This window comes from Helianthus annuus, chromosome 8 (genome assembly GCF_002127325.2).
Source record: "Helianthus annuus cultivar XRQ/B chromosome 8, HanXRQr2.0-SUNRISE, whole genome shotgun sequence".
Lineage (NCBI taxonomy): Eukaryota > Viridiplantae > Streptophyta > Magnoliopsida > Asterales > Asteraceae > Helianthus > Helianthus annuus.
Window position 1 is genome coordinate 89,363,763 of NC_035440.2, and position 72,089 is coordinate 89,435,851.

The window sequence follows — 72,089 nt, forward strand, 5'->3', positions numbered from 1 at the left end:
TCCAAACTTGTAAAGGTTGTTACTTAGACACCATATCTGTTAACTCAATCGAACACTATTAACCTGACATATATGCCACTTCAGTTAACAAAACAGAAAGTACTTGAAATTCTTTCGTTAAAATCTTCACTTTTGCTTCTAGCCGAGTAGATGTTTGCATCTCTACTCCCCTTAAAGTAGTTGCATCGCTTTGATTTTCTTCGCTAAGAGCGAACACACATTTGCTTCGATACATGGTCATTACCTCATACTCATTGTTTCATCACCTGGAAACTCACATATTACGCGTGCACCATCTGCTACGCATACGGTTTCATTTCGAATGCTTCATTGAAATTCGAATATTATGTTGCTAAATCTAACTACTGGTTTATGATTCGAATGACCTACATTATTGTAACGGTTGACTCTTTTTCTATCAAGTCAACACACTTTCTCGAAAACTTCTTTTGTTTCAAGATACATTCATGGTTTATTTTTGTAACCATGCTGAGATTTCCCTTATTGGTACATACGTTTATTGTCGGGTTATGCTAAAAATAAGTTCAACTGCTTGAACATATCCATTTCACATGTTTTGATTTGAGACGCCATGTGATGTATTGGGAACATCACATTCAAATATTCTTGCAAAGGTTCTTTTGTTTCGAGACATAGTGGACTCGATTGGCCTACGACTCCACTAAATCATTTGTGATTTCGATACCTTGCGGTGATACTTTCACAGAATTGAAGCTTGCGCTAAGTTCGTTACGCACCTCATACACGGATTTGATTATTTATTGACTTGCACTAAATCCGTTTTGTTTATCATGATTAAAGCAGTCTCAACACAGTTGTGTGTTAAGGCAATGGTACATAGATTCATTTCATAAGCCCAATGTACCTCCTGATGATACTTTCATTGACTAATCGAATACCTTGTGGTATTTAATACTTTTTCACCTTCGATCAAAAACAGTGGCTCTTTGATATTTCATATTCAACTGGAAACTTTACGACATTGTGTAAATCAAATCTTCAGGTTGTCTCAGTACACTTTCATTTGATTTCAGGCACGGTGAACTTGTTCAGTCACCATTATTATTTCTAGCCATTTCGACACCTTGTGGTGTCATTGCAAATTTGCAGCTTGTGCTAATCATGGTCGATCGTTTTACAAAAAAACTACATATACTTTTGTTTGAACTAAGTCATTTAAACATTCCTGATGCAACTACGAATCAAGACAATGATACACCAGATTTACTTGTATTTCATTCAGTGTATATTCACAATTCGAGAATGTCAACACACAAATCCTTATCATTTACTCATTCCAAAGTTGACAGGTCATTTTCATCTCCAAGTTGTTGATTTTGAGTTCATATAGCGGATGCTATGGTTTGTGAAAATTTGCATACTACGACCAATCATTTGAGAATCCTATCGGACAAAACTCCTCTTTTGTGGAACCCCTACTGGATTACACTAGACTATGCGTCGATACGTCTTGTACCTTCGACACCAAATGCTAAAAGCACATACCTTTTAATTCGTGATATTATATATATTCTTGGACTCACTTGATGTGAATAGGGTTTGATTCGAATTGGTGATTATCTACCTCGGTGCTATTCATATGCATACATACATAATGAAAACCTAAGGAGTTAAGGTAGTACAAATTTCGAGGACGAAATTTTCTTAACGGGGGGAGAATGTGACAACCGTCAATTTTGCATGCATCCGTACAATTAATTAATTTTAATTATGAGCTTAATGACTGTGCTTGATTACAACTGACATTTTTAACTGCTTACTAATTTATGTTACATACATACATGTGTGTCACTTTACATACAGTCACTCCATTCATTTCATACAGACTCTTAGTGACAAACCTGATGCACAAAGCAAAGTTAGTACAGTGAGCGAATAACTCAGACACATGCTGACAATGCCAGCACTTAGACAGATACTATTTTTAGGCCAGTATGGGCCAGGGATAAAACACTACACCAGTATGGAGTGTAGGGAAGCGAGGACCATAAGACTATGTCACTAGGTGATAGTTTGAGTGCCGGAAAGTGCCTAAAACGCAATTTAATTACAAAATTCCGCATTTTCAGTAACAATTCAGCTTTTAACACACTCATATTATACAGAGTATTGACTAAATGGTCCTGGACACTTTCCTAAGTGTTGGAATTATTTTCGTTACAAAAAGATGCACAAAAGACGCCTTACGGGACAATTAAACGCTTTAAGGGAACGATGCGAAACCGAACAACCAGACATTACCTGAGACATGAAAATATTGTTAGAAATATTATTTTATCATTTTAAATAAATTATGGTCACAAAAATCCCCATGCACCATGTAAACATGACATACACCCACTATACTTGGAAATACCCTTAACCTTCTAACTTATTACTTAATAGTTACCAAAAATTTACATTTTACCCCCCCCCATCCGAAAATCTGCCATCATCATTTGAAAATATTTGTTTAGATTGTGTGAAAAGATGATCTTGGTTCTATTGGCCAAGAGTTTGGGTATGATTACCCTATAAACTAGAAGTGCATGTTTCCAAGGAGATGATCATCATTACAAAGATTACACCCAATCTCCTCCCTTCTCTCTCTTAATTTCGGTTCACACCCCCCCCCCCTCTCTCCATAACTGATTTCACCACCACATTCCTTCACCACCTCCATTTCCTTCTCCAAAAGCTCTCATTCAAAGATTTAGGATTCATCCATAGAAGTGCAAGGTTGAAGGTTTTCAAGGAAGTTTGATTCAAGTTTTGTCACCAACATTTCACCATCATCTCATCCTAAGATTACTACCCTAGCCTTGTGCTAGTAGTAAGTCCCTTCATACTCTTGTTCCAAATTGATTCTTGTTACGATTTGTTGAATGTTCATCACACACAAAAGCTTAAACACTAAAATGTGAACTTAATTTTCTGCCTAAAAACCATATATAAAAAGGTTGTGTGAGGTTGAAATCTGAATGGTTTAGGGTGGGTTAAAGCATGATTGAAGTTTTAACATTTGTTCATCAATAAACCATGGTTAGGATCTTCGTTTATGCACTTTTACTCACTTCTACAATGTAAACAGCTTGCTGAGTTGGATTTCCAGCCAACTTCAACAGGCTGTAACGGGATCATTTTAAATCGAAAAACGGATTTTCTGAAGCCTAAAAAGAGTATTTTGGAATAACTAAACAAATGGCACTAGAATCATAATTTTTCGAGACCATTTACTATTTTTAAGACTATTTTTGGACAGCAGCTCAAGCTGCATTTTTACTACAGAAAAAGTGTGTTGTTTTCGAAGTCATAACCTGAAACCTGAGTGAAACCGACTCATGGAATTTTTACAGTAGATGGACACCATTGTCAGGACGACCCTCCAACTGGAATTTCGTCAAACGGTCTTACGGTTAATTTTTAGTGAATATTCCCGTAAACTGCAATCAGAAAGTACAAATCTGATTGCAGTCGAGAAAATGTTTTTCTATAAAATATGGGTAACGAACTGGACTTTGATATTTTTACACAATAAATTTTGGAACATATGTGACATTCTGTAAAACTTTGGTAATTTTTGGAAAAGGGTAACTATTTTATAAAAATCCTCGAAAACAGTCCGGTTTCGAGTGGTAAAGCTGAAATGAAGTATGTAATGTTTTGTATGTCGATATGTCGGGTTGGTTATTGAAAATGAACTATTGATATATGTAAAAGAAAATGATATGCTAATTAAGCATGGACACCCCTATTTACAAAGGAGACTCTGCCGAAATTTTCCGAAAATCCTAACACTTAGTAAATATTTTCGGGACAAGCGTTACAAGTATATTCTAGACTAAGTTTTTCAAGCATAAAACTCGCCATAATTTTTATAACAAAATACGGAATATTGGGGGTTGGTTTCATACATGAATATGGTTAAATATATATTTCCGGGATCCCATCCTTGGGAAGGAAACGCGTATATAAGATACTTTAGAAGTATTAATACTAGAATATGGAACGAACAAATATTCCAACACGACATATGATTAAGTTGAAATACAAATTAATTTGACAAATAATTATCACTCAAAATAATATAAGAAATGTAACTCAAAGACATAAATACAAAGACAAGGCACGACCCGTTCGTCTAATAGACGTTAGAACATTGTAGGTAGTCGTGTTTGCCGAAGAGATTTGGGTTACGAGTACCGAAGACGCAATACTGTGAGTTCATGTCCCCCTTTTCTCTTAACTATTTTCAGTTTTACACCTCGGGGGTGAAATACATGTTACAGACATTTACAGACATTACAGACATTTATTTACATGGTATGGTTAGCTTAAGGAGGGTTTTTATTACGCGAACATGTGAGTGGTGGGCATGACACTTAAGGCCATTAATCCTCGTTGTAGGACCGAGGGACATTAGTGATAGATCTATTTGGGTGTAGCGAGCCCCACTCCTGAGTCCGCTGAGTGGACCATGAGTTGACTAAGTGCCCGACGCACAAATCAGCTAGGGTTGAGTCTTCCTGCATCACTTCACATTATCATTGGCTTTGCAACCCAATGGTGGTTTCTTTTTCCTTATTGCTACATACCAGGGATTTTCATACATACAGACATTTTTACAAAGGTTTATACATACTTACTTACACATGAACTCGCTCAACTTTTGTTGATTTTTCAAACTACATGTATTTCAGGGAATTAGTAAATGGATCTGGTGGGCGTTGGAGTTTTTAAGCTGCGTTGTGAATAAAGATGTCATCCAAGTCATTAGGGCTTAGGAGGCGTATCTTAATCCTGGACGAGATACGTGGTCCTAAACTCGGGGTTGTTTTAAAAATCTTTTGTAGAGTCTTTTTGAACTCCTTAAAACATGTTATGGTTAGTAACTTGAAATTGGTCTCGTCATTTCAGACAAATATGTTGTACTACTTTTAAACTTAAATTAATGAATGTACATCTACTGGTTTTATCATATAGTGTTGTTATGATCATATGCAATGGTATTAAGAAGTCACACCAATAATCACGCTTCCGCAAAAGTCAGGGTGTGACATTTTCGACCTTTTATGATATACTTATTTGACTCTTCAGTTGACCCAAATGATATGACCAGATGGTGTAACCTCGAAGTGTTATTATATATATTATTATTGTCACATATTCAAGCTTGATTGGATTCTAAGGTTGACCAAACGAGTCAGAATCGAAAGTCAAAGCAGAAGTCAAACTGTTTGACTTTAGACTTCAAATTGAAAGCTAAACTGATTATGCCGAGGTATACATGATAAAACAAGCCGTATAATGTTATACAAAGTGTTATAATGTCAAAAATTGTAGTTTTGATACTTAGAAGTTCCTTCGTCGTAATTTGCAAAATCTGCGTTTTTTATTTTATACATGTTTGACTGGTCATTTCGCCTACTAAACGCGATGATTAGAGAGTGTAATCGCAAGGGGTTACAACCTTCATTATTACGATCACGTTACAAAGTTCAATTTTAACTTTGACTTGACCAAAATGGTCAGAACCTAAACTCAAAGTAAAAGTCAATTTGCTTGATTTTCGGCTAATAACTAGCCAAATAAATGAAAAGAACTGAAGAGAACACTTACTAGTGTTAGGAGGGAAGCTTTAGAACTTCAGAGGAGGAGGTCTCTTAGTCCAGAAGCACTCCAAAGCGGATTAGTAAGAAAGAAAAGAATAGTGTGCTTAAAAAGGGTAAGAACACACCTATTTATACTAAGATTGGAGCTCCTAAATGATGCCAAGTGTTACTAGAAGCTCCCTGGTGTTGATTAGTGTCCCAATAGGTGGAGGAAGGAGGTTCAAGGTGGCACAAGGGCAAGGCTGCAGCTGACAGCTAAGTTCAGTTCTTAACGCGCCCCTTACGGACCGTAATGGTGATGCTTGCGGTCCGTCAGGACCTCTGGTGTAACACCCCGTGTTACGAAAATCAAAGTCAAAATCAAGATTGAAGTCAAAGGAAAAAAAGATTGCTAATTGCGATCTGTCACTCCTTGCTCAACTGTTGTTTTGACTTCTTTGACTTATGATCGAATCTTTATTTTATTTGCTTTAGTTGTATTATGTGGAGTATCTGTGAATAATCGAAGTTTAATCGATGTTTATCGCATGTTTTACCGCTTATCGCTAACCGCATCGCAATCGCATTCGCAACCCGAATTATGCGTTCTGGATATTGTTTTACGTGTGTGTGTGCCTTTTATGTGTTACTTGTGCATGTTTAATTATGTTTATGGTTGCGGTCATTAATCGAAGCGCAATCGCAACTCTATCGCAACGCAAATCGCAAACGCTAAACGCCAGTTAATTATGATGATTGTATGTTAGATATAGTATTTGTGTGTTTATTATTACTCTATCGCATCGCTCGCTCGAAATGCATCGCAACGCTCAATACGCGAATCGAAACGACGAAACTCAACACGCTGGACACCAGGATCGAGTGGCCATCCGATCGGATTGCCATCCGATTGGTGACCAATCCGACCCATGCTCCATTTCCTCTTTTGGAAATGTAAAACCCGAGAGGATCGTTCAATGATATCAATGTTAACTTGTGTAAGTGCGGAATCCAAACACAAGCGGATTTAAGAAAACAATAACGTAAAATAAACACAATAATCAAATCAAAATACTATCTTGCATTCACCTTAGAACCGATGACTGATACAAGACACACAAGGATCTCGAGTGGCCTCTGACTCTCTACCAATCGATCAAACCTCTAAACATAACAAGGGTTTGTTTATATAATACCTAAGATGGACCGAAACCATCCTAAGCCCACTTGAGATCTCACAAAACCCATTACTACATTCGACCCAAAACTAACTTGTTATACATTACAAGATCAACCCTAAACTTTAGTATTTCTCTATGAATAAACCTCAAGGTTCCAACCATCTCCCCCTAGGTTTATGCATAGAGAGTCTTGAGACTTCAATCATTACGAGCACCACCCAAACGATCCTTAAGTCCACCAAATCCTTTTGTGAGAATGTGAATGGTTGAAGCAACAGTTGCAGTCCATCCTTTAGCAACTTCTTCATACTTCTCAGTAGCTCTAATTTGATTCTGAGCTAACACCTCCAGATCTTCATATGCAAGATTCAGTAAATCAACTTGATCCACCAAGTGGAAATTCACATCATCATCACAAACAATCACTACCTGCCCTAGACGTTCATCATAAGCCCAAAAATGCAACGATTTCAAGGCGCCTTTTGGAATCTTTTTTACTAGGGGAATCACTTTCTCCTTGTCAGTTGCAGGCCAGTGAACTATCTTCATTCGCTTGTTTGTATATGGATCTCGAACACCTTTAGCTGGTTTAACAAGAGACTCTGCAGTATGCATGGAAGGAAAACCACGAAGAACCTCCCTCTTCAACCTCTCGTAAAACAAATAACCACGACCTCCAGGCTTATCATCCACATAAGGTGCATTAGACAAGTTTGTCAAATCAATCTTTGTAAATGTCTGAAACTGAGCTGGAGCCTTGTACCATTCAACAGGACCAACTTTTCTCTTAATCCACCATCTTCTACGATCATGATCAAATCCCCAGCTAACAACACCAGATCTATTTCCAACTTTATCATAGAGAGTTTCACCAACATCCATTAAATGATGAGTTGCTTGAGCATCATCATCATCAGGATTAAGATTCTTGTTCTTCTGTATAACAAACTCCCTTTTCTTCTTAAGTCTCTCAGCCTTTTCCTTTACTGCAACTGGATCAATCACCCTTTCAAAATATTTTTCCATAGCAGCACTTCTCTCAGCATCATCCTTTTCAAAAGCTTTTCTTCTGTTTTCTACATCAGTCGGATCAGAAAACTCTTGTCCAAACTTCTTTTCCAACTTTCCACGTAAATCATAAACCATAGTAAATAGCAAACTGACATCTCCTTGAAGCTGTTCAATTTGTTGATTCTTTTGCACTATAGTATCTTCAAGTTGGATGATCTTGGTGTCTTTATGAATTGAATCTTGCTCAACCACAAGTAACCGTTTCTTCATTTCTCTCATACTAATGAAATCATCATCATCGCTTGAATCATCATCAAATGGCATTCTAAACGGCTCTTCAGATCTCTTACCACTTGAACTGCTAGGCACATCAAGAACGACTCTAGAAGGACCTGCAGATTCAGAAACACCAAGTGGCATTGTCTCAACAACAGTATCAGCATCAACATTTGCAACCTGAACATCTGCAGTGGCGGTCTCCAAAACATTTCTTTGAGTGTTAGTGTTGAACTCAAAGATATCTTCAGTAGTGGTGGTGGTGTCACTGACATTCTTCTCAAAATCGAAATCATACAATCCATCATCATCTTCAGCAATGTTCATAGATTCATCTTTGTTTTGTCCAACATACATTCCAAGTCGATGATCCCTCCTTTTCCGCTTCAAAGGCAATGAATCAGGATCCTTTGGGTTTTCATCAGGCTCTTCGTTTGATACTGTAAGATCGGAAGGAGGATTTCCCATCTTATCAGTCACTGATTTTAACAACAAAGCCAAATTTTCAGCAGTAATCACCGATGGAACAGTAGAAACAACATTTTCAGGAGGAAGCTCTTCATCATCTCCTGAATCACACATAATTTCTATGCCCTCATCGTCAGAGTTGATTGTTAAAATCTCTGTCTCAGGCACATCATCAACAGCACCCTGAACATCATGCTCTTCAGCAACCATTGCATTTACAGGAACAGGTTGTACTATCACTGGATCAGCAACTACATCCTCAGTCTCAGCAAACTGACCAAGTTTCTCCAGTGGAATCAAACCTTCAAACTTCTTTTCAGTACCCTTTTTCGGAGTCAGAGCACCAAAGCAAGCAGGGCCCATAGGCTTCAACTCCAAAGTATCTCCAGATCTCACCAAATCTGGATAACGAGCATTGAGAATCATCTGCAAGAACCTTGGATACATCAGAAACTTGTCCTTTCGAACTCCTGTCACATTTCTTTTCATTCCTTCGAATATGTACTTCGAGTAATTGAAAGGTGCATTGGTTATTAGACAGGTAAAAGCAGCAGACTGAGTAATGTTCAATTGATTAGTGCCTCCTCGATTTTCGGTCATGCATAGAATGAACATGTGCACCAACAGATGCCAATAGGGATGCACAAACTTCTTCACTAACGGAGGGTACTTTCCTTCATAACTTAATCTTGGCAGAATCGCTTCCACAGTTCCTGCTGGCAGCTCAATAGAATCAGTTTCCTGGTCGTTGAACTGCAGTACCTCCCTAATCATCTGTTCAGTCACAGTAATGGATTTCTTTTGTATCTCAGTAATTAAAGCTCCTTTGCCTTCAGCTCCAAGAGCGTCAAAACTTGCAGTCTTCCAAAAAGCTTGAATTAAACTCGCGTAGACAACGGGATTCTCTCTCAATGCATGAACAAGTCTGCAACTATTCAACCCTTTAATCAGCGATGTATATAATCCCCTGTGCTTCGCTGGAGGAGCAGCCAAGTATCCAGCTTGATTATGTGTAGAAATAAACTTTAGATCCATATCTACACAACAGAAACATTAATCCCATAAGAATTTCTTACTTGATGAAGTTTATTAACAAGACAAAACTGGTCAACATTCAACAGGCTGATCATTGATCAACAACTCAGATTGCAAAAGTCAGCAATGATGTTTCAAGTCACTCGAGACCATAATGTTTCAAGTCGAGACCATAAGGTTTCGAGTCGAGACCTAGGTCAAGACAAAATAATCACTCGAGACCTCAGTCGAGACAGAAGAGATTGCGACTCGAGACCAATATGACATCGACTCGAGACCTCAGTCGAGACAGAAGAGATTGGGACTCGCAAACACAGATCTCGAGTCCCTAAAAATTTTTCTTCAATCTAAGTCGAGATCTCCCAAACACCTTTTGATCTGTTAAAATTTGGATCAAAATCCAAAAACACTTTCAAAATCATTTGAAGACCAAAACATGTCCAAATTTAGGGTTCATGAGCATCTTCAAACATTCATATGACTTTCAAACTATCTTCATCAAATCTTCAGTAAATCCTGCAAAACTTCAACTGAGACATCAACAAATTCATAAAAATTACCTTCAACCACAAGTCGAGACCGGAGTGATTGTCGGAAAAGCAAAGAAGTCACCGGAGAGTGAGAGAGAGTTTTGAAAGTGACAATGATTTGTTTCAAGTGCACAGTGGGGTCTTGAGTCGAGATCCCTTTAAATATCCCAAATCAGTGGGTCGGCCTTTAATGATATGGGCCGAGACCACAGTCTCTATTCGAGACCACTCATCATTTTGAAACTTGGATTAAATAAATATATTTTTCAATTATTTCAGCAATCCAATTTAAAAATCAATATTTTCTTATACAACCCTTCAACTTCCTGAGCATGTTTTATTAGACCAAAACCTACAAACATAAAATTAAATAATATCGAAATATTATTTACAAAAATAAAATAAGGAAATATCATAATTTGCTCAGGGATCAAATCACAGGTTTCGGGCTTGACTACACTTATCAACACTAATCTACTACTGAATGATCTAGACGATTGCCAGTATATTTGTCCACCCAAACTCATCTCCCTAGACCTTTTTCATATAACTGCCTGTAAGAAATTTTATCATGTTTTGATTTCTTAACAATGAACACCCAAACAAATACTAATCAAATCCCGGAAATATAAACAGCACACTCTATCATGCAAGTAGCTTCCCTACCACATATTTCACAAGTCCAATCCAGATCTCTGAAATCTTAACTGGGAATAGGTTGAGAAAAGAACAGAATAGATCTTTTGCAGAGATGATATAATATACAGATCAAATGAGTTTTTCTCAATTTGACATAGGTTTCTTGGGGTTTCTTTTGGGCACTAGAGGGCCTCTTTCAGGTGTATTAGATCTATAGTGCGACAACTTACAGCTAGGTCAGCATGTATCTGGATGCAGCAGAAGCTGTCGTTGCCTAGCACCTCCAGGTCAGCATATATCTGGATGCAGCAGAGGAGGTACACGACTTTTTCAGAGAAGATTTCAGAATCAGACCAAAATTGTGTGTATCGGGACAACATACAAACATTCAAATAGAAATGAGCTAATCCCAAGTGATTTTCTTTCCTGAGGTCATGTACTAATTTAGTTCTGAACAAACCAGCTGATGTTTCCAGTCTTTAAGGATAGAGCCTACCAACACATCGTTCTAGAGTCAAACTATTTCGATACTGGTCTTACATGAGTCAGCCCTCGACCATAATGTGAAAATTCATTTCATTTCCCAGACATGCAATGTTTCTTTTTGGATTTTTTAAATTTTTCAATGTTTTTGTATTTTTTCAAAGTTTTTCAATGTTTTTGTATTTAATTTGTGCATAAATAAAAACTACCTAAGAATAGAAAACTTCATGAACAAATTTACTTAAACACAAACAACCATGCTCAGTCGGTATACCGGATCATTTTCAGAAAATCAATAAGCACTTTGAATTTTGAGCTGCTGACAGGTTTGGTAAACAAATCGGCAGCATTTGCATCTGTGTCGATTTGCTCGAGCTTAATAAGACCTCTGTCAAAGCAGTCTCTAATGAAATGAACTTTTATGTCTATGTGCTTGGTTTTGGAGTGAAACACAGGATTTTTAACAATTTGTATAGCAGCATCATTATTGCAGTAAATAGTAGTATTGAGATAAGTCAAACCGTAGTCTTGCAATTGATGTTGCATCCACACCACTTGAGAGCAAGATGCAGAGGCGGCAACGTACTCAGCTTCAGCTGTAGAAATTGCCACCATTTGTTGTTTCTTGCATTACCAAGAAATGAGCCTGTCACCCAGAAATTGACATCCAGCTGATGTAGATTTCCTGTCACTATCAGTACCTCCAAAGTTGCTATCAGAAAATGCAAACAAGTCAAAATTGGAATCCCTCAGATACCACAGACCAAACCGAGGTCGGCCTTTAAGGTACCGAAAGATTCTTTTAACAACAGTAAGATGAGAAGTTTTAGGATAAGCCTGATATCTTGCACAGTTGCAGACAGCAAACATGATATCCGGACGGCTAGCTGTCAGATACATCAATGACCCGATCATAGACCTATATTGACGTTGATCAACAGAAGATCCTTCTTCATCTTCAGTCAATAACGGTATCTCTGCCATTGGTGTTTCAGCTGATTTGGCGTCTGAAAACTTGAATTTTGCTAGCACATCATCCACATACTTCCCTTGATGAATAAGAATGCCTTGAGAATTCTGTTTGACTTGTAGACCCAAAAACAGTGTCATTTCTCCGAGAGCACTCATCTCAAACTTCTTTTTCATAACTCTCTCAAACTCCTTGCAAAGCTCCTCACTTGTAGATCCGAAGATAATATCATCGACATAAATTTGAACCAAGATCTGATCCTTGCCCACTTTCTTGATAAACAGAGTCTGGTCTATCGTGCCACGTGTGTACCCATGATCCAAAAGATGTTCAGTTAATGTAGCATACCAAGCTCGTGGAGCTTGGTTTAATCCATACAATGCCTTTTCTAGCTTGTAGGCATATTTTGGATGATCTGGATGCACAAAACCTGGTGGCTGCTCAACAAAGATTTCTTCCTTCACATCTCCATATAGAAACGTTGTCTTGACATCCATCTGATACACAGTGAACCCCATATATGACGCGTAGGCTAAGAAGATCCGGATGGCTTCAAGTCGGGCAACCGGAGCATATACTTCATCATAATCCAGACCCTCTATTTGTCGAAAGCCCTGAACCACCAGCCTTGCTTTATTTCGAACAATAACCCCTGCAGAGTTTTGCTTGTTTCTGAACACCCATCTAGTCCCAAGTTTGCGCTTTCCCTTTGGTAACTCGACAAGTTTCCATACTCCAAGCTTCTCAAACTGGTTCAGCTCTTCATGCATAGCATCTACCCAGCCTGGTTCCTGCAAAGCTATATCAACAATTTTAGGTTCTATTTGTGAGATGTAGCAAGAATATAAACATGTATTGATGGTTCCTGATTGGCTCCTGGTTAAAACTCCTGCATTTACAGGACCAATCACATTCTCTATAGGGTGATTTCGTTGGACACTATTAGGTATTGCCATGTCAGGTACGGTCTCGTCTTCAGTAGAAGCATTTTGATTATCAGCAGTGGTGTTGCTAGACTCCCCCTCATTAGATGCTGCAGTATGATGAACTAATGGAGTTGTAACGATGCAATCTTCAGGAATGGATTCAGGAAATAGTGCAGATCCTGAACCACTAGGTACAGCACCACTTGATGAAGCACCTTCAGGGGATTGATGGGACGTTTGCTGAGGCGTAGGATGCCGAGTGAATACCATTCCCGGTGGGTCAATGATATGATTTCTTGATCTTCCTTCAGCTTGTTCTTCTTCTTCAGTGTCACCAAATGACAGCGGTTGTTTTGGAGTAGACACACCTGCAATTGTAGGGACACTTGACAACATGTTAAATGATTTATATAGTGCAGCATAATCATATAACCAATCTGGTCCAACTCTAGCATCCGTAGCATTTTCTTCTAGCCATTCAATGTTGCACGACTCAATGACCTTTTTAGTTACCTTGTTGTATACTTTATAGGCTAAACCTTTAGCGTATCCAACAAAGTAACAATCGTCCCCTTTGACTTCAAACTTTCCATTGGCGTCCATAAGTAGTAACACACATGGGCAGCCAAAGATGCGAAAGTGTGAAACCGAAGGTTTACGTCCTTCCAGAATCTCATAAGGAGTTTTCATATGACGTTTGTTTACTAAAGCATGATTCTGGACGTAACAGGCCGTGCTAACAGCTTCAGCCCAGAAGAAACTAGGAAGCTTTGAATCGGCCAGCATAGTACGCGCAGCCTCTATAAGAGTACGATTCCGTCTTTCAGCCACTCCATTTTGTTGTGGAGTTCGTGGTGCACTGTACTGCTGATCAATTCCCTTTTCTGCACAGAATGTATCCATGGTAACATTTTTGAATTCCGTCCCATTGTCTGATCGAATAGCCTTCACTTTCGTACTGGCTTGATTTTCCACCAAAGTAATAAATTGTTTGATCAAACCCGCAGCCTCACTCTTGTGACTTAGAAAGTACACCCAGGTGTAGCGTGAATAGTCATCGACTATCACGAGATAATAAGCCTTCTTGCCAATACTTAACACATTCACTGGACCAAACAGATCCATATGAAGTAATTCAAGCACAGCCTTGGTTGAGGGTGTAGGCTTGGATTTATAAGGCTTCCGATGAGCTTTTCCCTTGGCACAAGCAACACACTTTTCTACCAACATAAAGTCTTTGATTGGTAGATCACGGACCAGTTGACCTTTGGCAAGTCGATTCAAATTCTTCATATTCACATGTCCAAGGCGACGATGCCACAATAAACCATCATGTTCTGATATCTTCGAAAATAGACAAGTAATTTCTTCACACGGCTTCTTGTTCATATCAATGACATAAGCATTTCCCCGTCTCTCAGCTGTCATCAAAAACCAATCTTCAGGAATGACAATCCCTAGTTTCAATACGTAGCATCCTTTCTTTGTAAAATGAACTGAATTTCCTCGGTCACAAATTTGTGAAATGCTCAGCAAATTATGTTTCAGTTCTGGGACATAATTCACATTTTCGAAGCTTAAAACGCCGTTTTTCACTGTTCCCTTCAACGTGATTCTTCCAGATTCTCCTCCCGCAAAAGAGACATATCCCCCATCAAATTCTTTTACATTGACCAGTTGAGACAAGTCTCCCGTCATATGCCTGGAACAGCCACTATCCATGTACCAGAGGCGCACGGTAGTCCTCCACAGCTGTTCTTGCTCGATTAGCGGGATCAGTTAGATTTAGGAACCCAGCCCATAGTGGATCTGGGTTTCCCTTGTGCATCAAAGTAAGTCACTCTCTGCCATACCAAATTGTCTTTATTTAAAAAATTCGAAGGATTTTTAACGGCAGAATTTTGATGAGATGTATGAGACGAATTAGAATGTGTGACCTTAGCTTTAGGTTTCCAATGCTTATTTGACCATTGAGAATTGTAGTTACCAAACGCTTTATATTGATTTTTTGAAAAATCCTTTTGTTGATTTTGATTTCTACGTTTGGCTGCATTCCAATCTTGATCAGAAGGCTTAACCTTACGATAGTTATTCCTCATTGTCTTAGACTTTTCAGTCGTCACTGACTCTGAATAACGATATCGGTTTGGCTTGGCTTTTTGATTTTGTGCATGTTTATTTTTAGACTGCACACTTGGGAGATGAACACAGTTTCTGGCAATGTTTCCAGCAATTCCACAATTGAAACAAGTTTGTCGTTTCAGGGTGTGGAAGTTTTGATGCTTCACAGCAGATGCGGGTCTCTTGGGTCTCGAGTATTGAGCTTGCTTGTTTTGTTTTGTTTGACTAGCTTGTGCCTTTTCTGAGCATTTAGATACTTGTTGGTCAGAACTAGAACTAGCACTGGCACAAGTGTGAGATTTAGATGGATTAGATTTATCTTTGTTTATAATTTCATCAGAACCATTTTGAAAGGATGTTTCAGATTCCGTTTTAATTTTCTCTTTAAAAAACTTTTCTTGCAATTTATCATCTAAAACAACCTCTTTTTCTTTTTGAAAATCAATTTCAGTTTTAATCTCAGAAGATGTTGAAACTTCATCAACACATACATCATTTGAGTTTGATAATGGTTCCTTTTCAACCTCGGTTTCTAATGGGGTCCCACTAGGTTCAACATTAGGGACATCCACTGAGATCGATTCAGAAGAAGAATCAGAACACTGTTGATTTTCTTGAGAAGGAGTTTCAGTGGTTTCACTGAATGCGTCCTGAGGGACCTTGTTGGTGCACTACATCTGTCGACTACGTCTTGGATCGAGTCTTAGCTTTAGTGTGTTAGATCAGGGCATATTATACAAGAAAACAGGAGTTTGTATGTGTTTTAGATCATAGGTTCGCTCATAGGGTATTAATCAGATAGGTTCGCTTATAAGGACATAGTTAGAGATCCGCTTTTATGTCAATCAGATAGGTCCGCTTTTGTGACCAATGGAGGTTCGCTTATTCGGTCATGTCCATTGGAGCGGATCTTCATGGCCTATATATAGTGGTCATTTGAGCGAACCAGAAAAACAAGACCTTGTAACTCGTACCGAAGTGCTGCCGGGTCAAGATTTGGATGTAAACTGTTATAAATTAATACAGAAAGGTGTTTAAAGTGATTTGCTAGCTGTTTCTACGTTGATTACTTGTTTTCCGCACCTGTAATTGACGAAAACTCCTCTGAACGACTCGTTCGGGTCAAAACACGATCCTACAAGTGGTATCAGAGCTTCAGGAGGAGGAGTTCTGCAGAAAATAGCTGGAATTCATCAAGTTTTCTTACTTCTACACCTTCTTTCTTCAGTTCAGAAATTTTCACTGGTCAAAATCAGCTCAAAATTTCACGGATTGTGCGTAATAGGATATAGACAAACCCTGGAAAGTTTGGTGTTAAAATTCGCATTAAAAATTGGTCAAATGAACTTCTGAATAGGTTCCGCTTTTACGGACATCATATAGTTTCGCTTCTGTGGCTGTGGTAGGTTCGCTCATAGATACATCTTATCAGGAGGTTCCGCTCCAAAGAACGTATTAGGTTCGCTCTTGTGGACATAGAAAGTTCCGCTCTTGTGATCATCCAGTGGTTCGCTTATATGTACTAAGTAGGTCCGCTCGTGTGATCACCTTATAGTTCCGCTCATTTGACCAAAGAGTTCCACTCTTTTGAACAAACATCAGTCTCGCTTATTCGAACATACTAGTTCTGCCCCAGTGAACATTACTATTAGTTCCGCTTTTGTGAACAATCTGGTTCGCTTTTAAGGCTGTTGTGAGAATTTTGTAAAATCTGAAAATGGACGAGGAATTTTTTAACGCATTCGCTACACCGGTTACCCCGATCACTGTTGCACAAACCACAATGCTTGAAAACGAAACGGGAACAATGCAAAAACCACCCAAACTGTTGAACATTGAAGAATATAAAGGATGGGAGGGTCGTTTCGAGAACTGGGTTCAAGCTAACTATCTTGATGCATGGGAATGTGTGGAAACAAAGTATGTGAGACCGTTAAATGATGATGAAGAGGAAGTTGCGATTAAAGACATGAGTGCCAATGACAAGAAGAAGTACAAAAATGAGAAAATGATGTTAAGCCTACTACAACAAGCAGTGAAAGAATATATTATGGTTTTGTTACAACACAACGGGAGTTCATACTCAATATGGAAAGCGTTGCGATCAAAGTTTGTTGGTAGTCAAGAGATGGTAAAGAATAAGAAGTCGCTTTTGAAAAAGGAGTTTGATTTGTTTAGAGGATTGAAGAATGAAAGCACGAAACAAATCATTGAACGATATTGTAACTTGTTGGTGAATATGAAAAGGTTAAGTATCAACAAAGACAATGAAGAGTTAATTGAAAAGCTTGCTGATGCTTTACCTCATGAGACTTGGGGCACATATCTGATGATGCTCAGGAATAAAAAGGGTTTTAACACATTAACGTTGAGCAAATTCATTGAAAAGTTGGAAGCTCAGGAAATGGAACAAAGGAAAATTGTTTGAATGAAAGATTTCGATGGTGAACAGGATATTGCGTTGTATTATAAAGCAGGAGTGAATGAAAAGTCTTCAAATCTATCTCCAAAAATAGAAACTGCTTACAATGCCAAGAATTCGTCTGGAAGTTCATCATCAGGATCAAATAGCAAACCAAGTTTCACATCATTTTCGTCTTTTGATCCAAACATTTCAGCAACTAAAAATGGAAGAAAACTTCAATGCAACATTGTATTAAATCTTGAGAATGATCAAGATTATTCTGAGGAAGTTGCTAAATGTCAAATGTCTTTATTGGGAATGGTTTTAGAATCTTACAGTTGTTTTGTTGTAGGTCGTATCGGAAATCCAATGCTAACATAGGAAGATTACGATCAGATAGATGCTGAAGAAATGGAGCTGATAGACATAAAGTGGTGTTTGGCTAGCGTGTTACGGAGAGCTGAGAAATTCAAACAGATCACGGGGAGAGATGATCTTCGTGAGGCTAATGTTTCTACTTTAGGTTTTGAAAAATCTAAAGTCACTTGTTTTCAGTGCAGGGAGAAAGGTCACTTCAAGAGGGAATGCACCAACCGTGAAGCAAGTGGAGCTCAGAATCCTTTCAACAACAACAATGATTACTATCGGAAAGCCATCTATCACCAAGTTGGTCAACAATCATCTCAACAACATAAACATCAATCTCAAACTGCACATGGAAGAGATGTGATTGAAGATACTGGAAAAAGAGCTTGTGTGGTTAATCAAAATAAAAAGAAATCATTCAACTGGGATAATTACATATCATCTGATGGAAAAGCTTGTGTGATTGATCAAGATGATGAGAAATTACCCGAGGGTTTTAGCTGGGAAAATTTTACTTGGGATGATTATATTCCTGATCAAGCAACAACCCACACAGCTTTTGTTGCCAAAGTTGAAGATGAAAGTGATGATGATACTGAGTACTATGCTAAACAGATGGCAAAACATTTGAAGATGTTAGCAGAAAGTGACAGTGAGAATGAGAAGGCAAAGAAGAAAAAGAAGAAAGTGAAAACACCGGTGAGTAGTGATGATGAAACAACTCCAGTGATTCGAAAGAAAGTGAAAGTTCCAGAGTTCAAGATTGATGAAAAAGCTGTTGCTAAGAAGAGTCCAATAATTTGTGAAAATTGTGAAGTTGTAAAGAAACAAAATAGTTCTTTGATTCACAATATGAACAGATTAAAGGAATCTTATGATGTGCTCAACAAAGCGATGAACATGTACAATAACACAAGTGAAGAGCAAGCAACTGCAATGAAAACACTTCGGGGAGCTTTCATGGTCAAACAAAAAGTTGTAAACAACTATATTGAAAAGTGTGCTGATCTCGAACAGAAACTTGAACTTCAATGAATTGAAACTGAAAGAGTTAATCGTTTATTAAAAAGTTACTCATGTTTATCTTATGTCATTGACAGGATTTATCCGATGGCTGAAAGTTTGAAGGCATTTGAAGAAAATGAAGTAACTGAAGAAAAGAAAGTTTCTGAAGAGAAAGTTGAAGAAAAGACTCCAGTGAAAAAGACCAAAAAGAAGAAAGACACTTAAAAGACACCATCTGGTAAGAAACAAGGTGTTAGTTGTGACAACTCCAATTTCCAAGATTCCTATTTCGCATTTATTGCACGTTCATTTATTGTTTAGTTGTTTATTTGCACAATTAGTTGCTATGGAATTGTATACGCTTTGATGCAATGAATTGTATTATGTGATTGTGCATGATTGTTTGTTAAATATTGAAAGACTTGACAAATATATAAACTTGGTGGTGAAACTGTGAAATTGATGTGAGATGGGGTACTATTGTAAAATATAATACTTGAGGATGTAGAGGGCAATTAGTGAAATCCTAGTAATACTTAACCCTAAATCATTCACTAAACCCCCACACTAAAATCCAAGCACGTACTTTCACTTCTTTGGTTCTCTCTGGCAATCATCACCATCATCATTGGCAAGCTATTCATCACTTTCGATTTCACATTTCTCTAGAATCAACACAAGGTAACTGATTATTGTTTATTGATTGCTTGGTTCTTATCAATTCTTGATTCTTGATTATGTGTTCATGAAAACCCTAGTTCCTCATATAATATTCTGTGATTTTGATTTGATTCTGGATAATTGTGATTATGATGATGATTAGTTGCACGCTCGATAGATTATTCTTGTGATGATTGTTGTTGTTAAGCATAGGTTGATTGATTATGATTCTGCCGTCAATATGTATGAAATTAGGGTTAGAAACCAAGAAACATAACTGCTTTAATCACAAAGAACATATGATTGAAATGTTTGTCTGACCTTTCTTCTTGTTATGCACTGTCCGAATTTTTAAAACTAAAGAAAATAGTCTGAGTTTTGAATGATGCTTGTAGTCCGAACTTTAGATGGTGTGCATAGAATCCGAGTTTTACATGTTGATAGGTCCGAACTCTTTAACACAAGCATGATCGATCTTTTTGTAACATGATAAGTCCGAGTTTCATATATAACCTCATGTCCGACCTTTTTGAGTAGTGTGTATCCGAGTTTTAATTGATAACATGGTCCGAGTTTCAGGATATATTGTGTCCGAGTTTTTATGATGTGCCTAAGAGTCCGATGTTTGCATATATGAATAACCTGATGTCCGAGTTTTGCTTGTGTGGTCCGACCTTTATGATGTGTTGTGTTGATGTCCGAGTTTTGACACAAGACATGGGGTCCGAGTTTCATGAGAAACCCCCATGTCCGACCTTTGAACCCCCACCCCCTTTGGTCCGAATTTTGAACCCCAAACCCCCCTCACATGGTCCGACTTTTAATCCCCATGTGCTAGTCCGACTTTTAAACAGGGGAAACCCCCCCCCCCCCCCAACACTTGTCCGAGCTTTTAAGAAGGGCAAGGCCCTGTCTATTTTGTGTATGATTAATATGAGGCCATGTATTGTATGTTAATGCTACTGTGTTTAGCCACAAACTCTGATTAAGCTTGATAACGATGTTAATAGGTTAAGTATGTTAACGTTGGCAATTAGGTTAAATGTCCACGATAGATTAAACAGTGAAAATCAAAGACGTGACGCATGAATTATGTGAATACGATTAACTGTTTACGTGATGTATGATTCTATATAATCGCATGATACTGAATGCAACTGTATGATCCCGTATGTATGAACATTCGATGTGATATCAGACTGTACACAATAAGCACACAAAACACAGTTGCTTGATTACCAATGACTCGCAAACCCTAATTGGATACAAACACTTATATCGTATCATGTGCAATATATCCTAGGTCATGTGTAACGGACTTAGACATTTGATAAACCCTAGAGCATAGCATACCGAGCAAACCAAGGTGAGTTCACACTTTTACTAAGGCATGGGATTCCCGGGGACAGGGAATGGGTTGAATGATGGAATTGAACAATTACGCGTACATACACGGTTACTAGACTATCTACCATGGTCCTCGGGTTAAGCAGGACACTTACGTAAAACCTACGTAAACAGGAATATGCTACTGTCTTCCGGAGTCGTGAAGGACACTTACGTAAAACCTACGTAAACAATAACATGCTACTGTCTTCCGGAGTCAGGAAGGACACTTACGTAAAACCTACATAAACCCCACGCGTACCACTGTCCTCGGGTACAGAAGGACACTTACGTAAAACCTACGTAAAGCTTGTACGTACTACTGTTCTCGGTTGTGAAGAACACTTATGGTTACGAATAGTCTAGTGGATATACAACATGGGAAGCCCCCACCAATAGAACGTACTATCGGCCCAGTAGAGCCACATGATACAAACGAACTTACTATTACGCATTTACTTCCTGTGAACTCGCTCAACTAGTTGTTGATCCTCTGTTACATGCCTTGCAGGTCGTTAGGTACATGGAGCTTGCACAGGGAGGAGCTGGTCGTTGTGGGCACGGATCGTGAATGTTTTGTTAAACACTTTATGACATTTCATACTTTATTATGTTGGGTTTTATTTATACGCTTCCGCTAAACAGTGATAACATACTTATATTTTGAACACCTTTCATATTGGTGGTTGAATGGCATTTACTTTTATATATTAATTACATGTTCAATATGATTGGTGGCTTGATCCTGGTCAATCACGCTCCCAAGCGGTGGTACACCGCGGGTGGATTCTGGGGGTATGACAGATTGGTATCAGAGCCAGGTTATAGAGAACTTGGTTTTAATATGGGGAAAAACGTTTTTATTAAAACCAGACTATAACCAGAACAGTGCTCTCAACGATCCACAACGACGCTTCGCTCCACGTGCAAGACTCAACGTCTTAGGTAATAAGGTTTATATTTATTGCCTACATACTAGAATTACATAGAACTTTGCTCGTAGTATGCTTAGATTACATTGCTCATTACTTGTTATTGCATGAGAACACCTATGTGCTTACACTCTTCTGTCATCGCACTACTCGCGAACCATTCTCACTTACGTTACATTGCTATGAAGATCATGGCCGGATATATCAACATGACACAAGCCCAGTTGACGGCTCTCATCAACGAACGAATTGCTGCGGCACTTGCAGCCATACAAGCAGGAGGTCAACACGCTCAGCCACCTGTTTACACCTTCAAAAATCTCAAGGATTGCCAACCTAGTACCTTCAGTGGAACTGAGGGAGTTGAAGGCCTCCTCCACTGGTTCGAGAGGCTCGAAACTGACTTTGAGGTGCATGATTGCCCTGAGTCTCGTAGAGTAAAGTTTGCTACTGGAACACTTGAAGGTGCTGCATTAACCTGGTGGGAAGCACAGGTTCAGATGTTAGGGCTGGCAGCTGCTAATGCCACCCCCTGGAACGAGTTCAAGGACCTAATTAAGGAAGAGTTTTGCAGTCGTGAAGACATCCACAAACTAGAGGTAGAGTTCCTCAACCTACAGATGGTGGGGTCTGAAATTGAAGTTTATACAAAGAGATCGAATGAATTAGCCACATTTTGTCCTACTATGGTAGACCCTCCCACCAAACGTATCGAGTTGTATCTCAAGGGTCTGGTGCCAGAAATTCAGAGTCATGTGACTGCAGCTAACCTTGGCACTATCCAGCAAGTCACTCGACTTGCTCATCGTCTCACAGACCAGGCGGTAGAACAAAACAAGTTACCGAAACGTGCTAAGACTGATACTACATGTGCTTCTAGTGATAACAAACGCAAGTGGGATGAAAGCCTGAGCAAGGAATTAATTTTGGTCCAGCCTATGGCGCAGCAACAAAAGATAGATGACTACCAGAGCCCCAGACATCAGTTTTCTAGTAGTCGTGGGTAGAGTGGATATCGAGGAAATCATCCAAAGTGTAATAGATGCAATAGACACCACAACGGTCAGTGCAACAAGGTTCGTTGCCAGAGGTGTCTCAAGATTGGTCATGAAGCTAAGGATTGTCGAAGCTCACGTCCTGTAACTCAAGAACAGCTACGACCGCCTCAACCTTCGCAGAATCAGCAGCAACAACAAAGTTTTAAAGGATGTTTTCAGTGTGATGCTAAAGATCACTACAAGAGACATTGTCCGCATATAAACCAGGACCAGACTCATAACCAAGACCATGGAAACAGGGACGACAATGGGGATAGTGTTGGGGGAAACAATGGAAACAATGACGCCGAGGCCGCATGTACGTGATTGGTCAGGGTGACGCAAGGAACGATCCAAACGTAATAATGGGTAAGTTTCTTCTCGACGACTTTTATGTTACTGTCTTGTTTGATTTGGGTGTGGATACCAGTTATACGTTCTTGAAAGATAGTCAAATGTTATAACGTACACCAACTCCCTTGAACACCAAACCTGTCGTAGTGTTAGCTTATGGTACAAGTCTAGAGGCCATTCATAGTTCAGGATTGTAATCTTATCCTCGCTGGCCAGACGTTCCCTATCAACCTCATTCCTATAGTTTTGGACAGCACCTATATCTCACGCACCGTATCGCTTAGCTCCACCAGAATTGGAAGAACTATCGACGCAGCTACAAGAACTCTTGGATAAGGGATTTATCCGACCTATCTTTTCGCCTTGGGGAGCTCCAGTGTTATTCGTGAAAAAGAAGGATGGCACTTTCAGGATGTGCATTGATTACCGCGAACTGAACAAGGTCACAGTGAAGAACCGTTATCCTCTTCCACGTATTGACGACCTATTCGACCAGTTGCAATGGTCGAGCTACTACTCCAAGATAGACCTGAGGTCAGGTTACCATCAGCTGAGAGTCCGGGATGAGGACGTCTCCAAAACCGCAATTAGAACTCGCTACGGTCACTACGAGTTTCATGTTATGCCATTCGGGTTAACGAACGCGCCTACCGTATTTATGGATCTTATGAACAGGGTGTGCAAACCCTATCTAGACAAGTTCGTCATTGTCTTCATCGACGACATTTTGATCTACTCCAAGAGTCAGGGGGAACACGAGCAGCACTTACGTCTTATCCTGGAACTTCTTCGAAAGGAGCAATTGTACGCAAAGTTTTCAAAATGTGACTTCTGGCTTCGTGAAGTCCACTTTCTAGGCCATGTGGTGAACAGGGATGGGATTCATGTCGATCCATCCAAGGTAGAATCAATCAGGAATTGGCCTGCACCGCGTACACCAACGAAAATACGCCAATTCTTGGGTTTGGCGGGGTATTACAGACGATTCATCAAATACTTTTCGAAGATCGCACAGCCGCTTACTATGCTGACACAGAAAGGTGTCACCTACCGTTGGGGAGATTCCCAGGAAACCGCTTTTCAGCACTTAAAGGATAGGCTTTGCAGCGCACCTATTCTCTCATTGCCAGAGGGCATGGACGATTTTGTAGTATATTGTGACGCATCGATACAGGGGCTTGGTTGTGTATTGATGCAGCGGGATAAAGTTATTGCCTGCGCTTCCCGGCAACTCAAAGTTCGTGAACGGAACTATACGACGCACGATTTAGAGCTGGGAGCTGTTGTTTTCGCGCTTAAGATATGGCGACACTACTTATACGGTACCAAGGGCACTATTTACACCGATCACAGGAGTCTCGAGCATATCTTCAAGCAGAAGGAATTGAACATGTGTTAACGACGATGGGTCGAGTTACTTAATGATTATGAATGCGCCATCAAGTACCATCCAGGCAAAGCCAATGTTGTGGCTGACGCTCTCAGTCGAAAAGACACTTTACCTAGGCGTGTACGAGCTTTGCAGCTCACTATTCAGTCTGAACTTCCTGCACAGATACGAGATGCTCAGGTGGAAGCATTGAAACCGGAAAACGTAAAGGCTGAAGCCTTACGCGGATCAAGGCAACGATTAGAACAAAAGGAAGACGGTGCCTACTATGTAACGGGACGTATTTGGGTACCACTGTACGGCGGTTTACGAGAACTTGTGATGGATGAAGCTCATAAGTCTCGCTACTCGGTACATCCAGGTTCGGATAAAATGTACCACGACATCAGAACTACATATTGGTGGCCTAGCATGAAGGCCCACATTGCAACATACGTCGGCAAATGTTTGACTTGTGCGAGAGTCAAGACAGAGTACCAGAAACCCTCAGGCCTACTTCAGCAACCCAGGATACCACAGTGGAAATGGGAAGAAATTTCCATGGATTTTGTTATTGGCCTACCTAGATCCCAGTGCGGGAATGACACTATATGGGTGATCGTGGATCGACTCACCAAGTCTGCACACTTCCTAGCTATTAAGGAAACGGATAAGTTCTCCACCCTCGCAGACGTTTATCTTAAAGAAGTTGTTTCGAGGCACGGGGTGCCCACCTCCATTATTTCGGATCGGGATGCACGATTCACCTCAGAACTTTGGCAAGCGATGCACAAAGCGTTTGGCTCTCGTTTAGACATGAGCGCAGCTTATCACCCTCAGACGGATGGGCAGTCTGAGCGCACGATTCAAACCCTAGAAGACATGCTTCGGGCATGTGTTATTGATTTCGGCAACAGCTGGGAAAAACACCTCCCTTTAGTGGAGTTTTCGTACAATAACAGTTACCACACCAGCATTCAAGCCGCTCCATTCGAGGCATTGTACGGACGTAAATGCCGCTCACCTCTCTGTTGGACAGAGGTGGGGGATAGTCAGATTTCAGGTCCAGAAATGGTAGTTGATGCTACTGAACGAATAGCACAGATACGACAACGCATGGCGGCAGCTCGTGATCGCCAGAAAAGCTACGCGGATAAGCGTAGGAAGCCATTGGAATTTCAGGTCGGGGACCGGGTGTTACTCAAAGTTTCACCCTGGAAGGGTGTGGTTAGATTTGGTAAACGAGGCAAGCTCAATCCACGGTATGTTGGACCGTTCGAAATCACTGAAAGAATAGGCAAAGTAGCCTACAGACTAAACCTACCAGCTGAACTCGGTGCAGTTCACAACGTATTCCACGTGTCGAATCTGAAGAAGTGCCTGTCAGATGAGACCCTCATAATTCCTTTGAAAGAACTCACTATCGACGAGCAGTTTCACTTCGTCGAGGAACCTGTAGAAATCACGGACCGGGATGTTAAGGTCCTCAAACACAAGAGAATCCCTCTTGTCCGAGTTCGTTGGAACTCCAAACGTGGCCCAGAGTACACCTGGGAACGCGAAGACCAGATGACAGAAAAGTACCCCCAGTTATTCGGAACCAATGCAACCACTACTGAGACTGAAGCTACTACTGCGGAATTTCGGGACGAAATTCCAAATCAACGGGGGGATGATGTGACACCCCAGGAAAACCAGTGAACAATACAGCTTACCTAGCTTCCTCAGTGAGTGCGTACCAAATTTCAGGACGAAATTTCTTTTAAGTTGGGGATAATGTGACAACTCGAATTTCCAAGATTCCTATTTCGCATTTATTGCACGTTCATTTATTGTTTGGTTGTTTATTTGCACAATTAGTTGCTATGGAATTGTATACGCTTTGATGCAATGAATTGTATTGTGTGATTGAGCATGATTGTTTGTTAAATATTGAAAGACTTGACAAATATATAAACTTGGTGGTGAAACTGTGAAATTGATGTGAGATGGGGTACTATTGTAAAATATAATACTTGAGGATGTAGAGGGCAATTAGTGAAATCCTAGTAATACTTAACCCTAAATCATTCACTAAGCCCCCACACTAAAATCCAAGCACGTACTTTCACTTCTTTGGTTCTCTCTGGCAATCATCACCATCATCATTGGCAAGCTATTCATCACTTTCGATTTCACATTTCTCTAGAATCAACACAAGGTAAATGATTATTGTTTATTGATTGCTTGGTTCTTATCAATTCTTGATTCTTGATTATGTGTTCATGAAAACCCTAGTTCCTCATATAATATTCTGTGATTTTGATTTGATTCTGGATAATTGTGATTATGATGATGATTAGTTGCACGCTCGATAGATTATTCGTGTGATGATTGTTGTTGTTAAGCATAGGTTGATTGATTATGATTCTGTCGTCAATATGTATGAAATTAGGGTTAGAAACCAAGAAACGTAACTGCTTTAATCACAAAGAACGTATGATTGAAATGTTTGTCTGACCTTTCTTCTTGTTATGCATTGTCCGAATTTTTAAAACTAAAGAAAATAGTCTGAGTTCTGAATGATGCTTGTAGTCCGAACTTTAGATGGTGTGCATAGAATCCGAGTTTTACATGTTGATAGGTCCGAACTCTTTAACACAAGCATGTCCGATCTTTTTGTAACATGATAAGTCCGAGTTTCATATATAACCTCATGTCCGACCTTTTTGAGTAGTGTGTATCCGAGTTTTAATTGATAACATGGTCCGAGTTTCAGGATATATTGTGTCCGAGTTTTTATGATGTGCCTAAGAGTCCGATGTTTGCATATATGAATAACCTGATGTCCGAGTTTTTCTTGTGTGGTCCGACCTTTATGATGTGTTGTGTTGATGTCCGAGTTTTGACACAAGACATGGGGTCCGAGTTTCATGAGAAACCCCCATGTCCGACCTTTGAACCCCCACCCCCTTTGGTCCGAATTTTGAACCCCAAACCCCCCTCACATGGTCCGACTTTTAATCCCCATGTGCTAGTCCGACTTTTAAACAGGGGAAACCCCCCCCCCCCCCAACACTTGTCCGAGCTTTTAAGAAGGGCAAGGCCCTGTCTATTTTGTGTATGATTAATATGAGGCCATGTATTGTATGTTAATGCTACTGTGTTTAGCCACAAACTCTGATTAAGCTTGATAACGATGTTAATAGGTTAAGTATGTTAACGTTGGCAATTAGGTTAAATGTCCACGATAGATTAAACAGTGAAAATCAAAGACGTGACGCATGAATTATGTGAATACGATTAACTGTTTACGTGATGTATGATTCTATATAATCGCATGATACTGAATGCAGCTGTATGATCCTGTATGTATGAACATTCGATGTGATATCAGACTGTACACAATAAGCACACAAAACAAAGTTGCTTGATTACCAATGACTCGCAAACCCTAATTGGATACAAACACTTATATCGTATCATGTGCAATATATCCTAGGTCGTGTGTAACGGACTTAGACATTTGATAAACCCTAGAGCATAGCATACCGAGCAAACCAAGGTGAGTTCACACTTTTACTAAGGCATGGGATTCCCGGGGACAGGGAATGGGTTGAATGATGGAATTGAACAATTACGCGTACATACACGGTTACTAGACTATCTACCATGGTCCTCGGGTTAAGCAGGACACCTACGTAAAACCTACGTAAACAGGAATATGCTACTGTCTTCCGGAGTCAGGAAGGACACTTACGTAAAACCTACGTAAACAATAACATGCTACTGTCTTCCGGAGTCAGGAAGGACACTTACGTAAAACCTACGTAAACCCCACGCGTACCACTGTCCTCGGGTACAGAAGGACACTTACGTAAAACCTACGTAAAGCTTGTACGTACTACTGTTCTCGGTTGTGAAGAACACTTATGGTTACGAATAGTCTAGTGGATATACAACATGGGAAGCCCCCACCAATAGAACGTACTATCGGCCCAGTAGAGCCACATGATACAAACGAACTTACTATTACGCATTTACTTCCTGTGAACTCGCTCAACTAGTTGTTGATCCTCTGTTACATGCCTTGCAGGTCGTTAGGTACATGGAGCTTGCACAGGGAGGAGCTGGTCGTTGTGGGCACGGATCGTGAATGTTTTGTTAAACACTTTATGACATTTCATACTTTATTATGTTGGGTTTTATTTATACGCTTCCGCTAAACAGTGATAACATACTTATATTTTGAACACCTTTCATATTGGTGGTTGAATGGCATTTACTTTATATATTAATTACATGTTCAATATGATTGGTGGCTTGATCCTGGTCAATCACGCTCCCAAGCGGTGGTACACCGCGGGTGGATTCTGGGGGTGTGACATTAGTTACAACAGATGTCCACCCCCGCTGGAAAACGGATATCTGGCTAGAAATCCAAATGATGAAAGAGTAAAAAAGGCAACAAATTTACAGTGGGAGTCAGAGTCGTCTGTAAACTTGCCAGATAGTATTGATATTGTGTTTACATCGTCTGACACTGATCAACAGTCTCAATTGATGAAGAAAGTCGTGGATCATGTGTTAGAAAACGATGAGATAGAGGAGTCAAAGTCGGAGTTCGTGTCAGAGTCACAGTCTGGGTCAAGCACTCCGTGTCAAACAGAAAAACAGGACAAAATAGTTTATGATAGAAAATTTCTGTTATCAAAATCTAATTTGGATGATGGATTGTTTAAAGTTGCTTATACTTTGAATGATTCTGACAAATTATATTCTGATAAGGAATTTCCAATAAGAGGTGTCAAAACTGAATTGATAAACAAGGTTTTCAAACTCACAGAAATTAATATTTCTAAAATAAAAGACTTATGTCTTAATGTAAAACCTAAAAAATACACCTCAAGAGTACAACAAAGATTAAACAAGAAAAAGAATTACAGTTCTGGTTCAGGTTTCCAAAAGAAATCAAACCATAATGGCTATTTCAAAAAGAAAGGATTAGGTTTTACTCCTACAGAAAAACAGAAAAATGAAAAATATGTTCGTGATTTTAAATCCAAAATGACATTTGTTTCAGGAACGTCATCCGAGGAAGAAGAAAAGAAAGATTTCTGGAGACATTCAAACAATGAATTCCTTGCAAAGAAGCAAGATGAATTGCAGAAAATGGCTGAACAGAAGAAAGATACGAAAACCTGTTTTCGATGCAACATTGTTGGACATATTGCTCGAGATTGTTCTAAGGCAATACAATCAAAACAGTGAGTATTTCGTAAACTCAAAATGAAAGTAGTTGAGTTCGAACTACCAATTGATAGAACAAAATTGTTTAAAGATTCTACATTTGAAATTGGTGAGAGTTCGAACAAATTTACAAGAAGAGAGCTAAATCTGACAACCAGAAATGGGTTGTTAAGAAAGTTGGTGAAAGCTCTAGCGATGATTCTGATAGGTCAAAATCAGAGGAGCTATCTTCTTGCGATGAAACTGATTCCATAAAATCAGTTGAGCTACAAGTTGTTTCGAAATGTGAAGCTGTTTTAAAAGATAAAAAATCGGTTCCGATTGTGAATGATGAGGAGTTTCCATCACTTCGGGCTGAGAATTATAAAAAGAAAATTGGTAAAGTTGAAATTTCTAACCAATTTTATAATGATAAACAGGAGTTTGATGCTGAAAAGGTCTTTAACCCCAAAGTTCAACATACTTCGGTAAGATGATTGATCGAAAAGTCAAAGGGGTTAAAGAATTTTATGAGAAGAAGAGGAAAGGTAAGAAACCGAGTGATGGTGGCTTGGTGAAACCCAAGGCTGGTCAGGCTTGGGTGGATATTTTCTTTGACTAAAAACCTGACTTGCCGGAGCTCTCAGGTTGGTAAGCGTGGAGCATGAATCGGCATCTTTCTTGAGATTGATTCGGTAACGTCAATCATACATATGGTAAAGAGGTTTGTTTGTATTTGTTGAATAAGTGGTTAGAAGATTTGATTGTGCATACGTGCATATGGTAAATCAAGGACATTAATTTGTACTTGTATTTTCCTACAAGTAATTGAGAGACAAGATGATGAACCACATCCCTGAATCTATTATTGATAATCCTACAAGTGGTAAAATCAATCAAACTTATTTTCCAGAAAAACCATTTTGATTAAAACAAACTTAAGTGTTTTGAAATCTAAATGGGAAAATAGTTTGTTGATAGGGGGAGTTCTGATTGTTTATGCCAAATGAATGACGATTTGATGTGGTTTGATATCAGTTGTCATATTTCTGTATAGTTTGGTTTACTTTCATGTTTCTAGTGGGTGTAGAGCTTAGATAGTTTTCAAATTTCTTTAATGTGTTTGCATTTTAGGGGGAGTAGAAAAATTTTAGAAAATCCAAAAACATTAGAAAATTTGAAAAAGTCAAAAACATGATAAAATCAAAAAATGAGTTTTGTTGTGAAAAGAGGAAATGATAGTACATCAGTGGACTATCACAACACGCTAAAGAAATGTAAAGTAAAAATGTGATAAACAATCTTACTGCGGATGTGTCAGTAGCTTTTCGCACATTCAGTAAATTGAAACGAGATATAAACCTAAATTCAAACTTGCTTAATTTGTGGGTAACTATTCTTGGATATATGGGTAACCCCCGAAATCTTGTTTGAAAGGTCCCTCTTTTTGAGATACTAGGTCTTTATACTCAGTGATATCTGGGGTATTATCCCGGGACTTCTGCTGTATGGAAGTACTGACCTAGTCCCCGGATAATGCTTTCCGCAAAATGCTTGAAACATAGCATCACCCTCAGCAAGTTGATGAAACAATAAAATTGATAGTCGCTGCTGTTGTAATCAAAAGATCCTCTAAAGGGGACCCACCAAAAGTCGAAGCCGTCATCTCTCTGCGTATACGGAAGTATCGACCTGAGCTCTCACGGCCCTCGCACATAACCCCTTTACAGATATCATCTGTGGTATACTCACCTGTAAGACTGAACATTGGGATCTGGATACAGGAGTATATTCAAGTGGAGTGATACACAATTAAATTTAAGTTTCTAAAACATTAATATCGTATCTCGAATTGATTGAAATTTGTGTGAAAATTTAAAGTGGACCAATATACTGACAATCTAGGTAAATTGTTTAGAACTGAGAATGTTTAAAGCTTAACGGTGTTAGTGATTTGTCTTAAAACTAATATGATCCTCTTGCACAAACTCACAAAAATATTGTTTGTAAATATTTCATTTCTGTCGTCTCTTGATTTACAAGTGGTGTCAGTTATTATCTTTCAGAAAATTCAAAAAGATTTTAGTGTGTTTTAGCATAAATTTTGAAAAGTCAAAAAGATTTTCGACGACTGATATTGAAAAACTGATTTTCAAAATTCTAAGTGCTAAACATGATGAACATATGGTTTGGGAAGTGTGTTGTTTTGATATGATAAATGTTACAATTTCAAGTGGTTCATCAGTATCTAATTGAGTGATGTGTTTGTGATAGTTTCAAATGTTGTCTATATGCTTAAATGTTGTCATAAAACTTATGATTGTGGTAGAGTTTTATTCAGGAAAAGTCAATATTTGAGGGGAGTGCATGTTGGATATGAGGAGCTTAAAGATGTCAACATCCAAGAGAAGAAGTTTGTGGATGATAAAAGAGAAAGAGATAAAGATAGAGAGAGAAGCCCAGAGACTGATCAAGACTGAAGATGTGAAAGCTTGACATTGTCAAAGACCCGATGAACGACTCCGTCAACATCTGAGGGGGAGTTTGTTGGTGCACTACATCTGTCGACTTCGTCGTGGATCGAGTCTTAGCTTTAGTGTGTTAGATCAGGGCATATTATACAAGAAAACAGGAGTTTGTATGTGTTTTAGATCATAGGTTCGCTCATAGGGTATTAATCAGATAGGTTCGCTTATAAGGACATAGTTAGAGATCCGCTTTTATGTCAATCAGATAGGTCCGCTTTTGTGACCAATGGAGGTTCGCTTATTCGGTCATGTCCATTGGAGCGGATCTTCATGGCCTATATATAGTGGTCATTTGAGTGAACCAGAAAAACAAGACCTTGTAACTCGTACCGAAGTGCTGCCGGATCGAGATTTGGATGTAAATTGTTATAAATCAATACAGAAAGGTGTTTAAAGTGATTTGCTAGCTATTTCTACGTTGATTACTTGTTTTCCGCACCTGTAATTGACAAAAACTCCTCTGAACGACTCGTTTGGGTCGAAACACGATCCTACAGACCTCACTTGTCACACTATCATTAGCTGAAGAGTTAGAAGCATTAGAATCACAATTTTCAGCTACTAAAAAACATCCATCATCACACACATTATTCAAAGTTTCATCACAAGCATTCACAGTTTTTCCCAAAACATCAGGCCCAAAAGAAGACGAAACATAACTATGAAACGAGTTCAAAAATGATTGTCCAAACACACAACCAGAATCAGTTTTATCAAAAGTAGATTTAGAGAAATTAGAATCTAAAGTTTGTTCATTCCCAAACATATCTCCCCACCTCACTTCAGGTACTTCATCTGCACATGATGAAGAAACGTTAGGATTAAAAGTACCCTTGGACACAAAACAAGCTGGTTTAACCACCTGTTTTTCAACAGGTCTGACATTTACTGATGGCTTACAGTTTTTGGGACCATAAGTCATTTTGCTTTCATTCATCATCTCCTCCTCATTCATAGGTAAGTAAGTATAATTGTCATTATAAGGAGGAGGAGCCTGATTATAACCCAATCCCAACCCTTTCCTTTTCCGGTATGCTAGCTGTTGATCACACAGGTTTTTGACTAATTTGCTGGAAGAATCAAATTTTTTTAATATTTAGCTCATTTATTTGATATCTATCTCTGATATCCTCCAGTTCTTTAGTCACATCGCATAGTTTTTCTTGAACAATGAAGAGTTGGGCTGTTTTTACACTAACATCATCCTTGAGTTGGATGATGTCTTTTCGCTGCGCTTCGGTTTTCTCCTCAAAAAGTTTTTCATTATTAGCCAAAGTGAAATTTTTCCTTTTAATGTCATTGTAATCTTCGATTAGCTTAGCGTTGTGTATTCTATAGGCTTCAACTGGTTCTCTACATTCAGGGGTACAGAAAACAGAAATTACCTCTTCTTTGGTGAGACCTTTGACTGGAGCTGAAAGAATTTGAGTCATGAAAGCAAGATTTTCCGCTGAAATCTCCTCCTCAGGTGCTGAAGTCTCATCCTCAGGCACTGAAACTTGATCATTTGTGGCCATGAAAGCAATGTTGCTTGAATCAGCTTGATTTTCTGGAGCTGAGATGTTCAGTCGCTCAATTTCCAAATTCCAATCAAATTGCGAATCAGGCTGAACCACCAAGGCTTGAGCTAATCCCCGAGGTTGAGGACTTCCATTGGCAGCAGCATCAACAGACATATTCGATGTGGTCACAAGAGCTCTCTCTCGATTAGGTGTAGCAGGTGCAGCAGGTTGGGCTGGAGTTTGTTCACTATTGACCCTAGGTTTGGTACAGTTTCTTGCCAAATGACCTGGTTCATGACAATTGTAGCAACGAAACTCAAATGGCATTTTGTGGGTCCAGTAAAGGTGAGACCTTGCCATTTGTTTCTCCCAGTTTTATTCACAAAATTTTTGGCTCTAAATGCTACCATAGCCATCTGCCAAGTTATATCCATTTCTTCTACATCTTCGGGATGAATTTGATCTAAGTCATCCATAGAAAACTTAGGAGGATTAAGTTTACCAGCAGCAAAAGCATTCAAGCAATTTATGACAGAAGCAGCTATATCAAGATTTTCCTTTGACTGTTGCGAGAAGAAAGCAATCATCTCGTTTTTAGCAGTGGGAGTTGACGATGCAGCAGCAGTAGCATTAGCAGAAGGTGGTGCAGCAGCAGCAGCAGGTGCTGGAGTTCCAGAGTAGTACAGATTTGGTGAGGTAGGAGCATCTTTAGCAGAAGCAGAGTTGCTGAACATTTGAAAACCAGCGTGAGACACAAAAGCAGTATTATTGCTTGATGTCGAGGGTGTTGCAGTGAATCCAGCAGCCAACATGCTATTCTTGTAATTTGTTTCTCTTTGTTTATCATCTAGCTCACAAGCCTTAATGTGAGAAATCATTTCAGATAAGCTACATCTTGCTAGATCCTTGGTTTTCTTGATCATTGCGACGTGATGATCCCAACTTTTTGGTAAAGCATTTAGAAGCTGCCTATTAGATGAGCATTTGACGTGTGCATTTCCTCCATCTGCATTTTAGTAACTAACTTAACGAATCTCTGAATTTGATTATCAACAGTCTCTCCATATATATGATTAAAATTGTTGAAACTTTGACTCAGCAGATTTCTACGACTCTATTTCATATCTTCATTACCTTCATAGACATCTATTAATGATTCCCACAATTCCTTAGCAGATTTGCAAGTGCGAAAACCAATAGCAATGTCTGGTCCCAATGCCATGGTCAGGTAAGAAAATGCCATATCATCTTCCTCAACAATTTTAAAATCTTCTTCAGTATACCGATCAACAGGCTTTTTCACTTTCACACCAGCATCAGTAGGACTATCCATCATAATTTCTCTTGGGCCTCTTAGAATACTTCGCCAGATTTTTGCATCTTTGACCTTAACATGTTTTTTGAAATGCCACTTCCACTCAGGGAATTCATTTCCATCTAACAACCGGGGAACACGAGTGGTGGTTCCAATGATGGAATCCAATTCTTGATGCTTAGTCATAGCTGCCAGGTCAACACTTTGATTACTTGAAGTCATTGTTACTCAATTACTTAATTAATTTACTGATTAATTAATTATTTAAGATTAAGAGTCCAAGAGTCCAAAGTTCACAATCTGAATGACGTTGCAAATGTCGTCGCGAGTCGAGACAGGAGTCGAGACTGACGTTGCGAGTCAAAAATGACAGCTCGAGACCACGGCAGTTGCGAGTCGAGACAAGACGAACTATCCACTCGAGACAGAAGGTTTCTATACTCGAGACCACAGCAGTTGCGAGTCGAGACCAAACTAACTTTCCACTCGAGACACAAGTTTCAATGCTCGAGAACACAGTCGTTGTGAGTCGAGACCAAAAAGACTTTCAATCGAGACCCTGCAAAACAGATTTGGTGAGATAACAGTGACCGTGATCCCTGATTTTCAGCAGCTTCCAAAAATTCAAAGATATGAGATCTTTGAATCTTTTATCCTCAACAAACTTCCGTTAATTTAGCAAACACCTTAGACAACGAATCACAATCCAAAATCAGCAACTTTAATCAATATTTGCGAAGAACAGTTGAATCCGAACACAATAATAATACTGAAATTCTGTAAAACACTAGCAAACAAGATCAGTACCAATTAATGCCTTCTTGAATCCAATGATATCAAAACCGAACCAAGACTTGGTTTCTTGGCTCTGATACCAATTGTAAAACCCGAGAGGATCGTTCAATGATATCAATGTTAACTTGTGTAAGTGCGGAATCCAAACACAAGCGGATTCAAGAAAACAATAAAGTAAAATAAACACAATAATCAAATCAAAATACTATCTTGCATTCACCTTAGAACCGATGACTGATACAAGACACACAAGGATCTCGGGTGGCCTCTGACTCTCTACCAATCGATCAAACCTCTAAACATAACAAGGGTTTGTTTATATAATACCTAAGATGGACCGAAACCATCCTAAGCCCACTCGAGATCTCACAAAACCCATTACTACATTCGACCCAAAACTAACTTGTTAAACATTACAAGATCAACCCTAAACTTTAGTATTTCTCTATGAATAAACCTCAAGGTTCCAACAGGAAACCCTATAAATACCCACCTGTCACATCATTTGTGATGTGACAGCTCTCTACTCGACCAGCCGCACTCAAGCTCATCTTTCCCTTGATTTCTCGAGATTCTTGTAAGTTTCCAACCTAAACCTTGTACTTCTATGATCTACATGCACTTCTTCATCATTTTCTCTTTTGAATCTCAACTTTTAACCGTGAAATCAATGGATTTGAGGTGTTCTAGGGTGATATCATCATGGAGTTCTTATGAACTCCAAGTCTTGGCCTCATTCCACCAAGAACAACTCAGATCTAAAGGATTTCCACAAGATTAAACAATGTTTTCGCATAGATCTGCACATATTCATGGTTAAAAGGATTGAAAGATAGTTTTCCAATGCACTCAAAACCGATAGAATCAGAGCTTGTTCTGATCTTCTACTCCTTCTTAGTGATGTGTTGGTTCAAGACCTGGTTTCTATCAAAGAGACAACCGATTTCGGGTTAAGCATGAACCGTCGTCTCGAACAGTTGACTGATCGGACTAGGGTGATTCTTGTTCGATCGGATCACTTGGGATGTGTTGGTTCAAGACCTGGTTTCTATCAAAGAGACAACCGATTTCAGGTTAAGCATGAACCGTCGTCTCGAACAGTTGACTGATCGGACTAGGGTGATTCTTGTTCGATCGGATCACTTGGGTCTTGATGGGGTTTCTGTTGTTTAGAACGTTGCCGTATCATCTCAAGCAAACCGCAAAACTTAATAACTTTCAAGTTAGCAACATGATCAGGTCGCGGGACGGACTTCCGTCCGATCGTATTGCCATCCGATCGAACCGCAATCCATCGGATTGCACTTGAGGGTTAACAATTAACTTTTATCCAATTTTCAAAAGATCAGAACATCGAACGGATTGTCGTCTGATGTGCGCAAAAAGCAACATATAAATTACATCAATTGTGGCATAAAACTAACCCTTTTTTAGTACTAATGTTGGAAAAAGTGTGCTTTTGTCTTCCTTTTGTATTTTCAGGATTCAATGAGCTCAAATTAACAAAAGAAGCAAAAGGACAGCAAAATCTAACATAAATAAAAGAAAAGGAACAAAATTGGATTGCTCGACCCCTCGACAGCATCTTCCCAAGCAAAACTAAGAACACGGAAGACTGAACACGCCCCGTGCTCAGCGAGCACGGGGCCGTGCCCAAGAAGCAGCAGAAAAGACAAACCTATAGAAGCTTCTATTGCCCACCACGGGGCCGTGCCCAGCGAACACGGGGGCGTGGTCCAGTTGCTGCAGGCGCATTTATTGTAATTGCGAATTACAATTAATGAAGAGAGAGAGTGTCAGATGGACACGGGGCCGTGCCCAGCGGGCACGGGGCCATGCCCAGGCTTCTGTTCAGCCTATAAATAGGAGTGCTTGGAGCCATTTCAACTCATCCCTTGGCACACCACCTCTCTCACACTTCACCCACCACCCACCACCATAACACCATCATCCACCACCATCATCCATTGTCCATCATAGAGCGTGTGAGTCGTCTCGGGATCCAAGATTGATCGTAAGAGTTCTTGACAATCAAAGGCCATGTTTGCCTAAGTCTCTTACATCACTTGGTGAAGACAAGTGTTTAGTGTAATACTTTTTATTTTTAATCTTTTGCACTTTTTAATTGGTTTTGTATTAATGACTTTAATTACCAGTTTCTTATGTTGAAGGTGATTCTTCCTTATCGTTTGTCCGTGGTGTCTTGGCATTATTTTACTGTCTATAGAAAATAAAAGATTTTCACCATTCATATCTCCACGGTCTATATGGAGGTATGTTGGCTCCCTGGTCGGGGGTTAAGGGAACGGTTTGGTAAGAGTCTTGCCATTGTTCAGTGTATAGATCCGGCAAAGGACCTGGGTCAAATTTAGTAGGACCTCCTTCAATACCCAAAGGTATTGGATGGCGGGGGTCCAAACTCTTTGATCCCCTCATAAGTTAAACTACTATTAAAACTTTAACCCAGCTACTTAGGACTGTATCCCTGCTGACTCAGACTACTTAGCTGAGGGTAACGTCGCCTTCAAAAGAGGGGCCTACCACATTATGCATTAATAAATAATTAATTATCTTTCAATAATCCGACCCTTTAGGATTGTATCCTTGCTGACTCAAACTACTGGGTTGAGGGTAACGTCACCTTCAAAAGAGGGGCCTACTACAATAACTAAGATAATCTCTTAAACTAGTGCAAAAGTGCGAGAATAATCAAAGGTTACACTAACACACGAGTCAGATCCAAGTGATTCATCTTGTCTATCTGTTTTTATTTTTATTTTATTTTTCAGCATTTTAGTTAGTTTTATTTTCTTAGTTTAAAACCCATTTTTCTAACATTTTGATTTGATTAGACGTTGAGGATAAACCGGTACTAAAAGCTCTTGTGTCCTTGGACGACCTCGGTATCTTACCAACACTATACTACGTCCATGATGGGTGCACTTGCCCATATGTGTGTCTAGTGTTAGTAAATATCGTGTTTTATAAATTTAAAACTTGGCTAAAAAAGTGTAAAAAGAGCTTAAAATATATAACTAAAATATATCGCACTTCACGCACATCATCGTCCGATCGGATAGCCATCCGATCGAACGACCGTCCGATCATGTGACGTTTGGACTCCAACACTTAACAATTTTCAACATCTTCAATGCATAGTCAGTTCTAACGGATTGCCACCCGATCGTAGACCATCCGATTGAGTGACAATACTGCTGTGAACTTGTTCTCTTAGAAATACCTCGCCGAATGGATCGTCATCCGATCGAACCGCCGTTCGATCGAACAACCTGAAAGGTAGAGATACTTCTCTGTTTTCAAAATGCTACAACGAAAACTTCAAAACCATCATACACAAACCATCGATCGGATTGCCATCCAATTGGATTACCATCCGACACTTACCACCTTTGCACCATTTAACGCACCACTAATCGTTCATGCTATCGTTAACTGTTCAGGCTAATCTCTCTCAGCGCTCCCTTCAATCCAAGAGGGTGTTTACTTGTTAAACACAATCTGTGAGTATACTCGATCCCTTTTTTTCCTTTACGCACTTTTGGGTGTTACATACGTTATTTATTCTAAATCACAATCGACACACAACGCAACACTATTTATATGCTAACCGTTATTGCATGCTACGTGTTATTCGATGAATGCTTGTATGTTATGTTATCACAGTGATTGTTTCCTGACACCTTAGCAACGATAGTACTATAGTTTGGACTCAGCACCTGTTGTGGACAGGGGTTGTTAAGGGCTTTACTTCACGTGTCCCAGTGGGGATATGTGTTGCGCATTCTATAACTCGCAGTCACGTCTGTGTATATTTCTCTGTCGATAACCTACTTGCCTTCACTTTATACATGTTCCATGCTGGTTATGCGTAAACTATTTTCCAACTCTATTATACTACTAAACTTATCTGCTTGACGGGTGGTCCATAGGACAACCCTTAAACAATCTAAATACATGCACATTCCATGCTTATTTTAGTTAATTACTTGGACATGATAATCACTAGATGTTCGGATTCGCAGGTGTTAAAATGCCCAAAATACGAGTCTTAGGAAGCTTGGATGGATGGTAGAAGTTTGGGAATCAAAAAGATGATGAGAGCCAGCGTAGAAGGAGAAACAAGGAAAAGGAGGCCACTCAGGGTCGTAACCTACGGCAGGTGGCCATAGGTTACGACTCCATGTTGACTTGTGTGATCACGCTGACCGCCGTAACCTATGGCGGAGGGCCGTAGGTTACGGCTCCGACTGAACTCAAACTTGAAATTCCTCTATTTAATGTCGTTTTTATGAGGTTTTATGAGGGACTTATGATTGCTTTTCGGTTACCACCTGGAAGCACACGAATTGGGACCATATATTAGTCACTTAGAGCTTGAAGAACATATCTTATCATCTATCTTTCATCTAGACTTGTTTAGTGGTGATTGTGTTGAACAATTTTATCTCATTTTGCTACAATGTTTGTTCAAGCCATGAGTGACTAGTTTCTTTATGATCATCTTTAGTTGAAGGTTGTTAAGACGGTTGTATCATGATTCCATATTTCTAGAATGGTAAACTTATTTATATTTTGTTTACTATGGTGTTTTATTACTTGCTTGTAAATTGTTGAATCTTGTTTTATCCTATCTTGAAATCATACGTTCTTGGTGCCGTTGGCAATCGAGATATCATGGGTAAAGTTAGGTTGGGGTAAGGGTTGATTGGTCATCGGGTAACAACCTCACGTTCTAGGAATCTGAGTACTTTGTTCCCTTTTATCACAACAAGTAATCTTTCATGAATCATGTCTATGTGATTCTTTCTAGTGGATGATAGTACAACCGTTGAAACAAACTGGAAACTGAAGATGGTCATTTGTCTCTAAATCGTTTACAACAAACACTTTCATTTCGCAATTAGAATAGTAATTTAGTTTTTAAAACTCAATCAAACAAACCAACTTTTGAACTTTATTTTCTTGCAATTAGCTTAATTTAGTTAAATTAGATAAACTCTCAAATAGCACATATTCCACAAACTCCCTATGTTCGATACCCACTTGCTGCTATCTACCTAGTTGTAATTGGATTAAATTTGATTGTGACCACGACATCACGTCAAATTTTGGCGCCGTTGCCGGGGAGTAGTGCGCAACGTGTGTTATTTTTGTTCTTTTAAAGTTTGTTATTTTTCTGGTTTACGCGGGGTGTGTTAGTGTGCAGGTATTTACAGGTGCATGCGTACTAGAAGCTCTCACAAGCTTTCACCATTAGTGTTTGATCTAGAAATCGAGCTAACTTTGCGAGCAAACAGAATCTTGTTAAGGGAAAATACAATCAGCGGTTCACCAACAACACCAATTACACCGATTACACCACTTCGATACATGGATAGGGATCCACCACCACCACCCACTACGGGTGAACCTATTCCACCTTTTACACCAACATCCACTCAACCTTCACCAAATACTACCCTTCCAGCCAATACCACCGAACCCACCATACTTCAAAATGTTACACCAACCAACACCACACAACCCATTACTACTCAAGAAGAACCAACCATTACCTTCAATCCTTACACCACTATACCACCATTATCCCATTTCTTCCCGGGTGTGGGTCCATCGTATTCAAGCCATACCATAGCACCAAACTCGACCATTGTCCATGCTACATCATTTAGACCCTCAAACCAGTCGGGTTTCCAATGCTCGACTCTTCCATTTGGGCAGTCTTCGGGAATTCAAGGAGATGGGTATGATGAAGGATATGGGGAGTTTGAAGGTTTTGATGAAGACGGGTATGCTTATGGGGGTGATGGAGATCAAGGAGAATTCGGATACATGCAAGGTCAAATGCAAGTAATGCCAAGTGTTGGTGGAGTACAACAACAACAACAACTCATACCACAACACATTCGGCCAAGACCACAAGGGCCACAAATGCAACGCCCTACACCATTGCAACAAGTTCGACCGCAACACATACAACCACAATCCCAAAGACCAATTCAACGCCCACCGATGCCACAACAACAGTTTCAACAACCAATTGCACCACAAGGGTATGTACCAAGGCCAATGGGTCCTATTCCTCCAAGGGGTAGGTTCGGTGTACCAAGGAGGCACCTTAGAGAAAATGTGAGGGGCATTGAAGCGCATTTTAGGCCGGTAATCACTCATAATCCCTCACCGGTAGTCATTCCTCACAATGATCAAGGGAGGACATTTGAAGTGAGGACAAACTCATTGCAAAGCTTGCCAAAGTATAAGGGTTTAGCAACGGAGGAGCCTTACTTTCATTTGGAGGCTTATGACTCGATTTGCAACACTCTTGGGAGTCAAGGGTTTTCAGCCGATGATATTAAATTGGTACTATTTCAATTTTCTTTGGAAGACAAGGTGAAAAAGTGGTTCTATACATTACCTTCAGCATCTATATATACATGGGGGGAAATGCAACAAACCTTTTTGGATGAATTTTACACCGCTCAAAAGACGAATGATGCTAGAAAAGGGTTGAGGAGCTTTCAACAACAACATGATGAAATGTTTCATGAGGATTTTGAGCGTTTCAATATGATGATCAAAAATTGCCCTCACCATGGAATTGAATTGTGGGAATTAATGAATGCTTTTCACGAGGGGTTGAGTGCTGAAGATGCTCGTGATTTAATGTCTATCACTGGTGGGACTTTTGGTACAAATTACGAGAATGATGATTAGGAGTTTTTGGAGAGCATGGCAACTACATCAAAGAGAAAAGCTCAAGCATCGAGGAGAGCACGACCGGCCATTGCCCGACCTCAAGTGCACGCAATAGATGACGGTAATGTTCAAACCACTAACCAAATTTATGATTTTTGTGCATTGTGTAGTGAAATAGGTCATGCGGCTGAAAATTGCCAAGGAATGGTGGAAGGGCAATATGAAGAAGTTCATGTCGTTCAAGGTCAAGGAGGGGTGGTAGAAACTTCAACATGAATTCTAACACTTACCACCCCGGGTTGAGGAACCACCCGAATTTTTGTTATGGGAACCCTTCGAATAAAGCAAACCCGAATTTTCAAGGTAGCCAAGGAATTTATGGTCCGCGCCAACCTTACAATAATCAAAGTGGATATCAAGGTGGGAACAGCCAAGGATACCAAAGGCAATACCAAACGGGTCAAGAACAATGGGAGACTTCGGGTGGAAATGAAATGATGGAAATGTTGAAGAGCATGCAAGCGGAAATGCAAAAGAGGAACCAAATGGATGATGCTCGCATTCAAAAGGATGTGGCCCGAGACAAAGCGATTCAAACTTTGACCACCCAAATGGGTCAACTTGCAACCGAAGTGTCCGAATTGAAGAAAAACAAAGGTCAATTACCAAGCGACACTAAGGTAAACCCATCTCATGGTACTTCAAGAGGTAATAATGTTAACATTCACCATGTAAGTGTTTTGAGAAGTGGGAAAGAGTACAAAACCAATCCTTCACCGGATTTGGTTGATGGGGTGGTTGAGGATATAACGGGTCAAGAAAGTGAGGAAGAAAATGAACCACCTATTGTTTCTTTGAAAAAACCCAATTCTGAAAAAACCCGAAGCTAATAAAGAAAAAGTAAAAGTAAATGAGGGTGAGGGATCTAGTGAAGTACCATTTCCCACGGCTTTATTAGATCCGGGTAGAAAAAATTTTATTTCAAAACGGGGTCCTCAAAAAGAGGAAATGTGGGAGGTTTCTAAACAGGTTAAAATTAATCTTCCTTTACTTGAAGCTGTCAAACAGGTACCTGCATACGCCAAGTTCTTAAAAGAATTGTGTACTCAAAAGAGGCAACAAAAAGTGCCTAAATTGGTAGACTTGACGGAGCGGGTAAGTGCGGTATTGAAAGGAGACCTTCCTCCTAAGTTACAAGATCCGGGAACGCCCCTAATAAACATCCAAGTTGGAAATTTTCAAACCGCAAGGACGTTATTGGATCTTGGAGCCGGAGTAAGTATCCTACCGGGGGGTTGTATGACCAATACGATTTTGGTCCATTGAAGCGGGTTGAGACAACAGTTGTATTAGCCGACTTGTCTCATAAGCTCCCACAGGGTATCGTACGGGACGTGATAGTTAAAGTTGATGAGTTTTATTATCCCGTTGATTTTCTTGTGCTAGATTACTCATCCGCGGACCCAATTCAACAACAAAATGTCATTTTGGGTTGGCCGTTTTTGAATACCGCACATGCCATTATTGATTGTCGATATGGTACGGTTGACATGACATTCGGTAATAGAAAGATAAGATTAAATGTTTTTACTAACGGTACTAACATTTATGGTGATGAGTGTTTCTTAGCAGATTTCATAGATGGATACGACCCGAAGGAAGTCGAAGAGGAAATTTTGGGTTCTTGTGTTTGCGATGTGTCTTTGCAGGTACATGCATGCAAGTAGGAAAATGAGGAGAAGGAACAAGAAGCTCTCGCGGTGAAGGAAGGAAGGCCACCATGGACCCACCAAACGGATACACTACCGGTGGAAATTGATTCGGGTACAAAGCCTTCTTAGGAATGTCCACCAAGTGTGGAGTTGAAAGAGCTACCAAAGCACCTAAAGTATGCATTTTTGGGGGAGAATGACACTTTACCGGTGATCATTGCCTCCAACTTGGAGGTAGCTCAAGAGGAAGAATTGATGCGGGTGTTGAAGGCTCATAAGGAGGCGATTGGGTGGACGATAGCCGATTTAAAAGGTATTAGTCCATCCATTGTGATGCACAAAATTATTACAAGTGAAGAAGCAAAGCCGACCCGTGAAACACAAAGAAGGTTGAACCCAAACTGGAGAGAGGTGGTAAAGAAAGAAGTTATCAAGTGGTTGGATGCGGGGATCATTTATCCCATCTCGGATAGCGCATGGGTAAGTCCGACTCAGGTAGTGCCTAAAAAATCCGGCATCCAGGTAGTAAAAGATGAGCAAGGTGAGCAAATCGCCACCCGCCCAATAACCGGGTGGCGAGTGTGTATTGATTATAGAAAACTAAATGCTGCTACCTCTAAAGACCATTTCCTGTTACCCTTCATTGACCAAATAATTGAAAAACTTTCCGGTCAAAAAAATTATTGTTTTTTGGATGGGTACTCGGGTTATAACCAAATTGTTATTCACCCGGACGACCAACACAAAACCACGTTTACATGTCCATATGGTACATTCGCTTTTCGGCGGATGCCATTTGGACTATGTAACGCCCCCGCCACGTTCCAAAGATGTATGATGAGTATATTTTCGGACATGGTCGGGGAATCTCTTGAAGTGTTTATGGATGATTTTTCCATTTTTGGCCCAAGTTTTGACTCTTGTCTTGATGAATTAGAGAAAGTTTTAAAAAGGTGTGTTGAGACAAACTTGGTGCTAAGTTGGGAAAAGAGCCATTTTATGGTTCAAGAGGGTATTGTGTTGGGGCATGTGATTTCGGACCGGGGAATGGAGGTGGACAAAGCAAAGATTCGGGTAATTTCATCTCTACCCCCACCAAAGAATGTTAAGGGGGTGAGATCTTTTTTGGGACATGCGGGGTTTTATCGAAGGTTTATTAAAGGCTTTAGTGTAATTATGAAACCTTTATGTAACTTGTTATTAAAAGATGTTCCATTTGATTTTACTGATGAATGTTTGTAAGCGTTTCATGTTTTGAAGGAACAGTTGGTGAAGGCTCCTATCTTGCAACCACCGGATTGGTCAAAGCCGTTTGAAATCATGTGTGACGCTAGCGACACAACTATTGGAGCGGTTTTGGGTCAAAGGGTCGATAAGAAACCGGTGGTAATTTATTATGCAAGCAAAACTTTGTCTGAGGCGCAACTCAACTACACCACAACGGCGAAGGAATTATTAGCGGTGGTGTATGCCTTGGACAAGTTTAGATCTTATCTTTGGGGGAGCAAGGTGATAGTGTATTCGGATCATAGTGCGGTTTGATACCTAATGGAAAAGAAGGATGCAAAGCCCCGGTTGATTCGTTGGGTGCTTTTGTTGCAAGAATTTGATCTTGAAATCCGGGACAAAAAGGGATGTGAAAATGTTGTTGCGGATCATTTGTCCCGGATCCCATTGGAAGGTGTTGATGACCCAAGCGAAATCAATGAACGGTTCCCCGATGAGCAATTGTTAGCCGTGTCTACGTTTGTTGCACCTTGGTATGCCCACTATGTAAACTATTTGGCCAAGGGTGCAATTCCGAATCATTGGACGAAGAAGAGACGACAACAATTTCTTAGTCAAGTGAAGCAATATATATGGGATGAACCAGACTTGTTCAAAATCGAGCCCGATCAAGTGATACGAAGATGTGTTCCCGAAACCGAAGTTTTAGAGATTTTGACCCATGCTCATTCATCGGCATGTGGAGGGCATTTTAGTGGGAACAAAACGGGTTATCGGGTGTTATCTAGTGGGTTTTATTGGCCCACTATTTTTAAGGATTCTTGCGAGTATGCCCGGAATTGCATCAATTGTCAAAGAGTGGGAAGCATTTCGAAACGGGATGAAATGCCGTTACAACCGATCTTGGTAGTGGAGGTATTTGATGTGTGGGGAATAGACTTCATGGGTCCTTTCCCAAACTCAAATGGGTTTTTATACATATTGGTTGCGGTTGACTATGTTTCGAAATGGATTAAAGCTATCGCTACGAGGACCAATGATCACTCCGTCATACGTAAGTTTGTGCAATCCAATATTTTTTCCCTATTCGGTGTGCCTTGGGTGATAATAAGTGATGGTGGCTCGCATTTCAAAATTTTCAATTTCGGGAAGTTGTTAAAGAGATACAATGTGAATCATCGTGTTGCTACACCGTACCATCCACAAACGAGTGGTCAAGTTGAAGTTTCCAACCGGCAAATTAAAGAAATTTTAATGAAGACGGTGAGAACGGATCAGAAAGATTGGTCAAGCAAGCTTGATGATGTGTTGTGGGCTTATCGAACGGCCTACAAAACTCCACTTGATACAACTCCTTATCGAATGGTTTATGGAAAGGAGTTGGCACATCGGGCATATTGGGCAATTAAAACGGTGAACGCAAATTATGACGAAGCGGGTCAGGCGAGAAAGCTTCAATTAAATGAAATTGTGGAAATAAGGGATCAAGCTTATGAGTGTGCATCCGCATATAAAGACAAACTGAAGAAAGTTCATGATGCGAAGATAAGGAAAAAGAACTTTGAAGTGGGTCAAAAAGTGTGGTTGTATAATTCAAGATTAAAGATGTTCGCGGGGAAACTTAAAAGCAAGTGGATGGGTCCTTACGTTATCCGAAGAATGGGAAGATTCGGTGATGTTGATATTCAAGACGAACAAACAAATAAGCAACAAACGGTGAACGGGCATCGGCTCAAACCGTACTTGGAAGGTAATGACATCAACAATCTCGAGCTCGACAAAGTGGGGTATATTTTACGCCCGGTGGATGACGAAGAAACGTGAAAGAGGCCCAGGTTTGGTGTTTGTAAATATTTAGTTTAGTTTAATTTGAATTAAATAAGTTCCGTTTAAACCGGTGTTCGAAACAAGTGCGGGGAAATTTTCACGGATTTCCCGAACACATTGTTGAGGACAACACGGGTTTTTAACGGGGGGTAGGGTAATAATTTTCATGTTCTTAATAATTATGAAAAACTATAAAAATTAGACAATTTTGGAAAGCTAAAAAAATAAAAAAAAATAAAAATAAGTTTTGCCCAGGTACCGCTGTAGCCTACGGCTGGGAGCCATAGGTTACGGCCCATGTGTGAAAAAAGGAGCCTTACGGCTCTTGGCTCCTGTCTTACGGCGAACCAAAATCTCCCAGGTCTCACCGTAACCTACGGCTGGGGGGCCGTAGGTTACGGCTCGTAGCTGAATCTCTGTTCTCTCCTCTTGTCGGCGTGTGTATATATATATATATATATATAAAACCGAAAATAATTATTAATAATAATAGTACTTTAATAATAATAATAATAATAAATTCCTTTAATAATAATAATAACTAAAAATTCCCCCAACCACAACCACATATCGTTCATTGTTCCCCAACCACACATTTCTCCATTTTCTTCCCCACTCAAGAACCCTAATTTCCATTACCTCACAACTTCATATCTCCCTCATATCTAGTCCGATTTCAGTGATTTTTGGGTCCATTTTGGGTGAAATTTCACAAGGAATTCAGATTTACACTTGTATCTTGAAGATTCCTTTGTTTTGGGGTCGGATTTGAGCCTAGGGGGTGCCGAAAATTTGGGGTTTTTTGTGGGTTTTTGTGTGAACTTCAAGTTTTTGTGATTCTCATCTTCTACAACACTAAGGTATGCATTTTCTTGTTATTCTTTTATGTACATTGAGGTTTGTAAGTTTCGATCTTTGTTTTTGCTTACATACACTTGCTAGTACATGATAGATGTAGGAATTTGTGAACTAATGCATGTATGGGTATAAATGTGTTGATGTCTAGTGAAAATTTTTGAAAAAATCTGATTTATAGGGACATCATGCCGAAATTTTGTTTGAAAGAATGAAATTTTTGGTTTTTGAACATCTATATCCATAACATGAAGCAAGTGTGGGGAAGATTGGGTAAAAATACTAACTTGAATTGTTTGTGTGGTTTTGAATGTGTGTAGGCATGGTGACGAAAAAGGGGAAAGGAATTGCAAGTTCTTCTAATGCACCTCAAGGGGATGATGCGCAACAAAAGAGGAGGAGATTGACCCGGGTTGGTGACCCGGACTCGGAGGAGGATGCACCTCCAAGGGGTCCGAAGCCGGATTGGACATCCGGTTCATTGCTAGACCAACCAGCGGAATGGAGAGAAGATCTATTTCATGAACAAATGAACAATTTGAAACAAAGAGGTGAAGCCTTTATTTGTGAAAAGGAGATTCGGGAGGTCGATTTCGGGCCATTCGGGATCACGGCCAAGTTTAACGCATTGGGTTGGGGGGCGGCTATGAAGTGTTATGATGGTGAGGTAAAAAAGATGTATGACAAGCAGATTCAAGAATGGGTGGCATCACTTGAATGTCCCCCGTTTAAGGCCCCAAGCAAGATGAGACTTGTTGGACGGTGTAATAGGGTGAAAGTAGAAATGTCTTATGACTCTTTGCGCCGGATAGCAAAGTTTGATGACGGGCCAGCCAATGAGTACATTTACCCGAATCTCAAAGACCTCTATCACGAGCCCAATCAGCATACGCAGTGGCAAAATATGCTCGATTACCTCTTTCTTCCGGGCACGACACATGGGAAGTTATATCGACGCAATTTAAGAATGGAAGCAAAGTTGTTGTTGACGTTGTGCATGTACAATGTTGTTCCAAGGCGGGGTGACAAGATGGAAGTGGGGCACCAAGAGGTACCGATCCTCTATATGTTGATGCATGGTTCTCCAAAGGTCCCATTTCGATTCCTAGTATTGAATAACATCTGGTTGAGCAAGAATAGTGGGGAAAGAAAGATTATACCTCACTGCCGGTTGATTACGGCATTGCTTAAAAAATATGGGGCGATTAAAGGAGATGAAAAAGGTTCTTACAAGAGGTTTAGACCATTCGACCTTAAGAATCTTGTGCCAGGTTGGATTTACAAGGAATCGGAGAGGTATCATAAGCTGAAAACAGATGGGAGACGATGGAGAGAGTTAAAGGTGGATCCAAGACCGTTACGACCGGGTGAGGCCGATGAGCCCGAAACATCGGATGATGAAGTGAGTGGAGATGATGATTACCGTGAAGCCACCTTCATGGTTGATGCTCAAGTTCAGGGAGCTGGTGTGCAAGCGGGTTATGTGGGGAGTGCATTTGATTATGCACAACAGGCTTATGATCCGTATTGGGCTCATTCGGGAAATATGGGTCAAATCATTGAACAAAGGTGGCCACCTACTTTCGGTGAAGGGAGTGAATCAAACCAAATGTTATTTGATCAACAAACCTTTATGAGTGCTAGCATGGAAAGAGCTCTCAAACAGAGCTATGATAGAAACGAACAGTGGAATCGAGCTCACATGTACGCCCATAATGAAGAAGTAAACAACCGCTATTTAGATGATCGTCAAAGACGCTTGCATGATCAGTGGCATGCGGGGCAACCACTCGAAGCAGATCCGCCAGTTGTGGACTATACTACATTACCACCGTATGATGGTAGTGTGTCATACCCCACCCCACCATTGCACCATTCTCAGTGGGTGGATCCACATGCTATGAGTTACCAACAGGCGAATCCAAGTAGTGATCAAGGAAGTAGCAGTAGCGGTAGAGCATTTGGCTTTGGTGAGTGGACTGATATGATGACATCCATCTTCGGGCCTCCACAGCCGAAGTACTACTAGTCAGGTTGTATTTTGCTCCTTTGTACAATTTTTGTATATATGTTTATGTGGTATGTTTATGTTATGGTTGGGAGGTAGGGTGGTGTTTGATGTGGATATGTTGTTGGGTTGTGAGAGTTGGTGGTGTCTTTAATAATAATAAAAAATACAAAAAGAAACATGGGGTTTGAGAGTATAAGCAGATGTTGGTGTTTTTGGTAAAAACGATCTTTTCCTCGAAACCATACATTGGGACAATGTATCCCAAGTGTGGGGATGGGGGAAATTTTTGAGAAATTAAAAAAAAAATTGTAAATCCAAGCGAAAAGTGTAAAAATTTGAAAACTTGATATTGTGCCATGTGACACACCGACACCCGTTCTTAGTCTTTTCTTGGTGAGAATTGAGCCACACATGAGTGTTATTTCTTTGTTTGAGTGGCGGTGTGTGTAGTGTGTTAATAGAACTTGTGTGTGAATACTTGTTAAATCCTAGAGTTAGCATGCTTTTGAAGATGATAGGGGACTTTTAGGTAGCCTCGTCTAGATGTGTGAGAATGCGGGATTGGTGGGTTGGACCTCATACATTAGATATATGAGCTTGGTATTATGAGGGGTGGGGGTTTGGTCCATAGAAAGCCATGTTTGAGCCTTAAACCATTCGATTGAAACCCAAAGCCTACTTCCTATATAAATTTTACCCTTTGAGATGACCCGGTTTAGGAAATGTAGTATGAAATGTTGACGTTCTTGCATATATTGTAAAAAAAAAGAGAAAAATATGAGAAAAATACAAAAAGAAGTGTTTAGTTGCAATGATAGTTTAGAAGTTGAAGAAATTGTGTATATAGTTGATGTTTGTTTTGTTTAGTAGTGAAAATAAAAACCGGGTCAAATCAAATTAGCTCTTATATATATATGTACTACCATTTTCCTACCTTTGCACCTAGCCCCGTTACAACCCATAAGTCCTTTGATTCATAAGTATGCAAGATATTTGTTAGGAGGAAACTTGATTCTCATACAAGCTTATTGTCTCACACACATACACACGCATTGAGTGGTTTAGCATAACTTGCTAAGTTTTCTTGTCACCGAGAATTTTTTTTTATTGCGAGGGGTGTGTTTTGTGGTATGATTGAAAGTTAGTAAAAGGACGGCACTTTAGTTTGGTTTGCATAACTGATCGCTTGTGATTGTGAATAGTCTTTGAATAGGTTGCTTGGGACAAGCAACGGGTAAGTGTGGGGATGTGACGGGTGGTCCATAGGACAACCCTTAAACGATCTAAATACGTGCACATTCCATGCTTATTTTGGTTAATTACTTGGACATGATAATCACTAGATGTTCGGATTCGCAGGTGTTAAAATGCCCAAAATACAAGTCTTAGGAAGCTTGGATGGATGGTAGAAGTTTGGGAATCAAAAAGATGAAGAGAGCCAGTATAGAAGGAGAAACAAGGAGAACGATGCCACTCAGGGCCGTAACCTACGGCAGGTGGCCGTAGGTTACGGCTCCATGTTGACTTGTGTGATCACGCTGACTGCCGTAACCTACGGCGGAGGGCCGTAGGTTACGGCTCCGATTGAACTCAAACTTGAAACTCCTCTATTTAATGTCGTTTTTATGAGGTTTTATGAGGGACTTATGATTGCTTTTTGGTTACCACCTGGAAGCACACGAATTGGGACCATATATTAGTCACTTAGAGCTTGAAGAACATATCTTATCATCTATCTTTCATCTAGACTTGTTTAGTGGTGATTGTGTTGAACAATTTTATCTCATTTTGCTACAATGTTTGTTCAAGCCATGAGTGGCTAGTTTCTTTATGATCATCTTTAGTTGAAGGTTGTTAAGACGGTTGTATCATGATTCCATATTTCTAGAATGGTAAACTTATTTATATTTTGTTTACTATGGTGTGTTATTACTTGCTTGTAAATTGTTGAATCTTGTTTTATCCTATCTTGAAATCATACGTTCTTGGTGTCGTTGGCAATCGAGATATCATGGGTAAAGTTAGGTTGGGGTAAGGGTTGATTGGTCATCGGGTAACAACCTCACGTTCTAGGAATCTGAGTACTTTGTTCCCTTTTATCACAACAAGTAATCTTTCATGAATCATGTCTATGTGATTCTTTCTAGTGGATGATAGTACAACCGTTGAAACAAACTGGAAACTGAAGATGGTCATTTGTCTCTAAATCGTTTACAAAAAACACTTTCATTTCGCAATTAGAATAGTAATTTAGTTTTTAAAACTCAATCAAACAAACCAACTTTTGAACTTTATTTTCTTGCAATTAGCTTAATTTAGTTAAATTAGATAAACTCTCAAATAGCACATATTCCACAAACTCCCTGTGTTCGATACCCACTTGCTGCTATCTACTTAGTTGTAATTGGATTAAATTTGAGGGTAAAGTTCTTGTACAAATAATCTTAACATACTAAACATACAAATTGAAGGAAAACTCAAAAAGACAAGGTGGCATTTTTGTAATTATCAATAACTATCAAAGTTACTCTACAAATATACCTAAAAAACCTAACCACTCCCCCCACCCCCAAAAAAACCTAAACCCCCCACCCCCAAAAACCTAACCCCCCCCCCACCCCCAAAAACCTAACCCCCCCCACCCCCCAAAAACCTAAAAAAAAAACTAACCCCCCCCCACCCCCAAAAACCTAAAAAAAACCTAACCCCCCCCCCACCCAAGCTAAAATGCTAAAAACTAAACCCCCAAAAAACCTAAAAAAATAAAAAATAAACACACAAACCAGTCGGGTTTCCAATGCTCGACTCTTCCATTTGGGCAGTCTTCGGGAATTCAAGGAGATGGGTATGATGAAGGATATGGGGAGTTTGAAGGTTTTGATGAAGACGGGTATGCTTATGGGGGTGATGGAGATCAAGGAGAATTCGGATACATGCAAGGTCAAATGCAAGTAATGCCAAGTGTTGGTGGAGTACAACAACAACAACTCATACCACAACACATTCGGCCAAGACCACAAGGGCCACAAATGCAACGCCCTACACCATTGCAACAAGTTCGACCGCAACACATACAACCACAATCCCAAAGACCAATTCAACGCCCACCGATGCCACAACAACAGTTTCAACAACCAATTGCACCACAAGGGTATGTACCCAGGCCAATGGGTCCTATTCCTCCAAGGGGTAGGTTCGGTGTACCAAGGAGGCACCTTAGAGAAAATGTGAGGGGCATTGAAGCGCATTTTAGGCCGGTAATCACTCATAATCCCTCACCGGTAGTCATTCCTCACAATGATCAAGGGAGGACATTTGAAGTGAGGACCAACTCATTGCAAAGCTTGCCAAAGTATAAGGGTTTAGCAACGGAGGAGCCTTACTTTCATTTGGAGGCTTATGACTCGATTTGCAACACTCTTGGGAGTCAAGGGTTTTCAGCCGATGATATTAAATTGGTACTATTTCAATTTTCTTTGGAAGACAAGGTGAAAAAGTGGTTCTACACATTACCTTCAGCATCTATATATACATGGGGGGAAATGCAACAAACCTTTTTGGATGAATTTTACACCGCTCAAAAGACGAATGATGCTAGAAAAGGGTTGAGGAGCTTTCAACAACAACATGGTGAAATGTTTCATGAGGCTTTTGAGTGTTTCAATATGATGATCAAAAATTGCCCTCACCATGGAATTGAATTGTGGGAATTAATGAATGCTTTTCACGAGGGGTTGAGTGCTGAAGATGCTCGTGATTTAATGTCTATCACTGGTGGGACTTTTGGTACAAATTACGAGAATGATGATTAGGAGTTTTTGGAGAGCATGGCAACTACATCAAAGAGAAAAGCTCAAGCATCGAGGAGAGCACGACCGGCCATTGCCCGACCTCAAGTGCACGCAATAGATGACGGTAATGTTCAAACCACTAACCAAATTTATGATTTTTGTGCATTGTGTAATGAAATGGGTCATGCGGCTGAAAATTTCCAAGGAATGGTGGAAGGGCAATATGAAGAAGTTCATGCCGTTCAAGGTCAAGGAGGGGGTGGTAGAAACTTCAACATGAATTCTAACACTTACCACCCCGGGTTGAGGAACCACCCGAATTTTTGTTATGGGAACCCTTCGAATCAAGCAAACCCGAATTTTCAAGGTAGCCAAGGAATTTATGGTCCGCGCCAACCTTACAATAATCAAAGTGGATATCGAGGTGGGAACAACCAAGGATACCAAAGGCAATACCAAACGGGTCAAGAACAAGGGGGGTCTTCGGGTGGAAATGAAATGATGGAAATGTTGAAGAGCATGCAAGCGGAAATGCAAAAGAGGAACCAAATGGATGATGCTCGCATTCAAAAGGATGAGGCCCGGGACAAAGCGATTCAAACTTTGACCACCCAAATGGGTCAACTTGCAACCGAAGTGTCCGAATTGAAGAAAAACAAAGGTCAATTACCAAGCGACACTAAGGTAAACCCATCTCATGGTACTTAAAGAGGTAATAATGTTAACATTCGCCATGTAAGTGTTTTGAGAAGTGGGAAAGAGTACAAAACCAATCCTTCACCGGATTTGGTTGATGGGGTGGTTAAGGATATAACGGGTCAAGAAAGTGAGGAAGAAAATGAACCACCTATTGTTTCTTCGAAAAAACCCAACTCTGAAAAAAACCCGAAGCTAATAAAGAAAAAGAAAAAGTAAATGAGGGTGAGGGATCTAGTGAAGTACCATTTCCCACGGCTTTATTAGATCCGGGTAGAAAAAATTTTATTTCAAAACGGGGTCCTCAAAAAGAGGAAATGTGGGAGGTTTCTAAACGGGTTAAAATTAATCTTCCTTTACTTGAAGCTATTAAACAGGTACCCGCTTACGCGAAGTTCTTAAAAGAATTGTGTACTCAAAAGAGGCAACAAAAAGTGCCTAAATTGGTAGACTTGACGGAGCGGGTAAGTGTGGTATTGAAAGGAGACCTTCCTCCTAAGTTACAAGATCTGGGAACGCCCCTAATAAACATCCAAGTTGGAAATTCTCAAACCGCAAGGGCGTTATTGGATCTTGGAGCCGGAGTAAGTATCCTACCGGGGGGGTTGTATGACCAATACGATTTTGGTCCATTGAAGCGGGTTGAGACAACAGTTGTATTAGCCGACTTGTCTCATAAACTCCCACGGGGTATCGTACGGGACGTGATAGTTAAAGTTGATGAGTTTTATTATCCCGTTGATTTTCTTGTGCTAGATTACTCATCCGCGGACCCAATTCAACAACAAAATGTCATTTTGGGTCTGCCGTTTTTGAATACCGCACATGCCATTATTGATTGTCAATATGGTACGGTCGACATGACATTCGGTAATAGAAAGATAAGATTAAATGTTTTTACTAACGGTACTAACATTTATGGTGATGAGTGTTTCTTAGCAGATTTCATAGATGGATACGACCCGAAGGAAGTCGAAGAGGAAATTTTGGGTTCTTGTGTTTGCGATGTGTCTTTGCAGGTACATGCATGCGAGTTGGAAAATGAGGAGAAGGAACAAGAAGCTCTCGCGATGAAGGAAGGAAGGCCACCATGGACCCACCAAACGGATACACTACCGGTGGAAATTGATTCGGGTACAAAGCCTTCTTTGGAATGTCCACCAAGTGTGGAGTTGAAGGAGCTACCAAAGCACCTAAAGTATGCATTTTTGGGGGAGAATGACACTTTATCGGTGATCATTGCCTCCAACTTGGAGGTAGCTCAAGAGGAAGAATTGATGCGGGTGTTGAAGGCTCATAAGGCGGCGATTGGGTGGATGATAGCCGATTTAAAAGGTATTAGTCCATCCATTGTGATGCACAAAATTATTACAAGTGAAGAAGCAAAGCCGACCCGTGAAACACAAAGAAGGTTGAACCCAAACTGGAGAGAGGTGGTAAAGAAAGAAGTTATCAAGTGGTTGGATGCGGGGATCATTTATCCCATCTCGGATAGCGCATGGGTAAGTCCGACTCAGGTAGTGCCTAAAAAATCCGGCATCCAGGTAGTAAAAGATGAGCAAGGTGAGCAAATCGCCACCCGCCCAATAACCGGGTGGCGAGTGTGTATTGATTATAGAAAACTAAACGCTGCTACCTCTAGGGGTGTGCAAAAAACCGAATTAACCGAACCAAAACCGAATTAACCGACAAAACCGAACCGAAAAAACCGAACCAAATAAAAAACCGGTGGCTCGGTTAATGGTTTTTATGAAAACCGAAACTAGTGGGTTGGTTATGGTTATCATTTTTTCCATACCCACCATAACCGAACGGAACCGACATGTAATAAATCTTTGTAGGATTTAAGACTTTTCACCATATTTTTAATATTTGATGTTTTTGACTGAATATTTTTAGTACTTATGGGTTTTTCATATCATTTTGTGGTTTTAGTTGAATGTTTATTTAAATTTATGAAATGTATCATATCACTTTATTTGAATATTCGATAATAACTGATATTAATATTATAGATTATATGTATTTTTAATACTATGTAATATACTAATATATACAAATTTTCAATAACAATTTATTCCATGTTAAAAAAAAATTAAGCTATTTTTAGCTAAGCTAAATACACGGTTAACCACCCATAACCGACCCGCTATAACCATTAAAACCGAATAACCATAACCACCATAACCGATCGGTTATGGTTATGGTTATCCAATGACTGACATCGCGGTTATGGTTATGGTTTTTGGTCAAAACCGACTCAAACCGACCCATGCACACCCCTAGCTACCTCTAAAGACCATTTCCCGTTACCCTTCATTGACCAAATAATTGAAAAACTTTCCGGTCAAAAAAATTATTGTTTTTTGGATGGGTACTCGGGTTATAACCAAATTGCCATTCACCCGGACGACCAACACAAAACCACGTTTACATGTCCATATGGTACATTCGCTTTTCGGCGGATGCCATTTGGACTATGTAACGCCCCCGCCACGTTCCAAAGATGTATGATGAGTATATTTTCGGACATGGTCGGGGAATCTCTTGAAGTGTTTATGGATGATTTTTCCATTTTTGGCCCAAGTTTTGACTCTTGTCTTGATGAATTAGAGAAAGTTTTAAAAAGGTGTGTTGAGACAAACTTGGTGCTAAGTTGGGAAAAGAGCCATTTTATGGTTCAAGAGGGTATTGTGTTGGGGCATGTGATTTCGGACCGGGGAATGGAGGTAGACAAAGCAAAGATTCGGGTAATTTCATCTCTACCCCCACCAAAGAATGTTAAGGGGGTGAGATCTTTTTTGGGACATGCGGGGTTTTATCGAAGGTTTATTAAAGGCTTTAGTGTAATTACGAAACCTTTATGTAACTTGTTATTAAAAGATGTTCCATTTGATTTTACTGATGAATGTTTGTAAGCGTTTCATGTTTTGAAGGAACAGTTGGTGAAGGCTCCTATCTTGCAACCACCAGATTGGTCAAAGCCGTTTGAAATCATGTGTGACGCTAGCGACACAACTATTGGAGCGGTTTTGGGTCAAAGGGTCAATAAGAAACCGGTGGTAATTTATTATGCAAGCAAAACTTTGTCTGAGGCGCAACTCAACTACACCACAACCGCGAAGGAATTATTAGCGGTGGTGTATGCCTTGGACAAGTTTAGATCTTATCTTTGGGGGAGCAAGGTGATAGTGTATTCGGATCATAGTGCGGTTCGATACCTAATGGAAAAGAAGGATGCAAAGCCCCGGTTGATTCGTTGGGTGCTTTTGTTGCAAGAATTTGATCTTGAAATCCGGGACAAAAAGGGATGTGAAAATGTTGTTACGGATCATTTGTCCTGGATCCCATTGGAAGGTGTTGATGACCCAAGCGAAATCAATGAGCGGTTCCCCGATGAGCAATTGTTAGCCGTGTCTACGTTTGTTGCACCTTGGTATGCCCACTATGTAAACTATTTGGCCAAGGGTGCAATTCCGAATCATTGGACGAAGAAGAGACGACAACAATTTCTTAGTCAAGTGAAGCAATATATATGGGATGAACCAGACTTGTTCAAAATCGGGCCCGATCAAGTGATACGAAGATGTGTTCCCGAAACCGAAGTTTTAGAGATTTTGACCCATGCTCATTCATCGGCATGTGGAGGGCATTTTAGTGGGAACAAAACGGGTTATCGGGTGTTATCTAGTGGGTTTTATTGGCCACTATTTTTAAGGATTCTTGCGAGTATGCCCGGAATTGCATCAATTGTCAAAGAGTGGGAAGCATTTCGAAACGGGATGAAATGCCGTTACAACCGATCTTGGTAGTGGAGGTATTTAATGTGTGGGGAATAGACTTCATGGGTCCTTTCCCAAACTCAAATGGGTTTTTATACATATTGGTTGCGGTTGACTATGTTTCGAAATGGATTGAAGTTATCGCTACGAGGACCAATGATCACTCCGTCGTATGTAAGTTTGTGCAATCCAATATTTTTTCCCTATTCGGTGTGCCTCGGGTGATATAAGTGATGGTGGCTCGCATTTCAAAAATTTCAATTTCGGGAAGTTGTTAAAGAGATACAATGTGAATCATCGTGTTGCTACACCGTACCATCCACAAACGAGTGGTCAAGTTGAAGTTTCCAACCGGCAAATTAAAGAAATTTTAATGAAGACGGTGAGAACGGATCGGAAAGATTGGTCAAGCAAGCTTGATGATGCGTTGTGGGCTTATCGAACGGCCTACAAAACTCCACTTGATACAACTCCTTATCGAATGGTTTACGGAAAAGGGTGTCATTTGCCTATGAAGTTGGCACATCGGGCATATTGGGCAATTAAAACGGTGAACGCAAATTATGACGAAGCGGGTCGGGCGAGAAAGCTTCAATTTAATGAAATTGAGGAAATAAGGGATCAAGCTTATGAGTGTGCATCCGCATATAAAGACAAACTGAAGAAAGTTCATGATGCGAAGATAAGGAAAAAGAACTTTGAAGTGGGTCAAAAAGTGTGGTTGTATAATTCAAGATTAAAGATGTTCGCGGGGAAACTTAAAAGCAAGTGGATGGGTCCTTACGTTGTCCGAAGAATGGGAAGATTCGGTGATGTTGATATTCAAGACGAACAAACAAATAAGCAACAAACGGTGAACGAGCATCGGCTCAAACCGTACTTGGAAGGTAATGATATCAACAATCTCGAGCTTGACAAAGTGGGGTATATTTTACGCCCGGTGGATGACGAAGAAACGTGAAAGAGGCCCAGGTTTGGTGTTTGTAAATATTTAGTTTAGTTTAATTTGAATTAAATAAGTTCCGTTTAAACCGGTGTTCGAAACAAGTGCGGGGAAATTTTCACGGATTTCCCGAACACATTGTTGAGGACAACACGGGTTTTTAACGGGGGGTAGGGTAATAATTTTCATGTTCTTAATAATTATGAAAAACTATAAAAATTAGACAATTTTGGAAAGCTAAAAAAAATAAAAAAAAATAAAAATAAGTTTTGCCCAGGTACCGCCGTAGCCTACGGCTGGGAGCCATAGGTTACGGCCCATGTGTGAAAAAAGGAGCCTTACGGCTCTTGGCTCCTGTCTTACGGCGAACCAAAATCTCCCAGGTCTCACCGTAACCTACGGCTGGGGGGCCGTAGGCTACGGCTCGTAGCTGAATCTCTGTTCTCTCCTCTTGTCGGCATGTGTGTATATATATATATATATATATATATATATAACCAAAAATAATTATTAATAATAATAGTACTTTAATAATAATAATAATAATAATAATAAATTCCTTTAATAATAATAATAACTAAAAATTCCCCCAACCACAACCACATATCGTTCATTGTTCCCCAACCACACATTTCTCCATCTTCTTCCCCACTCAAGAACCCTAATTTCCATTACCTCACAACTTCATATCTCCCTCATATCTAGTCCGATTTCAGTGATTTTTGGGTCCATTTTGGGTGAAATTTCACAAGGAATTCAGATTTACACTTGTATCTTGAAGATTCCTTTGTTTTGGGGTCGGATTTGAGCCTGGGGGTGCCGAAAATTTGGGGTTTTTTGTGGGTTTTTGTGTGAACTTCAAGTTTTTGTGATTCTCATCTTCTACAACACTAAGGTATGCATTTTCTTGTTATTCTTTTATGTACATTGAGGTTTGTAAGTTTCGATCTTTGTTTTTGCTTACATACACTTGCTAGTACATGATAGATGTAGGAATTTGTGAACTAATGCATGTATGGGTATAAATGTGTTGATGTCTAGTGAAAATTTTTGAAAAATTCTGATTTATAGGGACATCATGCCGAAATTTTGTTTGAAAGAATGAAATTTTTGGTTTTTGAACATCTATATCCATAACATGAAGCAAGTGTGGGGAAGATTGGGTAAAAATACTAACTTGAATTGTTTGTGTGGTTTTGAATGTGTGTAGGCATGGTGACGAAAAAGGGGAAAGGAATTGCAAGTTCTTCTAATGCACCTCAAGGGGATGATGCGCAACAAAAGAGGAGGAGATTGACCCGGGTTGGTGACCCGGACTCGGAGAAGGATGCACCTCCAAGGGGTCCGAAGCTGGATTGGACATCCGGTTCATTGCTAGACCAACCAGCGGAATGGAGAGAAGATCTATTTCATGAACAAATGAACAATTTGAAACAAAGAGGTGAAGCCTTTATTTGTGAAAAGGAGATTCGGGAGGTCGATTTCGGGCCATTCGGGATCACGGCCAAGTTTAACGCATTTGGGTTGGGGGGTGGCTATGAAGTGTTATGATGGTGAGGTAAAAAAGATATATGACAAGCAGATTCAAGAATGGGTGGCATCACTTGAATGTCCCCCGTTTAAGGCCCCAAGCAAGATGAGACTTGTTGGACGGTGTAATGGGTAAGCAAGATGAGAACTTGTTGGACGGTGTAATGGGGTGAAAGTAGAAATGTCTTATGACTCTTTGCGCCGGATAGCAAAGTTTGATGACGGGCCAGCCAATGAGTACATTTACCCGAGTCTCAAAGACCTCTATCACGAGCCCAATCAGCATACGCAATGGCAAAATATGCTCGATTACCTCTTTCTTCCGGGCACGACACATGGGAAGTTATATCGACACAATTTAAGAATGGAAGCAAAGTTGTTGTTGACGTTGTGCATGTACAATGTTGTTCCAAGGCGGGGTGACAAGATGGAAGTGGGGCACCAAGAGGTACCGATCCTCTATATGTTGATGCATGGTTCTCTAAAGGTCCCATTTCGATTCCAAGTATTGAATAACATCTGGTTGAGCAAGAATAGTGGGGAAAGAAAGATTATACCTCACTGCCGGTTGATTACGTCATTGCTTAAAAAATATGGGGCGATTAAAGGAGATGAAAAAGGTTCTTACAAGAGGTTTAGACCATTCGACCTTAAGAATCTTGGGCCAGGTTGGATTTACAAGGAATCGGAGAGGTATCATAAGCTGAAAACAGATGGGAGACGATGGAGAGCGTTAAAGGTGGATCCAAGACCGTTACGACCGGGTGAGGCCGATGAGCCCGAAACATCGGATGATGAAGTGAGTGGAGATGATGATTACCGTGAAGACACCTTCATGGTTGATGCTCAAGTTCAGGGAGCTGGTGTGCAAGCGGGTTATGTGGGGAGTGCATTTGATTATGCATAACATGCTTATGATCCGTATTGGGCTCATTCGGGAAATATGGGTCAAATCATTGAACAAAGGCGGCCACCTACTTTCGGTGAATGGAGTGAATCAAACCAAATGTTATTTGATCAACAAACCTTTATGGGTGCTAGCATGGAAAGAGCTCTCAAACAGAGCTATGATAGAAACGAACAGTGGAATCGAGCTCACATGTACGCCCATAATGAAGAAGTGAACAACCGCTATTTAGATGATCGTCAAAGACGCTTGCATGATCAGTGGCATGCGGGGCAACCACTCGAAGCAGATCCGCCAGTTGTGGACTATTCTACATTACCACCGTATGATGGTAGTGTATCATACCCCACCCCACCATTGCACCATTCTCAGTGGGTGGATCCACATGCTATGATATACCAACAGGCGAATCCAAGTGGTGATCAAGGAAGTAGCAGTAGCGGTGGAGCATTTGGCTTTGGTGAGTGGACTGATATGATGACATCCATCTTCGGGCCTCCACAGCCGAAGTACTACTAGTCAGGTTGTATTTTGCTCCTTTGTACATTTTTTGTATATATGTTTATGTGGTATGTTTATGTTATGGTTGGGAGGTAGGGTGGTGTTTGATGTGGATATGTTGTTGGGTTGTGAGAGTTGGTGGTGTCTTTAATAATAATAAAAAAATACAAAAAGAAACATGGGGTTTGAGAGTATAAGCAGATGTTGGTGTTTTTGGTTAAAACGATCTTTTCCTCGAAACCATACATTGGGACAATGTATCCCAAGTGTGGGGATGGGGGAAATTTTTGAGAAATTAAAAAAAAAATTTGGAAATCCAAGCGAAAAGTGTAAAAATTTGAAAACTTGATATTGTGCCATGTGACACACCGACACCCGTTCTTAGTCTTTTCTTGGTGAGAATTGAGCCACACATGAGTGTTATTTCTTTGTTTGAGTGGCGGTGTGTGTAGTGTGTTAATAGAACTTGTGTGTGAATACTTGTTAAATCCTAGAGTTAGCATGCTTTTGAAGATGATAGGGGACTTTTAGGTAGCCTCGTCTAGATGTGTGAGAATGCGGGATTGGTGGGTTGGACCTCATACATTACATATATGAGCTTGGTATTATGAGGGGTGGGGGTTTGGTCCATAGAAAGCCATGTTTGAGCCTTAAACCATTCGATTGAAACCCAAAGCCTACTTCCTATATAAATTTTACCCTTTGAGATGACCCGGTTTAGGAAATGTAGTATGAAATGTTGACGTTCTTGCATATATTGTAAAAAAAAAAGAGAAAAATATGAGAAAAATACAAAAAGAAGTGTTTAGTTGCAATGATAGTTTAGAAGTTGAAGAAATTGTGTATATAGTTGATGTTTGTTTTGTTTAGTAGTGAAAATAAAAACCGGGTCAAATCAAATAAGCTCTTATATATATATATATGTACTACCATTTTCCTACCTTTGCACCTAGCCCCGTTACAACCCATAAGTCCTTTGATTCATAAGTATGCAAGATATTTGTTAGGAGGAAACTTGATTCTCATACAAGCTTATTGTCGCACACACATACACACGCATTGAGTGGTTTAGCATAACTTGCTAAGTTTTCTTGTCACCGAGAGTTTTTTTTTTTTTTTTTTTTTTTTGCGAGGGGTGTGTTTTGTGGTATGATTGAAAGTTAGTAAAAGGACGGCACTTTAGTTTGGTTTGCATAACTGATCGCTTGTGATTGTGAATAGTCTTTGAATAGGTTGCTTGGGACAAGCAACGGGTAAGTGTGGGGATGTGACGGGTGGTCCATAGGACAACCCTTAAACGATCTAAATACGTGCACATTCCATGCTTATTTTGGTTAATTACTTGGACATAATAATCACTAGATGTTCGGATTCGCAGGTGTTAAAATGCCCAAAATACGAGTCTTAGGAAGCTTGGATGGATGGTAGAAGTTTGGGAATCAAAAAGATGAAGAGAGCCAGTGTAGAAGGAGAAACAAGGAGAACGAGGCCACTCAGGGCCGTAACCTACGGCAGGTGGCCGTAGGTTACGGCTCCATGTTGACTTGTGTGATCACGTTGACTGCCGTAACCTACGGCGGAGGGCCGTAGGTTACGGCTCCGATTGAACTCAAACTTGAAACTCCTCTATTTAATGTCGTTTTTATGAGGTTTTATGAGGGACTTATGATTGCTTTTCGGTTACCACCTGGAAGCACACGAATTGGGACCATATATTAGTCACTTAGAGCTTGAAGAACATATCTTATCATCTATCTTTCATCTAGACTTGTTTAGTGGTGATTGTGTTGAACAATTTTATCTCATTTTGCTACAATGTTTGTTCAAGCCATGAGTGGCTAGTTTCTTTATGATCATCTTTAGTTGAAGGTTGTTAAGACGGTTGTATCATGATTCCATATTTCTAGAATGGTAAACTTATTTATATTTTGTTTACTATGGTGTTTTATTACTTGCTTGTAAATTGTTGAATCTTGTTTTATCCTATCTTGAAATCATACGTCCTTGGTGCCGTTGGAAATCGAGATATCATGGGTAAAGTTAGGTTGGGGTAAGGGTTGATTGGTCATCGGGTAACAACCTCATGTTCTAGGAATCTGAGTACTTTGTTCCCTTTTATCACAACAAGTAATCTTTCATGAATCATGTCTATGTGATTCTTTCTAGTGGATGATAGTACAACCGTTGAAACAAACTGGAAACTGAAGATGGTCATTTGTCTCTAAATCGTTTACAACCAACACTTTCATTTCGCAATTAGAATAGTAATTTAGTTTTTAAAACTCAATCAAACAAATCAACTTTTGAACTTTATTTTCTTGCAATTAGCTTAATTTAGTTAAATTAGATAAACTCTCAAATAGCACATATTCCACAAACTCCCTGTGTTCGATACCCACTTGCTGCTATCTACTTAGTTGTAATTGGATTAAATTTGATTGTGACCACGACATCACGTCACTGCTCACCTTTACACTATGTGTACTGACCTTTATTTTAATGTATGTGACAGGTGTTTAGGATGCTATCTGCTAGGATGCTTGCTATGTGGAATCAAGTTAGGAAGGGTCTAGAAACAAACAAACAATTTATTTAAATCTGAGTTGTCGGAACATGTTATTTGTTTTTGAGATATCGTTGTCTGTAATAACTTAATTTGCTTGATGGATTATGGTATGGGACATAATATTAACTATCTGGTAATGTAGTTGTTATGGAATTTCTCTTGAACAATCTGTTTCACTCAGTGCCATGCCCCGATGTTTCCGTCATCGGTTGGGGTGTGACAGATTAGTATCAGAGCCATAACTATAGGGAATTAGGCAAGACTTGACCTAGTCCGGGTCGATGTCTTAGAAACGACCTAGTCTATAGTCTAGGTACCAACAGACCGACTTGTGTATACCCTGTAAGGTTTTTGTACAAGCTTACTTGCTATTTCTCGCCCGCACTCGCTAAACACTATCACTGCATACTACTTTCAAATGAACAAGTGATTAGGTCGAGACTAGGTGTGAAAACCACAAACTCTCAACCAAATCGCTTGTTCGACCCGCATTTTATTTAAAAACAGGAGGATTTGCATTGAATCAGGAGTGAAATCCATACTTTAACGCATAATTCCTCCCTATTTTATCAAAACAGGAGTGAAGTTGTTAAGTCAGGGGTGAAACCCGAACCTTGACAACTTGTTCCATGCCCTATTTTGGTTTTACAAAACTCTCACCAAAGTCTCGACGGACTGCAACGACTTGAGACACGCTGTAGCTGGAAGGATGCGTGCCGTTCGCCCAAATCGAGGCGAGAGCACAGTCCCAAGGGCCAAAGAGTGTACTTGAAGTCCTTGTGAATAGTCGAATCACTTTGGGTAGTCGATGTCTATCGAGCCTTAGACAATCTATAATTCGATTTAGAGCTCGCAACCGCTGATTTTTATGTGTTTCGACCCTGAGCCCGCAACTGCTGACTCTGATATTTGTCGCTTTATGTGAATTTTATGTGTTTTATGTGGTTTTAGCAGTTTATGTGTTCCGATTTTTGTGGAATTATTCGCTTTTCGCCCTCGCTTTAATCGGCACACACGACTCGCACTGCACATCTATCTCAAATCGCTAACAAATCGCTGCTACTTGTGGAAGATCGCATGCTATGTTACTCGTTGTGTATTCGCTAATCGCAATCGCTATTCTCGAATTAGCGGACTTTGAATGATAGGTTTCTGTGTACTGATTGTCTCATGTGCTTCTGTGCCTTGCGTGCTTACATGCTCCTATGTCCCTATGTGTTCCGTGATTATGTGCTTATGTGATTATGTGTTTATATGGTTGACGTGTTCCTGAGCTTTATAAAACAGACTTTGGAGAAATCCGTTAGGTTATGTTCAACTTAATCAAAACTGTGTTTGAGTCCTATGACGTTGTCTGTTGCAGACAATGTCGTCATCTGGATCCCTTCACTCTCAAACTGCTCGCCGAAACCATAAAGACAAACGCATTGCTACTCTCGTCGCTACGCGGATAGCGAAAGTTATCCCTCAGATCGTTAGCGACCTAAACGAGAATGCTAGTAAGTCTTCTGAAGAATCCCGAACTGATTCGCCAAAAGCTGTTTTTAGCTTCAACCAGTTCAAAGCCTGCGGCCCGAAAGAATTTACCGGCGAAGATGGGCCTACGGCCATGTTCCAATGTTCGATTCGATCGAAGTCACCCTGCGCCAGAGTGGCTGACCTAATGAACTCCGCACTCTTAACGCCACTGGCGTCTTCCAATCCCGAGCTCTAGATTGGTGGACGGCTGAGAGTAACAAACGCGGAAATGATGCAGCTTACGGTTTGACATGGGATGAGTTGAAGGACGTCATAATGCAAGAGTTCTGCCCTCCCCATGAGCGCCAAAAGTTGGAGGACGAGTTCTGGCATATTAAGCAGAAGGATGGTGACAATGCTGCTTTAAGTGCTCGCTTCAAGCAGCTAAGCATAATCTGCCCAGATGAAGTTAAAACGCCCGAGATCACCATCAAGAAGTACATCCGTGCTCTTCCGGATTGCGTGGCTGATTTCGTTCAAGCTGCAAAGACGACAACAATTGAGGAAACCTACTAACTCGCTGCTGAGATCAACGATAAGCGAGTCAAGTCTGGTTATTGGGATAAAGCCTCTAAGAACCTGCAACAAGCTACCGTTGTTCCAACCGCTGAAGCCGCCGCCGCACCACAATCTTCAAAGTCCTCTCGTCGCAAGAGGAAGAACAACAACAACAGTAGCAAAAATTGCGCTGTCACCACTACTGCCCCACTTCAAGCAGTACCTGCTCAACCGCAGCCTCAGCACCACCAAGTAGCGGCACTGGTTACCAACGCACCGCCGGCCACGTGCGTACACTGGTCCTCACCCGGCTTGCCCTACTTGTACTTATCACCATCCAGTGGGAATCGCTTACAGATACTGTGTGCACTGCAATATGTATGGCCACTTCACCGCCAACTGTCGTACTGGTCCAGCTCAAGGTCAAGCTCCTGCTCAACAAGCTCTACTTCCTGCTCCCCAAGGCCAGCAAGCGGCTCCTGCATCCACGATCCATGCTAGAGCTTGCTTTGCGTGTGGTGATCCCAACCACTTCGCAAACATGGGCCCCAATCGAGTGGTGAAGCAAGAGCCACAACAGCAGCAGCCCCAGCAACAGCAGCAGCAGCAACCAATAGCCCGCGGACGTACTTTCAACATCAAAGTCCGTCAAGCTCAAGCCGATAACAATGTGGTGAATGGTACGTTCCTTGTGAATGGTATATATGCTTCGTGTTTATTTGATACTGGAGCCGATAATTGTTTTGTATCGTTTGAATTCAAAAAGCTCCTTAATCGTAAGCGCGCCCATCTCCCCTCGACGTTCGATGTGGAAGTTGCCACCGGAAGAACCGTCGCCGTCAGTTCTGTTCTTCGTGATTGTATTCTCGAACTCAACAATCAAATCTTTCCTATTGACCTTATTCCGATGCAACTCAGTAGTTTTGACGTCGTAGTAGGTATGGACTTTCTTCGCGAAAACCATGCTGAAGTTGTTTGCTTCGATAAGATGATTCGATTCTCGCTCGCTAATGGTGATCAACTTTGTGTGTATGGTGAAACTCCTTCGAAAGGTCTTAAACTCATGTCGTGCGTCCAAGCTAGCAAGTATCTCCGTAAGGAATACAGAGCTTTCTTGGCTAACATTGTAGTAGCGGAGAAGGAAAAGAAAGGGAAGGAAATAAACCAGGTACCTGTTGTTCGTGAATTTCCTAACGTTTTCCCTGATGATCTTCCTGGGTTACCGCCGAGTCATGATATCGATTTTCGTATCGACCTCATTCCTCGAGCCAATCCTGTTGCTAGAGCTCCTTATCGACTCGCTCCGTCCGAAATGCGCGAACTCTCGAGTCAGCTCCAGGAATTGCTTGATAAAGGCTTCATTCGCCCTAGCACCTCTCCTTGGGGCGCACCAGTCCTTTTCGTCAAAAAGAAGGATGGGTCGTTCCGGATGTGCATCGACTACAGGGAACTGAATAAGCTGACAATCAAGAATTGCTATCCCCTGCCCCCGAATCGATGATTTGTTTGATCAGTTACAAGGTGCTACGTGCTTCTCGAAGATTGATCTACGCTCAGGCTACCACCAGTTACGCATTTAAGAGGAGGACATACCCAAAACCGCTTTTCACACTCGATACGACCACTATGAGTCCGTTGTTATGCCCTTTGGTTTGACCAACGCACCTGCGGTTTTTATGGATCTGATGAATCACGTGTGTAAACCATTTCTCGACCGCTTCATCATCGTGTTCATTGATGATATCCTTATCTATTCGAAGTCGAAAACCGAACACACGCAACATCTACGTTTGGTTCTCGAGCTACTCCAGGGGAATCGACTCTGTGCCAAGTTCTCCAAGTGTGAATTTTGGCTAGAGGAGGTCAAATTCCTCGGTCACATTGTCAATAGTCAAGGTATTCACGTCGACCCCGTGAAGATCGAAGTTGTCAACAGTTGGGTTACACCTAAGAACCCGTCTGAAGTCCGTTCTTTTCTCGGACTAGCAGGCTATTATCACCAATTTATCGAAGGATTCTCTAAAATCGTCGTGCCGCTTACTTCTCTTACTCATAAAGACAAGCCTTTTGTTTGGGGAACTGAACAAGAGACTGCCTTTCAAATCCTCAAGCATATGCTCTGCAATGCTCCCGTCCTCGCTTTACCCGACGAAAAACGATGACTTCGTTGTCTATTGCGATGCCTCGAACCTTGGCCTTGGTTGTGTTGTCATGCAACGTGACAAGGTTATTGCCTACGCATCTCGTCAGCTCAAGATCCACGAGAAGAACTATACAACCCACGACCTCGAGCTAGGCGCAGTTGTTTTTGCGATGAAAATTTGGCGACACTACCTTTATGGTACCAAGTGTACGGTCTTCACCGACCATAGGAGCCTACAACACATCTTCAGCCAAAAAAAACTGAATATGCGTCAACGCCGATGGGTGGAACTTCTCAACGATTACGACTGTGAGATTCGTTATCATCCTGGCAAAGCAAATGTCGTTGCCGACGCCATTAGCAGACGAAGCTATTTGCATAGCGTTCGTAATGTTCAAGCCCAACATCATCTCGAAACCCTCATCCGCGAAGCCTAACATGCTTGTTTCACCGAACGCACTCTGGAGAAGGAAAGGATTCTCAACGATGGAGCCTAGCTAGTAAATAAGTCGAATGGGATATTCCATTATCTGGACCGAATTTGGATCCCTAAACTGACCGATTTACAACAGATTTTGATGGACGAAGCCCACAAGTCCCGATATACTATTCACCCCGGTGCCGACAAAATGTACTAGGACCTTCGCTACAAGTACTGGTGGCCGGGCATGAAGAAAGATATCGCTCTCTATGTTTTGAAGTGCCTGACTTGCTCGAAAGTCAAGGCCGAGCATCAAAGACCCTCTGGCTTACTCGTCCAACCCGAGATCCCCATGTGGAAATGGGATAGTATAGCTATGGACTTCATAACGAAGCTTCCGCGCACGCCATCAAGTCACGACAGCATCTGGGTTGTTGTTGACCGTTTGACTAAATCTGCTCATTTTATGTCAATACGAGAAGACTACAAGGTAGAAAAATTAGCCCGAATCTACACCGACGAGATCATATGTCGACATGGGACGCCTCACAACATCATCTCTGACCGCGATGGTCGGTTTACCTCGCGTCTGTGAGAACATTTCAATCCGCTCTCGATACTACGCTTAATCTAAGTACCACTTTCCATACCCAAACCGACGGTCAGACTGAGAGAACGATTCATACCCTTGAAGACATGCTCCGCTCGTGCGTCATAGATTTCGGTGGTAATTGGGACGCATACTTACCTTTAGTTGAATTATGGTACAATAACAGTTATCATTCCAGCATTCAAATGGCACCGTTTGAGGCATTATACGGAAGAAAATGTCGATCGCTGAAGAAACACTGGTTTAATTGACCGGAATCAACTGAACCAGGTGGTTTGAATCTGCATAAAAGGGTTAAATCTCCTCGTTCGATTCGTGGGTGACTGATCTTCTTCTTCTCACAATAACTGCAAAACAACCACCGTTAGACTCGCCACGGGGAGAATGGGGGTTCTCTCCGTGACTACCCTCTGGCGTGAGAATAAGTACAGGGTTTGATGAAGAAGAAGAAGTGTAAGTGAAGTGAATGTAACTTGAGAATTATACCTGAATTATCCTTCTATTTATAGCCGAAGTTTGGGCGGGAAAACCTGTTGGTGAAATATTGACGGAAAGTGCTATTTCCGTAAGCGGTTATTTTTTCCTTCCGTTAATCACTAACGAGTGTGAAAGCACACGGATCGCGATCTTGATCGACGGTTGGGGTATTGTCACGTGGAAAGTGGACAAGTGAAAATCTCTCTTCAATTCTGTGCCATCATCGTGACTTCAAAGGAGCCTGGGATGATGCCACATGGCCATTCGGTTACAACCGACTGGTGGTGCACGATGGAGCCTTCTTGAAGAATACAGCTGTAATTCTGTGTGGCTCCTTATTGTATGGTATCAGAGAAGTTTATTTTATCCAAGTCTGGATATTGATTATGCGGAAGTGTTTGTTAGGATTTTTATCCTTATCTTTTATGGAGATTGGCGCAAGGATTTGCTAGTTTCCTTTTGGCGCGCAGGTGTAGGATATTGTTTTCTTTCTACTTTGTAGGACCATTGCGCAGCCGCGCAAGGTCTAAAGAGGATTAGAAGGATGAGGTTGTGGTATGGTCCCAAGTACTTGAAGCAAGGTTTTTGGGACCTTACCCCGTCAATCGCCTATTGTATGGCACGAGATCGGAGACTTGCAAATAACAGGTCCTGAGCTGTTACAAGAAACGACTGACAAAATCCTCCAAATTCGAGACAACCTGCTGAAAGCTCGGAGTCGTCAGAAAAGTTACGCTGATAGACGATGCAAGCCCCTTGAATTTAACGTTGGCGATCACATACTCCTAAAGGTATCACCTTGGAAGGGTGTGGTCAGATTCGGCAAGAAAGGAAAGCTCGCGCCTCGCTATGTGGGACCCTTTAAGATTCTGGAAAGGATCGGCAAAGTAGCCAATAGACTCGAACTACCGGAGGAACTTAGCAACGTCCACCCGACTTTCCACGTTTCGAACCTCAAAAAGTGTCTGGCTGAGCATGATTTACAAGTTCCACCGGACGATCTACAAGTGGACGAAACATTACACTTCATGGAGAAGCCTGTCGAGATCATGGACCGACAAACCAAGCAGCTCAGGCGCTCACGCATTCCCATTGTGAAAGTTCGCTGGGAAGGCAAACGTGGCGCAGAGTTTACCTGGGAACTCGAAAGCGACATGAAGGAGAAGTACCCGCAGTTGTTTATTACGGCTAAAGCTTAATTTCGGGACGAAATTCCCTTAAGTAGGGGAGGCTGTAACACCTCG

General features: G+C 40.5%; 2 non-coding genes across 2 annotated transcripts; both read right to left on the bottom strand.

Annotated features, from left to right (window-relative positions):
- Positions 1–42,627: 42,627 nt before the first annotated feature.
- On the bottom strand, positions 42,628–42,733 carry LOC118481361. Its single transcript, XR_004865568.1, has one exon. It is a non-coding gene; the product is annotated as a small nucleolar RNA R71 (small nucleolar RNA).
- Positions 42,734–54,053: 11,320 nt separating this feature from the next.
- LOC118481352 lies at positions 54,054–54,159 on the bottom strand. The gene has a single exon (XR_004865559.1). It is a non-coding gene; the product is annotated as a small nucleolar RNA R71 (small nucleolar RNA).
- Between the last annotated feature and the right edge of the window lie 17,930 nt (positions 54,160–72,089).